The 72,089-nt window shown below is 40.3% G+C and overlaps 2 protein-coding genes across 3 annotated transcripts in view; one reads left to right on the top strand and one right to left on the bottom strand.

Annotated features, from left to right (window-relative positions):
* GAB3 (GRB2 associated binding protein 3) overlaps positions 1 to 5,396 on the bottom strand; it is a 61,325-nt gene extending 55,929 nt beyond the window's left edge. For both annotated transcript variants that reach the window (XM_050310607.1, XM_050310608.1), the window contains exon 1: positions 5,032 to 5,396. In XM_050310607.1, the coding sequence (XP_050166564.1) occupies positions 5,032 to 5,103 (72 nt within the window). In that variant the 5' untranslated portion in view covers positions 5,104 to 5,396. The remainder of the gene's footprint in view (positions 1 to 5,031) is intronic.
* A 12,138-nt stretch (positions 5,397 to 17,534) lies between these two features.
* Positions 17,535 to 50,417, top strand: SMARCA1 (SWI/SNF related, matrix associated, actin dependent regulator of chromatin, subfamily a, member 1). Its single transcript, XM_050310592.1, is given in 25 exon segments — positions 17,535 to 17,722; positions 21,014 to 21,100; positions 23,281 to 23,447; positions 24,368 to 24,468; positions 24,589 to 24,689; positions 24,976 to 25,155; positions 25,814 to 25,969; positions 26,226 to 26,357; positions 27,086 to 27,154; positions 27,913 to 28,022; positions 28,684 to 28,910; positions 29,462 to 29,583; positions 29,974 to 30,126; positions 31,548 to 31,680; positions 32,658 to 32,806; positions 33,410 to 33,529; positions 34,664 to 34,774; positions 34,962 to 35,075; positions 36,962 to 37,084; positions 38,607 to 38,739; positions 39,690 to 39,808; positions 40,008 to 40,079; positions 40,081 to 40,221; positions 45,313 to 45,423; positions 46,123 to 50,417. Coding segments are annotated over 25 exon segments (3,102 nt in total). The 5' UTR covers positions 17,535 to 17,623; the 3' UTR covers positions 46,195 to 50,417.
* Positions 50,418 to 72,089: the final 21,672 nt, after the last annotated feature.

The following is a 72,089-nucleotide window of genomic DNA, read 5'->3' as shown; positions in this document are numbered from 1 at the left end:
TCATTTACTTAAAATTCAGTTCTTAATATACAAATCAGATAGACCAGAACATACACTAGATTTTAAAATTAAGTAATAACAGGAAAAACATAGGTACAAAACTTACAACTAGAACAAGGTACAGGCTCTGACGCCTTTCTCACATGGGACTCCTATTTCCACCCAAACTATGAACTGGAGTTACAAACCCCACGCAAATTGGTTAAATAAAGTCAGTTATTTCAATGAGAACTTGGGAAATTGATTCCAGAAAGGTATTAAAGATGACCATAATTCTCTATTCAGAGGGGAGAGGATTCAAGAGGTGAAATTTTGTAGAAAGCATTTGGAAAATAAAAAGACTTCATGTCTGGGTTGTTTGTTGTTTTTTTTTAAATGGATAAAAATTAAGCTCAGATTTCAATTTGATAGTTATTTTTTGGAAACTTCCCCCAAGCCCCAAACCAGCAGAAGAGGTACTTGACCTCTCATAGCACTTGGGGATTTCTTTAGGGGAGGGTGGCAGTGTCCTGTGCTGACAGTGGCCCAATGTTAGATGTGGGAGCAGATGCCCCGTGTCCCACGCGCCCAGGGCAGTGCTCTGCCACTCTTGTTCCTATTACTTCAGCAAACTCTTCCATAATTCTACTTTACTTTTTCTTCTTAGTGGCCAGTAACTTCCCGTTTGCTCTCCTGATAAATACCAGAACTTCAGCTAAAAATGGAGAAGTTGTCTGCATTCTCTTATCTCCCAAACCCCTGGCCATGGTGTGCTGCGGTCAGGTCCTGGCAGATCCCCCAACGGTCAGAGGCGTGGGGCTGCGCCTTGCTGGGCCCCTCCGACAGCCCAAAGCACAGAGACAGCACGAGCAGACACTGCTTTACTCTCTTTTTCCATCTGGTACACTAATTTACACCTCTATTTGTCTTCCCAGACCAGACACTCTGAAAAGAAGAGTGGTAGGAAGTGCAAGGCTACATCTTCTAATACGGGGTCCATTTTGGACTCTTGTTCTGGAGATGCTGACAAGGAACTTTGATTTTCAACGACGTTTGAAGAAATCAGTCACTCAAGTAAAGTGGGAAACTTGCCTTTTTTTTTGAGCAAGTGGTCTTCCCTCATCAATTTGTATAGTACTGAAGATTAAAAATAGCTCTTCAGCTGGGGGACAGCTGTGCAGCAGTGACTTAAATGGAGCTGCACTGACTCACAACAAGCAAGCATCTGTATATAGCCCTTTACTACTGCAAACCACGTAACTTAACACTAACAGTAAGTAAACACTTGTGTGTCATTCAGCAGAGCTACTGCTGCTGTTCCTCACTGGTGTGACAAACTATGGGACAGTGGTTTAAGGACAAGTTGCAATTAGCTGTGTGTTCAAAGTCCCATCTCCTTATCAGCACATGAGCAATGTGTCTTCTCAATGGCACTAGTCTCTTGTTTCATTAGACATCTTCTGTGCCTTCTTCCATGTTGTTTTTCCTCTCATAGTGACTTTCTGCACTAGCTGTGGTAAGTCCTTTGTTTTCTAGGCCATGAAAGCATTCCTTCCTTCCACCTCCACCAATGAATAGAAAACAAAGAAGAGCAACGAGATACATTTCCATATGAAAATTACCAAAAAGCCAGCTGTTCAATGCTGGCGTTACAGAATTGGGATGGATGTATTCAGCACTAATATAAGGAACTGTGAAACCCATCAAACTTGAAGCAGATTCTCCCATGGCATCTAATTTCCTCATGATCCACTTATATCAATACCAAAATTTCCAGTGGGGCCAGATTTTCCTCCTGTGGGGCTGAATGCCAAGCTGTGCCTGACACTTAGCATTTTTGGTCTGGAGCAGGATGGACTTCACCTCCATCACCACCACTTCTTAGTTTTTGTAAGCAGCTTCTTCCTCTCTTTCTCTGCCCCATACCCAGCTTCCCCCAAGCTTTGGGTGTTCCTTGGCACCCCTCAGGCTCACACAGCCCTGAACAGGGAGAAAAGCTGGAACCAAGTGGGGAAATGAGAGCAGCACAGCTTTCAGGTCACACTTAGAGGACAAAGAACTGCAACACACACCAAATAGTCTCCTGGGAGACTCCTTGCACAACTGCCTCTTTAGATAGGCTGACGTGGTGGTTTCATGGTTCAAGTATCAGACAGAGGGAAAAGCATTGCCCATGCTATTAAACCACTATCAGAACATTTGCCTGCTGTAGCAAAGCTCCCTGTGCTTTCTAATGAATTCTGTGAGTTTAGCATTAAGCTCTCTGTTTTTACAGAAAGTTACACTTGGGCAATTAATCACACGTTCGTTTCCTGCACATGCAAGAGAGCAGCCTTTGTTAGGGAATGATAAGACACTTCTAAGAATAGTGCTACTAAGAGCATCAGCTTTGTAAGACATTACAGGAAAAATATAGATTCCTAACACCTGCTTTTTGCTTTCTCAAAGTTTTGAAAACAATGTTCTGCTTACCTAGAGCCAAATGCTGACTTGTTTACGCATAGAAAACCTAATTGTTTTCATCAGAGAATAAACATAAATTAAGGTATACTTTGGTCTTTAGGCTCTGGTCTTGTAAAAGATTAATTTGTTTAATTTGATAAACACTGTAAATATTCTCAGTGGCTTCAGTGGGACTATCTGCAGTTCCCGATCTCACAACCTGAATTCATCTCTTTGTCTAATTTCTTAACTACAGATTCAACTAAAATTAATTGGATTTTCTTAGTGATTGCAATAGATGGAGGATTAAGAATTTCTCTGTGTGTAAAACAAGGTGACCCTCAGGTTGGACCTTACAAAGACCGGATGCTGAACTCAGGAAAATGTAAACTGGGAGACAACCCCATGAGAGCAGCGGAGCCTCGGCAGTGTAGGAGAGGTCTCATGAGCAGCAGACCAAGCTGGCATTTGAAGCTCTCTGAAAGCCTCAGCTCAGACCGTGGGCTTTGCCAGCTGAACACAAAGGGTGGTGTACAGTTTGGGGATTTATGTATGTTGTCAGTTCAGAACCAGAGCCAACACCATTCTCCTGGAAGCGGTTGACACTTGACACCTACTGAAGTCAGTTTAAACAGTCATTGTTTTAAAGCTTTGTTGTTTTTAAGCAGTCACTGTGGTTCAGCCTGAGCTATCTGGCACCCCAGTGCAAGATGCACAAGCTGCCATGCTGGTGAAACTATACAAAAAGTGGGGGAAAATAGTTTACAGCAGGTGAGAGACGATTTCCATTTGGTTTGTTGCATCCACTGTGTAACCAGTCTTATGAGAAAGGACATTAAGCTTTGCTGTACTTGCAGCAGATTTATTTCTGCTTTATGATGGACAAAGGAGTAGCTTATCCTCCTAACAAGACAACAGAGCCTAATCTGCAGAGATCTGGCTAATCTAGTGGTTGATGTTTGCAGAATAACATAGAACAAATTTCTCTTGGTTTTGTTGTGCAAAATCTGAGCAGAGCAGACTGCAACTAGTCTTGTGAGCTGATCAGAGCCCCTGTTGTGACTATTATCTTGACTGTATAATGGGGGCTTTCAAATCCCAGCTTTATCACATTCTGTTTTCTCTACTTTGCCCTTTTATGAATATTGAGTCATCAAAAATAGCTTCACTGACAGAGTTACTAATGATACCAGCTGGGTGAATCAGTGGCTTTTACATTGTGTCTGCTGTACAGTCCTATTAGTACACTCGTTACAAAATATAGCAAAAATTAGAGCCCCCTATGTTATTTGCAGCTCCCCTGAGACACATCATAGTAGTTATTTTGGAACTGGAAAACGCTAACAGAACAAAGCAAATATTCAGTCATTTCAATGCAATACTGTGGTCTAAAAGAAGAAACTCTGGTTTAGAAGAAGTTAAAAGTAAAATCTAACATCAGGAAATCACCCTTTCTGCTAGTCTTTAGTGCTAAGAAAAAATACGCTACCAAATGATATCCACCACATTCTTCACGATACAGTTATGCCTCATATTACTAGAAACAGCTAACATCAGCAGTCCGGAGAAAACGCTGATAAACAGAAGTGAATACGACAAATGATGTAAGCCATGCATTCGGCTCGGCAGCGAGAGACACGTACGGTGGCATCCTACTAGTACAGAGCTCGGGGTAAGTTGGGTTAGAAGGGCATGACTCAAACGGGTATTACCGAATGCAAAAGTGTAACAACACAACAACACATCAACATGCCTGACGAAGAACCATCATAAATGAGTATGCAAAATGGCCCACGATGGGCTTTTCATTTTTAATGCTGTCCCAAGCAAATTTTTAAGGGTCATTTATTCCTACCCGGAGTGCCTTCCTCACAACCCTGCAACGAGACAGTTTCCTATGTTTGCAACACACATCCTTTTTTTTTTTTTTTTTTCCCCAAACAGGCAGGCAGATAGAGAACGAAACAAGGGGCCCCCTTCACACATAATGCAGTTGCAACTCTCCATGCAGGGCTCGCTTATTCTTGCCAGCCCCCTTCACCTTCCAGCTATCAGGAACTTTACAGAACAGCATCTTCCAGCACCTCTTTATCACGGACCAAAAGTGAAGCTTTCTGCTGGCAACTGCATCTGGTATTGGTAAATAAAACTACTGCAGATGTTGCCTTTAGCAAGTGTCATAACAATTACAGAGCATCTTAACAAAGCAGAGCCTCAGAATTTAAATTATTAGGATTTTTTTGTTGTTGTTGTTAGGATATTCTTGCCCGTCCCTCGAAAAGTGACATCTGCAATACTATTACAACAATTCTGCTAGTTACGGCAACATTAACTGAAACCGAAATGTGGTTTTTAGCCTGATATGTTGCATAACAACTGAAGTATTATAATCTTACGAGACGGGAAAGGTTAATTCCAGAGGGCACAAGAATGTCGGTGAAAACTAAAATACTCCATTAGCGCATGGACTTGGAAATCATTTTGTTTTGGTCCAAGGCGAAGCCGAAACAGGCGAGAGCTTTCAAAGGGACAACGAGACAGCGAGCACACGCCGGAATCCCTTTAGAGAGCGAGGAAAAAAAAAAAAATCAGCAGAGTCTCTGCACTTACGTATCTCTTGAGTTTCTTCTCGGGGGGTGATTTGATGAGCCATCCAGTGCAAACCACGTCCCCCGAGCTCATCTTCCCCCCCGGCGCGGAGCGGCGACGCGGGATCCAGGGTGCGGGCTGCGTGTGGCTGTGCGTGCGGGTCTGTGCGCTCCCGTGTGAGTGCTCCCGTGTGTGTGCGTGCTCCGGGGTGTGTGTGGTGTGTGTGTGTGTGTGTGTGAATGCGGGTGCGTGTCCGCCCGTGCGGGTGTGTGGGTGTGTGTATTGTTCCCGGCCAATTCGCACCCGCAGCAATCAGCTTCCTTCAGCTGCGCTCCGCCGCGGCTCCAGCCCGCGGAGGAAGTCATGACATTGATCACTGACACGGCTCCAGCCCTCCCTCCGCCGCCAGCACAATGCAACACACCGAGCACGTGATGGGCGGTCGGGGCTCGCCTGCGACACCCCCGGCACCGGCACCCACAGCGGGCGGCTCCTGCCACCGGCCGCGCATCGCCCCGGACAGCCCTGCCCGGAGCCCCGGGGATGCTGGACACCCCTGCCCGGAGCCCCGGGGATGCTGGACACCCCTGCCCGGAGCTCTGGGGATGCTGGACACCCCTGTCTGGAGCTCCGGGTATGCTGGCCATCCCTGCCCGGAGCCCCGGGGTGAGCGACCCCCACATCTGAGCCATGAGAGCGCCGGGGGGCGCGGTGATCACGGTGGTCCCCGCGAAGTGCCGTGGTGACCCGGCGGGGTTGGCCGCGATGGCCGGAGAAGGGCTCTGGCCTGCGAGGGAGGCGCAGCCAGCGCCGGCGGGGCCAGTCCCCACTGCTGCTGTCCCCACTGAAACCTCCACTGCGGCTCCCACCATCCGCCAGGCTTCGTCGGTTTGTGGATTTAAAGGTTTTTCAGTAGGATTTAGTCCCCCGTAAGATTTTAATAGGAATAAACTTGATTTTTCTTCTCACATCATCATATATTTTTAGACTTTTTCAGAAGTGCCTTCAAGGAGAGAGGTTGCCATTCCACTGTCACAACTAAAAAAATACTCCCATAGAATGCATAACTTTGCTGATATCCTTGTAGTCAGTGCTTCTTTCCAGAATGGGAAATTCCTGCCTTTTCAAGGACAGGGCAGCTTGTGCTCGTTTTAAAGAAGTCTTTTTTAACTTTGACTTAAAGTGGACGCAGTGATTCTTCACAAGTCTGTAATTTCAGGAGTCTCACGTGCCCCTGCCCAGATGCAGCACTCGTGGTGCCCCTGACTCTGCAAGGTGTGCTCAGCAGCATCGGGCCAGTGGGAGAGTTTAATACTTTCACAGAATTTTTCATGTCTCTGCTGGGGTTCTTTGGCAGGGCAGGCTGACAACAGCTTGCAATGTCACTGCTGGAATCTCATAAACTAGAAACCATAACTGGTTTTTTTCAAGTTTTTAAGCAAAAATGTAGGGGCAACGTGTATTTATTATATTTAATATAATATGTACTATAAATGGCACACAATGTATAAATATATGCCCTATGTAAATTTACATAAAAATATAAATAAATCTGTACAAACTCATAGCATTCCTATTGCTAGTGCTTTACATTATCACTGGTCTTAAAAGAATCCTACCATAAATGAAAACTGTCATGAACAAACTATAAACAATTTATTTCAAATGTGCTCAGAGTTCTTTTGATATGTTTTTGTTTAAGAGTGACTTTCATGCAGCCTCACAATACTATTTAATTCCCAACCTTCCATTCTACTACCACCTTCTCTCATCTCCACTTATCCTTTATTCACAGTGATGTTTTAACAACTTCACATGTTTAATAGCAGGTTTGTGAACAAGGCTTTGTAACACTTTTCCTTGGAGAGATGCATCCAGTCGTAGAATTATTTAAGGAAGGAAAGTCACACTTTCCTTCCACATGTGACTTGCCTGTGTCACTCTGACAGATAGAGTAGCCTTAAACCTAAAGGCTTTAAAACATCAGTCTGCCAAAATAAAATGAGTTGTGATACCCTTCATGTGTTATCCCTGCGGTGTCCTAACCACACCCATTTTTTCCTGGATCATCCTTCAGACAGATGGGTTCCCTTGTGCAGCTGCATAACCACTGGCAGGAAGGCAGCAGAGGGAATGGGGAGGGAACAGGACACAGGTACAAGGAGCCTGGACTACCAAATGGATCTAAACTCTCAATACCAAACCACACCTTAAGGAGAGCTCTGGCTCTGCCTTTGCTGTGGTCAGTGGTCATGCTGCTCAAATCACCAGTAGTCCCCACCTTTTAAGTCGCTCGTTCGTGCCCTTCTGCCATCGCCTCCATTGCACAGACACAGTTTATTTGTGTGCCTACATGAGGAACTGAATCACAAAACTGACTGTTTGGAAAAGAATGAGTCAAAAAAGAGAGCTTATTTTCCAGTTGGATCAGGACTAGTTTCCTGATCTGATAAATGCCATGGTCTGCTACACACTTGCACCTGATCAAGGGAGGGGGTGATGCAGGGGCAATAATAAGAAATCAGCAGTTGCTTAAATTGGCACTTCTGCCCAAAAACCGCCTGCTGAGTGGTAGCCATGGTGACAGGGAGGGGTACAGCGATTCTGTTCCCTGCTCGATGTGTCATTCCTCTGTCAGACGGCTCCCGTCCTCTGGAACTGCTGGAAAGGCTCAGCTGCTTGCGAAGCACCTGCCCAACAACTTGCACTCAGCATATTCAGAACAAATAGAATCTGTGCCAGTTTACTTACAGTGCCAGTAGCCTGAGGAGAAATACAGGAAGCCATAATTAAGCAGAGCATGTGGGGGTTAACATGTTTGTTATGAAAGCTGCTGTGCCTTCTTGGCGTTTGTGCTCCAAACATTAAAAGAGCGAATAAAGTTATTTTCTTACCCTGATGACTTTCATTGTGCTGATAATGTGTCACTCACTCATGTGTTTGATAATAACAGGCTTAAAAATGAATAGTATCTCATCTTGATGGAAGAAGTGGGATTTCACTTCTGTCCTGCTCCGTGCACAAATTATTCAGCCACTTTTAAAATATAAAATTATTTACTTAAATCCATATCATGATGGTGAATGACAGAGTTTTTGTTTTAAAAGTCTTACAGTTGAAAACATATGCAGAGGGCAAACTGAGGTTGGAAAGAGGATGGAAAGTGAGGGAAAAGAAGAGCAAAGAAAAATTGATTTTGGCTGAACAATTCTGCAAAACCCTTGGGGTGTTCTATTTTAGTTCCAGCTTTTGCATTTATCCATTAGCATTTAGTTTTGGACTTCAAGTATGTCTTGAATACAAGTGGTGAAATTACTGGCAAAACTCAACTTAAAAAGTTTAAATATAAAATGTATTTTCTTAATATTATTGTGATGCTGACAAGTTTGAAAGTGTAGAATTACACGTTTGTTTAGGTTTATTTGTCTCACTTGGCTAATTGCATTTGATGGGAAACTCTTTCATGACTCTACAGAGCACTGATTTAAAGAACTTAAGTGTACTATTTAAGCTTGTCCATTTCCATGTTGCAGAACAACTGGTGGTGTTATGAATACTGAGAGTAATGAAAGTTCTTATTACCCTGTGGATAAATGAATAATCAGGATAGAGAGGATGGGAAAAATCAGGAGAATTTATTTCATTCACAAATTTGTGGGTATTAAAGGAGGAAGAGACACTAGAGTTATCTAGAATGATGTTTCCACAAGTAATTATCTTTCTGAGAATCCAGTCCCACATTTAATTTACAGCACCACACAGGCCTGCTGAAGGTTGAGGTGCACGCAAGAGGCGGTCACGGCCCTGGGAGAACAGCCCTTTTCTCTCATCCAGCAACTGATCCCTGTTTACACATGGAACTCGCACCACACTTACTCAGCAGAATGCTAACATGCCTCTGCAGCATTCCCTCAGTGAGCAGAACAGCCCAGTGCCACAAAAAGACATGACACAGTATATATGTTCCAGCTGTTCCTGACAGTTACCACTCTGCCCCCCCCCACGCAGACAAATATTTCACTCTCTCTCCATTCACAAGGACAAATTTAGCAAAGCCACAGGGGATAATTCAGCCCCTTCTCTTCCTTTCAGTAGCCTGTCCTCACCATACAAATCAGGTCTAATGGAGGAATGCACACAGATCCTCAGAGCAGCCTGATTTGTTGCTGTTCTTTAAACAATTATCTACAGAGGCTGGAGCCTGTCTGAGGGATATATTCTGCCTGCTTCATGCTGTGCACTTGGGCACCCCCGGGCTCTCAGTGGCAGTGAGACCCAACACCTGATTTCAAAGCAGGAGCCATTGTGAAAATAAAGAAAAGAAAACAGAGAGTTGAACGTTGCTGTGGTTTTGCTCCAGGAAGCATATGAACTGTGTGAGCTGCGTGTGGGTATGGCCTTTATTGTTGTGGACAGGGCAGAATCTAATTTTACCAAAAGCACTCATGACACACAGGGAGAACTCTGTCAATCCCTTTCAGAAAACAGACCAACGCCCTCTGGCACTAACCTCCTCTGGGAAACAGCAGCAGACATCCAGCATCTCACAGGAAAGTCTCCTGTTTAGGAAAGTAACTGGTGGAAGGGCTGGAATTCTCCTGAATAGTGCATTTATTTGCAAATGTAAAACTGCCTTTTTTTAAAGTGGGGGTGCCAACAAACAGGCTCACTTTGGTCCAGACTCCTGCCCTGTCTCCTTTGCCAGAAGAGAGGTTTCTCTCTTTGTCATCCATGAAAGCACAGATCAAAAATTGCATTTTTGCTACTTTTCAGCTTCTGTTTGCAGACTAGTAAACGGTTTTATGATGTCGACATAGATGGATAAGTGGATCTTACTGTCTACATATGCATTGCTAGCAACCCTTTTGTGAGGATTTCCTTGTGGGGTAATTACAACAATGGCTCTTCAAGGTCAGCAAATAATCCTTGCAGCTGAGGGAGGAGATACCGAAGTAGAAAAGACGGCTTTTTAAAAGAGCTATAATTTCTGTTCTAATTGACTTAATCACCTTTTGAAACTAAGAGAAACCTACTTCATTTTTCATACATAACAATGACCAGCTCACGGCTGAGGTCTACTAATTAACTTTATATGGCAATTTGGAGGTGTTTGCCTGTGCACAGCTGATGGATCTTGGTGACATGACACAGCCAAATCTGTAACAGCTACCAATTCAAAATAATCTCTTTGACATCAAGATTATGACATGCCCCTTCCAGCTCAGGAATAGCAAATCATTATTAAATTTTAATTTTAATCTCCCGAAAGTGAGGACTTGCTGAAACCAGTTTATTCTGGGCTATCTGGAACAGCCTGAAGTTTGGATATGAAGCTTAAAGAAAGGTCTCAGGAAGGCCTGCAGAAACTGATGGAAAAAGAAGTTGTAGTTTCATGTTTAAATGAAAAAACATCTACCTAGCTATTTTCAGACTCATAAATGTGGAAGGCTCACCATGAAGTGCAGGAAGGGTCTCAGCTTTCCTAAAATACTCTTACAGAGAACAAAGAACTTTGGAGTGATGAGAAAGTAAACCCATGAAAATTAACAGAGGACACTGTCTGCCTTTGTTCTCTATATTGCCCTAAAGTGCCTCACTGGGAGTTATAGGAACTCTACCTCTTACACTGTGACTCGAGAGAAATTTTCATGCAGATGGCAGAGCTGTGGGTGAAAGAGGGACCTTCCCCTACCAGGCAATTGAACTACTTTGTTTAAGTATGATTGAATAGAGGCTATTACAGCAAACAGACCAGATTTCTGAACTCTGTGTGTAAAAGGTTGCCCTGTGTGAAGAATGTAAATGCAGGAAAGGAGGGATTGTTTTGATGGCAGCTGTGTGTTTGAGACTGTTACAAAAAAGGAAGAATCATTACAGGATGAGGAAGAAAGAAGGCCTAGGCAGTCAGGGAAGCAAAATAGAACAGAAAAAAAAAAAAGGGGTAGCAAGGAGAAAGGCAGAAACACATTCTATGTGGACTGGGATAAATTAAAATTAGTTACTCTTGTCTAACAGATCCTTCAGCAGAAATGGATAATATACTCTGGAAAATATAACAGGTTCAGTCTAGTTTTCCACAGGGTGTAGATGCTAGCAAGTAAAAATAGATATAAAGGACAGGATTAAAAGTATTTTCCCAGCAGGTTAAAGCCTGTGGCAACTGAAGTGATGGCTTGTGGCTTATGCAATGCATCTGCCATGTTTGAAAGGCCAAGGCAGATTTCGTGCATTTAAGCATCCTTTGTGCATTTCCTGTATTTAAAGAAAAGGTGCATGCTAAAAGTTTTGAACAAGAACTGTTACATTTACAAATAGTCTATGATGATCTTAGGGATAACAGTGTGAAATCAAACCCACAGGAACAGGCTATTGCTTAAGGAAGAGATTATTTTGGGCAGAGAACTGAGAAAGAATTTTAACCATCATTAAAGAGAGTTAAAGGCTGTGCTGTACCAGCCTGCTCAGTGGATATTCACAAATATTCAAAATGTTGTAATATTCTGTTTCTGTTATGGACAGATCATTTATAGGTTTTCAATATTGCAAAATGACTGCATATGTTAGGGAGAAGAGGATGTCACTGCAGTGAGCAGAAAAATAGCTTCAGATTTATTTCAGTTGGAAAAAACTTTTGAGAGCTTTTGCTTTGACCTAAAATCTCTTTTAAATTGCCTTTCACTTTCAACAAAACTAGACTTTTCTGGTCAGGAACTGTCTTGAGACAGTGCTCAGATTTTGGCAAAGTCGTAGCTTATTACATCAAGAAATAGTTTATGACCTCCAAAGGAATCACTGGTCATTGTTAAATTTTCATGACATTATTGTTTGTAGGTGGGCAAAATCTGGAGTTCAGGACAGAATATACAGTTGTAAAACTGTTTATTAAAGCCTGGGCTATGGTAGCTTAAACTGATACAAATTAGTGTGGCTGCAATTCCACCCTTCATCTTGCCATGGATCTGTTTTGCTGCTGTGTTGGCACTGGCCCCTGAGTGCGTGGGCAGTTGAGTTGTTTTGCTGAGCTGATCTGAGAAAAAAATAGTAACTTGCTTTGTTGGGATCAATTTTTGCGTTTTAGAATCTTGAACTAACCCTTTTCTCACCTGCTAGAAACACCAGTATCAGTGCAAGGGGTCTGGAGCAGAGAAACATGGTGTGGTGGGAAGGTGTTTTAAATTCAAAGCTGCAAAGGGCAACTAGTGCCCATATAGGCAAGGAAGGTACTTTTGAAATATGTTCCTGATGAGGCTTGGTAAACTAACACACTCTAACATGATCACATAAACCTGGCTCATCACATCCATGAAGAGATGACAGTCTTCTCACTTTCATAATTTACCAAACTCTGAGAGTTCCTGGCTCTCCCACTGTGAAAATGAACACACAGCCAAAAAAAAAAAAAAAAAAAAGATACCAAGTGAAAAAATGTTAAGGGAAAAACCCCTGTGGTTGGGAAATACACCCTTATTAGAAGCCTTTGCAGTACCAAAGTAAAGCTTTGGCTGCTAAAGCCTGGATTAAAAATGCAATACTGGGATAAAGTTGTAAAAACAAAGAGTATTTGTACAGCTATCAACTCTTTGAACCAGATACAAAGGATACATTAGTTATTTTGTTATAGTTCCCAGAGCTGAATGCGGTCTTGTATTTGCAAACCCTACTGGCAATGCCAGAGACTGTCTGTTGGGTAAAATGAAAACTTGATACAGAAAATTGATGCATGAATATGAAGCCTGAACCACAAAAACAAACAAACAAACAAATAACCCTCCAAAACCACCAAAACAGCAACAACAAAATCCACAAATAAACCCCAAACAAAACCCCCAAAAAAACAAGAGAAAAAAAAAATCCCAAGCAAACAAACTCCAGAAAAACTCCACCCTCCACAAACAAACAAACAAACAACCCCCCCTTTCTGAAAGAATACTCAATGGGAAGCCTATTAGAGCACATTAGTGCCTGTGGATGATGCAGGATCAGGTAAGCATTTGTTTGTAGCCCTGAATTACCTCATGCAGGGGCTGGACTGCTCTCATCTGCTCAGCTTCCACAGAGCCCTGCAGCAAAGGGCATCCTCAGAAATTACATCTTCAACAAAACCTGGGTTACAGATGAGTGGCACATAAACCAAGAGCTCATTTGAGAAATATCTCGTGTATTGTAAGCTCTAGAGAGGAGGAGGCCTATGCTCCTTTCTAATCCTATGAGAAAGGGAAAACATCTGGAACCCTAAAGCAGGTAAACTTTGTAAGGGAACCTGTGAAATAATGATCTGAATGAAGTAGGGCTGCACAGCTAAGTGCAAGAATGCATGGAAGTGTGCCACTGGACATAACTGAGGTTACTTGTAGAGACATAACCTGTTAGGTTAATAAAAGCAATATTAAAATAGCAACATGATATAAGCATTTTGAGCAGGATGGTAGTACTGCAGTCAGGGTAACACATGGTTAAGTGCACTGTGGTGGCTCACACTTTGAGGCTGATGCAAGCATGGAGATAAAGGTGGCAAATATGAAAGTCAACTGGCAAACACCTCAGAGACAGCACTTCTTAGTTGCTCCCATATCCTGTTTGCTTCTGAACTATAAAGCTGTTTATTGCTTACAGCTAACTTGTATTGCACAGTTGAGTTTTAAGTTCATTGATGGTACAATTAAGCTAAAAATGACCAGTGTTGTAGATGTGGATTTTGGACTATGGCATTCAGTGGAGAGCCTCCTGAATGTGCACAGGAGAGTGAACAGATCCCAACTCCACAGATCCCAAACCTTCCCAAGGCCCTTCTTAACAAGATGCTTTTGTTATTCTAGGGGAAGGTAGTGATTATACATGATACGGTTCTAGAAATAATTTAAAACCAGCAAGTAGAAGATGGTTTACAAAGCTAATTTTTACATTTCCCCCCCATCCTCATTCTTGATCAAATCAGTTTCAAGACTGAGGAGCATTCATATCAAATAGTCCATAGGCTGACGGATCCCCTACTCAGGACTCCCGCAGCCGAGTACAGGTTGGTGTTGCCACCTGGTGGCATAAGACAGCGGTACTGCACTTGTAAATCGGATTTTCAAGTCAAGGAAGACACAAATCACTACCAATATTTAAGACACATTTATTATTTAAGCTGTTGTTACCTACAGAAGCAAGTTTTTTACTGCTCACAGCAGTTAATTATCCCCACAGTGCATTCACATGGCTGGATTACACCTACCTCACTGAGTTACTTGCTTTGAGTAACAGCTGGGATTTGGCAGACTCTTGGTCTACTGAGTTTATCTGTTCCCGTGAATTCAACAGGTCTACTGGTCTCTAAAGCTTATCAGTTCTTGGGGGATTTTCACACATTATCTCTTCTTGTGAGGGCAAGAGGAGGGGCAGGCACTGATCTCTTCTCTGTGGTGACCAGTGACAGGACCTGAGGGAATGGCCTGAAGTTGTGCCAGGGAAGGTTTAGGTTGGATCTCAGGAAAAGGTTCTTCCCCCAGAGGGTGGTTGGGCACTGAACAGGCTCCCTGGGGCAGTGGGCTCAGCACCAAGGCTGACAGAGTTCAAGAAGCATTTGGATGATCCTCTCAGGCACATGGTGTGACTCTTGGGGATGGTCCTGTGCAGGGTTAAGGGTTGGACTCGATGATCCTTATGGGTCCCTTCCAACTCAGCATATTCTGTGATTCTGTGCTCCTGCTGTCCTGTGATTCCAGCACATACTGTTTCACTCTTCACCCTGATTTTTGGTAACATTTCTCGATCCACAGCTGTATGTTGGTACCTATATAACCCATTCACAGCAACTCACACAAAGGGGGCTTGTATAACAACTTGGTCTACAAAGTAATTCCACAGAATACTAAGATTTATTTTAGAAAGTTACCCAAATCCAATATATCTGTGCTAGAGAAACTGAGACTGCTACAATTAGTCCCCTGTTTTGAAAAGGTCGAATAGCCACAATCCAAAATTTTAAAATCTTATGGAATTATCTGGATAGTATACAAAAATGCTACTGGATCTGTGTCATACCAACTCTTTACAAATTTCAGCAGTGTTTGAAATATAAAAGTGGTAAACAGCCTAAGTGTATGCAATTTCTCTTTCTAAATCTGACAATAAATCATAACTCTCATCATACAATATGTTAAGTGACATCTTTCTGAATTGGGCAGAGGAGGCTTGATAAATTGGTGTGTAGGAGACTATATATTCAGTTCTGGTGATTGTATCTGGCAGACTAAAATAAGGAGTAATAAACCTGGGAAAACAAAGAGCTAATACCTAAATCTACAACTTTAACGTGACAACTAGCCTCCTGCCTCTCAACACACAAAAAAATACAAATTGGACAAATTCAGTGGAATTTTTCAAGTATTAGTACAAAGAATATATATAAAGTGGGTACAAAAAAGCACTTCAATAATTTTTTTTAAACCAATTAATTAGGTTATCATATGATAATAAGTGATTTTTTTCAGCCAATGGCCTGTGGATCCACATGAGTACACAGCATAGTCTAAGAGAAGCAGATAAGAACATCTCTGCAAAGTGTCAAATGGAAATGTGAAGCACACAAGCAAAAAATAGCCAAAGGAGATCTTTCAAGAAAGCAGCAGCTTGGCTGTTTTGTACAGCATGCAATGTTCCTGTGAATTTCAAGGAAAAAACAAGCTGTAACAAACACTTGAGAGTGTTTGGCATAAACAGAAGCTACAAACATTTGAAAGCAGAGAAGGAAAGTCAGATGTTAAAAGTGGTTAGTGAGCTATTTTCCGTAAAGGTTAAGAACAAACACGTCATAAACTGGAATTTTCCCACCTTAGAGACTTTCTGCATAGCTAATGGTAAACTTAATCTTCTAGACAGCTCTGCTTGGAAAAGCTATTTGGAGCACTCTTTCAAAACCGGTCACGTCACTCTTCTCGATTGCACTATGAAAAATGTATTTCCCAAAGCTTTTAAAAATAAATCATGTGGAAGGGCTACTGCAGACACCGTGGGCCTTGCTTTGTTGTGAACTGTACAGCAGACACAGAAGGCAGGAGGGGGCTGAATAATTTGGAACAGCCCTATTACTGCTTTCCAGCTGTTTCACAACACAAAAAAGGGGAGTTTAGAACTTAAATCTTCTGTGCTGGGCCATTATGTAGATAATGAATTTCCAAGTAATCAGGCAGTCATGGAAACACTTAAGATGTATGTTACTGGCACCTCGCTGGAGTCAATGTATAGATGGAAAAGAGGTCTCAGAGGTTTTTCTAAATGCAGTGTGTGAGTGCTGCAATAGCCCATTTGCTCAGCTTAGTTGTTGAGTTATGCAAAAAGATCTTGATAACAGGTACTGAGCTTTTTACTGGACTGAAGAAGCTTTTATTGCTCATTCTGCCTACTGGGCTAAGGTTTCATTGCTGTCTCTGTACAAAATGCTCACGATAATGCTTTTGTAAGTAATCACCAGGTAAAATGGCTGATTTGGAGCTCTCAGCTTTTAAAGTCTGACATCTCAAAGATTGTTTTGGGATCCTTTAGAAGTATGACCAAGGTTACAGCTCAGCAGCTGAGAATCTGAACGTCTTGCATTGACAGTCAAATATATGCATTGCCAGTAACTAAATCGAATGGCTTTATTAGTGTAATTTTCAACAGAAATATGCAAACACTGCTGAATTTAAAAAGGCTCAAGAAAAAAAAAATATGGTTTTTCCTGTAAGCTATTCTCATTCTGGGAGCTCCACTGGTACCTCTGCAGATGCTCAGAGATGTTTTTCTCTCTAGTACAGCCTGGGGGCATTTAGGAAAACACACTTGCCACTTGCAACAGGGTTTGGAACCACTGGGCTGAGTGAAAAGCAGCGTGGACAGCAGGTGGAGGAAGGGGATTCTGCCCCTCTGCTCTGCTCTGGTGAGACCCCACCATCCAGCCCTGGGGTCCCCAGCATGAGGACATGGAGGTGTGAACTTTGGAGTGAGCCCAGATGAGGCCACGAAAATGCTGCAAAGGCTGAAAAATCTGAGAGCTGGGACTGTCCAGCCTGGAGAGGAGCAGCCTCCAGGGAGACCTCATTGTCGTCCTAAAGGGGACACATAAAATAGATGGACAGCGACCTTCTGCACAGGCAGATAGTTAATAGGACAAGGGGGAACAGTTTTAAACTAAAAGAAGAGAGACTTAGATGGGATATTTAGGAAGAAATTCTTTAATGTGGGTGTGGTGAGACGCTGGAACAGGATGCCCATGGAAGCTGTGGATGCCCTATCTCTGTAAGGGTTCCAGGCCAGGCTGGACGGGGCTTGGAGCAACCTGGTCTATTGGAAGGTGTCCCTGCCCATGGCAGGGGGTTGGAACGAGGTGATCTTTGAGGTCCTTTCCAACGCAACTTCCCTTCTGTGAGCTGCGGTGTCGCCGGAGAGGACGGGAGGCAGCGAAGCGCCCGCGGGCCGCCCGTTGAGCTCCGCCCGTTGTGCGGGAGCCGCTCCGGGACCCCCGTCCGACCCTGCCGGGGCCGCCCCCGCCCCGCTCCCCTCACACGGCCCGGCCCCGCCAGTATCGCGAGAGCCGCGCGGGCCGGGGGAGGGGCGGTGGGGCCGCCCCCGCCCCGGGACCGCCGAGCGAGACATGGACACGGACCCGAGCCCGGGCCCCGGCCCCGCCGAGGAGCCCCGCGCCTCCACATCCACCGCCCCCGCCGCCGCGCACGACCCCGGCAACGAGGAGGTACCGCGCCGGGGGCGGGGGGAGCCCTGCGGGTGGTGGGAGCGCGCCGGGCCCCGCCGCCCCCTCCTGCGGCCGCTGCTCGGGCCGCGCCGCCCCGGCCCTGAGGCCGCCCGGGCCCCTCCGCACCCGCGGTGAGGGCTCTGCGGGCCGGCCCCGCCCGGACACACCCCCGGCCCGGCGCCGCTCCCTCCGCATCCTCCCTGTCCGTCTGTGTGGGCCCGCGGTACCCCCGGCCCGGCCACACCGGGGCCGCTCAGCCCCCGCTCCCCTGCGGACCTCCCGCGCCCCGAGGGCTCCTGCAGGGCCCGTCCTCTGGAGCCTCGCTGTTTGCCTTCCCCTGTCCCTAGGGAAAGCTGCGACACTTTCCATGGAAGAACCGGGAGCTCCGAGGGCCGGCGGTGGGAGCGTGGGGCCTGGCCGGGCCGGGCCGGGCCGGGGTTCGAGGCTGGCCCGCTGTGCCCCAGCCCGCAGGGCCCGGGCTGTTCCCCTGCCCGGCTCCAGCGCTGCCCTGGCGCTGAGCACACCCCTCAGACGGGCGCGGAGGGCTGCCAGCTGGCTCTCGTTAGTTTTTTGGAAGAAAGAAGGCTAAGGCACGAGGAATGTAAGAAAGTGACGTATTCAGGTATCCTTGGAAACTGAGCAGGGTTCAACCTGAAGAGCGAATCTTATGAAAACTTAGTGAGAATGAGGACCGTGCATCAAGTATTTGTAGTATTGGAGAAATTTGCAGAACTGCTGATAACAGTGCAATCAGAATTTTTAGCCCAGTTACTGAAAGTCTGGTTTTGTCTGTAAGGAACGCTTGAGGCTTTAATTCATGACTTATGTATACAAACAGCTATGAGACACAGTGGAGTGTAATCCTGAGCGTTGTCTGGTTGTTCACAGGAAAAGGTTTAAGGGCTATTTCTCTATTAGATACAACTTATTCTGCAAAATTTTATGCATGTCAACTGATGAAGAGTCAGTACTACATGTTTAAAGAATGCCTGCATGGAAAAATCGTTTGAAGGCAGTGAATGGTTTCAGATATTATCAACTTTATGCCACTGTGCCATGCTGGACAGCGTCATAGAATTATAGAATATTCTGAGTTGGAAGGGACCCACAAGGAACATTAAAGCCCAGCTCCTGGCCCTGCACAGCCCCAGGAATCCCACTCTCAGGGAGAGCATTGTCCAAACACTTCTTGAACTCTGTCAGGCTTGACCACAGCTGTGACTATTTCTCTGGGGAGCCTGTTGCAGTACCTAACCACCCTAGAACCTTTCCCTAATATTCAACCTAAACCTCCCTGACACAACTTCATGCCTTGCTCCTCTGCGTCCCTGCCCTTCAGTGTCCTCTGGGCTGAACAAGCCAAGTGACCTCAGCTGCTCCTTGTGTGGCTTCCCCTCCAGGCCCTTCACAATCTTCTTTATGCCTTTTGAGTTGTTATTCCCAGTCAGTTTTTGAGGTTTCGTGGGGCCTTCTCAATTTAGTTACACTTACTGGTAGAAATTTCCCAGCCTAAACTTAGTAGCACTATTTAGGGTAGTTATCAGAGATTTTACAGGGGAGTGTTTTGTATCCTTGGAATACTCAGGATCTGATATTTTTGAAACTGCTGCGTGGTTGTGTTTCTTTGTAAGGTGTAAAATGACACCAGTTTTCAGGGGACTGTCTTAATCTCTAATGGAAACTTCCTAGAGTAGAGGCAAATTGTAACCAGCAAGTTTCCTGAGTTAAAAATGAAAGTACGTTTTTTGCTGGTTAATTGCATTGAGACTTGTCCTGTTTCCTGACAAGTCAGGCCTCTGAGTGATGAAGACACACTGTGTAAAGTTTCTAGGGAAAAACTCTCACAGACCTGATGAAATGTGTTGTGGTTCCGTGTTGTAGGAGGTACGTGGTCCAGTTTTTAGTGAGAAGTATTCTTATATCAAAATGTAATCGTTGTCAGGATGTAGATTTCTGTAACTCAGAACATTATGCAGAGGCAGGTTTGGATATGATGCTTGTCCCTACCACCTGCCTGGCTCCACCAGCACGAAGTAGTATTTTAGTGAAACTGCAGCATATTGTCTTCCCTTGTAAGTTAGGAGGAGGAGAAGGGAAACATGTGCCTTGTTTGTCTCTTTCATCAGCTTCTGATAATCTGCTGTTTGTTATTTCTGATACATTGGGGGCCATTAATGTTCAACAGAAACACTCCAGTGAGAAACAGGGGTGGGAAAGCAGGAAAACTGTCTTTTATCTTGAAAGGTAATGTAAAGGATGTGATTTTACGGTGCTGTGGCTGCAGTAACTTTACATGTCAGCTTGTTTGCCACTTTAACTCAGAGTGTGTTATTCACAAATATTTATTGCAGAATAAATTTGATTTGGATGCTGCCATAAGTTTTATTCTTCTGGGGAAGTCTGAGTAACAACAGAACTGGCATTGGAGCCATCTGCCTTGGGGCTTAGAAAGATAATATTGCATTGCAATTTACTGGGAAAACTTCCAGTTAAAAGGGATACTCATCATACTGAGTTGTTCTGCTTGAAGAACTGTATATTTATCAGTAGCAGTTCTGAAAGTTAAGTGTAATGTTGTTGGACAGACATTTAAATATTTTATACTATTTAGGATTGGTTTTGCTACTCGACCCTGAATAGTTTAGATTAATTATTATTTTAATGTACTTGTAGGAGGCTGATACTTAAAGCACTTAAAGCAGATTAAGATTCTGCACTGTTACATTTTATACAAACATGAACTTTGGCAGTTCTTTCAGTTTATTCAGGCCACTTCAAAAACATTTTTATAATTTAATACATCTCAAAATATATTTACTTTTTTATTGGCAGGAGGTGTGTAAAAAGGCACACTTCAAAGACAAATTAGGAAAAAACCCAACAAAGGTGCAAGTGTCAGAAACTTATAGTTAGGAATCTGACATTAAGAAATCACATTTAGTGTTTTAAAATATCTTTTCAATATATTAATGATGCATTTGTAGCAAGATCTCTGAAAAATTAAACTTGGTTCTCTTTCAGTAATTTCTTTCAGTGCTTTCCACATGGATCCTACTTGTAGAGATAAACACAAGGATAAGGCAAATCTCCAGCTTTCTTTTTGTCTGATCATCTCTTCTCTTTAGTTTCATCATGGATATCATGTTCAGCTTTGGGTGAAATAATATAATTAATGCATAATAATAGCATACTTACCATATAGTTTATAGGTATGTTCAGTTTGATATCTTTTTTGCTAAAAAACTATATAGGAAGCTGATATTTATAAAATGTTTAACTTTTGAATTCCAGAAAAATGATCCCCCTTTTCAACTCAAACTTCCTCCAAAAGCAGCTAGACCTGAAAAAGAAGTTGACCCAGAATATGAAGAGAAGATGGTAAGTGTTCTCATGATAAAACATACTGCAGCTTTTTATGGCACTTGGTTGTTGGAACTAGATCAGCACAGCTACATGGGATTATTTCAGCCTGGATGTGTCAGAAAAAATCCCAACCAAATGAAGATTCACGTAAATGTTAGTCCAGTGTGGTGCTTCTCACAGTGACTAACAGTAGGTATTTAGTGAAGAACAGGAGAGCAGAAGCAGCAGGTAGTGACACTTCTGTTAAACACTGTCCCACTCTTCCAAGTATTTTTGTCTGCACGATTTCTGGAGTTGGAGGCTGTGGCTTTTATACTCAGCAGCTGTCAGTTGATTTTTGGTTTTGTGGTTTCTTTTTTAGTTATCCACGCCCTTCTGTGGTAAGGAGTTACTATTCGGCGACATTTTATATTTAGAACTCCCCGTTTTGTTTTGAATCTGTCTCTGCCGGTTTTATCTGATGACCCCTTGAGTCATGTCAGAGGCATCCCCAAGCTCCTTCTTAGCTGAGAGAAATACTGAAGCTTCCAGTTTTTCATCATATAAAAATATAAAGGTTTTAAATCTTGATATCCTGTAATAAATGCCATAACAATGCAAAAGATAACTTGCCCATGACACCAATGAAGGGAGCTTGTAGTGCTGGAGAGGAGATGTAACAGAGTAACTTGTGTGTTACAAAGAGGCAGAAACCAGGAGGACATTGCAAGGCTCATTCTTGAATGACACATGTAGTAAGTTCTGTATCTTGTTGCATTTTTCTTAAAAGCTTTAATGTTAAATGGATGCCTAATAATTACAGTAGAGTCTGAAAGGATTGAACACCGTGGAAGTCAGGGAAGAGTATCACTCTTAAACATATTTGTATGAATACTTAATTTTTAACCAAAGAAAAGACACACAAGTAAATCTGTTTATTGGGAATGAGTTGAGTAAAGAGCTAAACTTGTTTTCACAGTATTCCACGTTGAATTTACAGCTTTCCTAAATTAGGTTGTTAGTTCAGTTTCTCTAGGAGGCAAAGGGAATAGATATCTAAAAAATCTACCTTTAATCAGGGAAGAAATAGTAATTTTTTCCCAGGAGATCCTTGTAAAGGTGTTTCTGTTACACGAACGCAGCGCCCTCGTGTGGCCACATCGTGCATTGCGCGTCAGGCTCATTTTGCTGCCCTTTTCCTCGGCCGGTGGTGCTGCTGTGGGAGCGCTTCCACTTCCGAGTCCGTTACCTGCACAAAGGCTCTCTGTGGTTTGAGTACTTCCCGGAGACGTTGTGATGCAGAACTGCTACTTCACTCTGGTGGTTTTTATTATCATATGTAAATGACATCACGTGAAAATTTCTTCAAGTGTTACAGTGTTATGTGAAGCTTAGAAATGTCATTGAGGGGCTGATAGCAATTCCATTCTGTCAGCGTTTGCATTTTGTTGTATTTTTCTTAAAATGTTGTAACATGTTGTCCTCTAAATATAGAGAAGGACATATGTTTTCCTGTGTGACACAGTGAAGTGCATATGCCCCACTGAGATGGTAAAACTGAAATGCTTGAAATTTGAAATCTGACTGCAGAATTCACAGCCTTGAGTGAAAGCAGTATTGAGCTGGTTCACTCACTGCTTTAGAAATACTTCTGAAAGCAGAGCTACTACATTGTTGTCTTGGATCAAATCTCAGTAGCCTTGAAGCTGATGGAAGTTTTGCTACTGACTTGAGCAGGGTTGGGATTTTATTCCTCTCTATGAGTCATAACCTTAGTTTTGTCTATCTTTAGTAAGCAGTCCCTTAATGCAGCCCTTCACAGTTGCTGCTGTGCCATGCAGACTTCAGCAGTCTGTACAAGTAAACTGGTTTGGGGTTGTTTGACTAAACTGTGAGATTTGACTGGGCATGAGTTGCTGGGATGAGGTTGTCCAGTCCTGCCATGTCTTCCAGATTGCTGTGGGGTTCACAAAAGACCCTTTCAACTACAGCACATTGCAACTGGGTGCTCTAAGGGAGTTCATGCTGAGCTCTGAGCTGAAGCAGCTCCACATCTGTCTCATGATGCTTGTAGTCCTCTGAGTTGTCTTAACGTCAGTTTTTTCTCATATAAGTTGTTATGATAAGTGTCTGAATTCTGTTTTTAATAAAAATGCATTTTTATGAAGAAAAGTTATCTTTTTTTTTTTTATTCTCTTCCCCACTTTGCAAACTAGAAAGCAGATCGAGCAAAAAGGTTTGAATTCCTCCTGAAGCAGACAGAACTTTTTGCACATTTTATTCAACCTGCAGCACAAAAATCACCAACATCTCCATTGAAAGTCAAGCTGGGACGGCCACGGATGAAGAAAGATGAAAAACAGAGTTTGATTTCAGCTGGGGAGTAGGTTTTATTTTTCTTTCTGACTTCTTACACTTTCAAGTAACTTATGCTTTTTAACATATCTATTTAGTTTCCATAGAGATTATTGTGCTTTCAGTAAATCCAAAACTTTTCCTGTTAATGGTGTATCAATTTCTTTAAAAGCTGGTTGGTGTGTGCATGCTGATCCATCAATGTTAGTGTGATCAGAAATGCACTTCTAAAGCAAATTGCCTGATTCTTACTATTTACAATGCTTTGGTCTGTATTGTGGGGTGGTATTGGAGCACATGAATTGACTTTGTTCTGCATGATGCTGAACTAGAAGGTGCACTCAGAAGGGCTCCAAATGTGCTCCAGCTGCTGGTGAACAAGTCAGTGGGACCAGAGTGGAGCTAGAACCAGGATAAAACAAGACTGCGTGGATGGAGTGGGGATGTTGGATCCTCAGGACAAACTGTCTTGCTCTGCCAGTCTGTATTAAGTGTTGCAGGCAGAGCCTGCATGCAGTCCCTCTGAGGGGTTTTGGAATAACAAACAATTAGTTTTTGGAATGTTTGCAAGATGACATTCTAGTTTATAAATTTAAAATTTAAAAAAAAAAATTTTGAATATGTGGTTCTTCTGAATGTTACAGTTATCAAGTAATTGAGTCTAAGGCCACCACTGATGTGTCTTTTATTTCTGTGTTGCTCTTTAAAAAATGCCTTAGAGAACTCACAATACCTGTTGTCAGATTTTACAGCTCTGGAGGAGAGGGCTTTATATCAACCTTTCTAACTAAAGCTGGAATGACCCCTAAGGGATAACTTATTAACAGAACACTAAAACATGCACATCGTAGATCACTGATTGCTTCTGCTGTAATTTGTGTTTTGAGTTTGCAGTCAGTGTATTGAAATTTATTCACTGTACACGTGACTCTGGGCTTCTTCCTTCAGGTACCGTCACAGGCGCACGGAGCAGGAGGAGGATGAAGAGCTGCTGTCCGAGAGTCGGAAAACGTCTAACGTGTGCATTCGCTTCGAGGAGTCCCCCTCCTGTAAGTGTTGTATCAACACTTCTCCAACTGCTTTGATGCAATTAAGATCTGAGCAGAACACAATTAAAATGTTCTACTCAGAATTAGTGTTTTGTACTTAGAGGAATCTTACATTTACAGATGTGAAAGGAGGAACTCTAAGAGATTATCAGGTTAGAGGTTTGAACTGGATGATCTCATTGTATGAAAATGGTGTTAATGGCATTCTGGCAGATGAAATGGTAAGCAGTCATCTTTTGGAATTTTTGTGCTAATTATTGAGCAAAATGTAACATTAAAGTGCTTATAGCATTTAATGTATGTGCAGTAGTGTGCATCAGTCTACAACAGTTTTGATTTTTCAAATCTGGAATTGTAATGCAATGAAAGGAATTTTATTGCAAACATTTGCTGTTCAGTTTGCTTTGAACAACTTAAATGGCAGAATTATATAGTAGGAAAACTGTTATTTCTGTATGGTATTTCACTTCAGCAGGTTTCTTTCCCCCTCCCCCTTTGCCAATGCAGGGTCTTGGTAAGACTCTGCAAACAATAGCATTACTAGGCTATCTGAAGCACTACCGAAACATTCCTGGGCCACACATGGTCCTGGTTCCAAAATCAACTTTGCACAACTGGATGAATGAGTTCAAGCGCTGGGTTCCATCCTTACGTGCTGTTTGCCTCATCGGGGATAAAGATGCCAGAGTAAGTGCACTGCAGTTCAAAAGTGTTTGCATTATTTTGTAAAAATATCATTTGGGTATGTGGAATTCTGTCTAAGCTAATTATTTTATTATATTATATTTTAATAATCTTTAACTAAATTAATGTTGAAAATGCAAAATATTATGCTTGTAACTATGAGCAAAAAATACAAATCAGATTAAATAATAGACTGGGATTAAAGTACAGCTCTTTGACTTGCCTCTTTCTCTGTTGTCTTCCTTTTTGATTTTTGCACCTATTTTTCTTCCATATTTGCAATGTGGCTCTATGTACTCATTTTTCTTTATTGCACTCACTTTGCCACCTCTTTCTTCACCTCTTTTTATGTAACTTCTCTCACTCTTTACTTGTATTTTATAAACCTGCCTTGCCTTGTGATTAGAATTCTGTTGTAGAACTTTTCATCTTTCATTGTGAAGGCCTTAAAATAGATATGGGGTGTTTTTCTGACTTGAAGGGGATCAGCAAGCTGGATGTTTCTGTGAATTCTGTGGCTACTGATATGGATTGCATGACTGCCTGTAACTATTTGTGCTAGTTTAGTCCATCAGTAATGCTGGTGGAGACAGTTTTCATTGAATGTCATATAAATTGTTCATATTTATAAGTGTTTATTAATCCAGTTCTTCTGCTTTAGGCTGCATTTATCCGTGATGTTATGATGCCTGGGGAATGGGATGTTTGTGTTACATCATATGAAATGGTAATTAAAGAGAAATCAGTCTTCAAAAAATTTAACTGGAGGTACCTGGTAATTGATGAAGCCCACAGAATAAAGAATGAGAAGTCTAAGGTAAACTCAAAATTGTTTGATACTTTGAAATTAGTTCAATACAAAAAGATTCCATCTGATTTGAGCAGATTTTAAGTGTTAGGTGTGGTGGTGTTTTTAAAAATAAAAACCATAAGCTATTGCGTGGTAAATACGAGTTTCATGGGTAGCTCCCTGTCCCTAAATTTAATTGACATTGTTTTAGGTGTCAGAAACTGATGAAGATTCACTGTGCTTATCTGTACACGGTGATGATAACTATTTGTTGTATTTGTAGCTGTCAGAGATTGTACGTGAGTTCAAGACAACAAATCGATTGCTGCTTACGGGAACTCCTTTACAGAACAACCTCCATGAGCTGTGGGCATTACTCAATTTTCTGTTACCTGATGTCTTCAATTCTGCCGATGTAAGTTGATGTTTGGAAGTACAATGTTGGTCTTGTTATTTTGATTCCCAGGCTGCTGTCTGTAGAAGAGAAGAATGACCAGCCTAGTAAGAAACGTATGTTGTGGAAAACCTGGATTCAGAAGTCTGTGGCTTACCAAACTGTAGACTACTCTTGCTTTGCCTAGTTAAACCAGTGCATTCTGTTAGTGTTGATAAGGTCTCAGAATAGTAATGGCAAATGTAATATTTTAAATAGTTCAATAGTTATGCAAAATTTGGGAAAACAATGAAGAATTAAGAACGTGAAGCATCCAAATAGGCGTAAGCCTTTTTTTGTGTAGAATTTGAGTAGTCTTTCTTCTCCTTTACTGTTAACATTTCCTTGTATTACTTGCTTCCATTAGTTTTACTCTGTTGTCCTTCTCATTACTTAAGGAGTCTGGATTCTTTTTCTTTTTTTAACTTCTTGCCCCATCGTTACACAAGCACTGAGGGGAAGGACTTGGACACTGCAGTGATGAACTTGGAAAACCATTGTAAATGAAGCAGAGTTGTGCATTTGACTTGAACGTTATAATATGCTGGGGAACAGACATAGCATTGCAGACTGATTTTTCTTTCACTCACAGAAGTCATTTGTCTCAAGATTTATGCCACTCTCAGCTGGAATGAAAGAGAGTCAATATGTGTCTTTTACAAGTACAGATGATAAATTGTTCATACTGATTGTGCTGTTTCTCACCACAGGATTTTGACTCGTGGTTCGACACTAAAAATTGTCTCGGTGATCAGAAACTTGTGGAAAGACTTCATGCTGTAAGTAATTAAAGCTGTAATCACATGTCATCATTAGCATGCACAGTGTGACAAAGAAAACCAGATTATTTTCCCCTTCATCTCAAAGTTGCAAAGATGAACGTGAGGTATTTAGTTACAGAACTGCCTGGCAGAATTTTCATGAATTAAATATTGGAACTCACTATTATAGATACTGCTTTTTGTACCATTACTGTTTGAAGCAGACAAAGTCTGAACATTAAATGTGAAAACGAAGACTTTTGAGATCTTTTTGAAACCACTTGTTATTGTGACTAGTATCTGATGCACATGTCATGCTAGTCTGAATAAAGCCATGCTTTTACCTTGTTTTACTGTGCATGAGATAAAAGACAGTTTTCATGTTACAGTAACAAAACAAATCAGAGAAACTACAACATACATTGCTTATATTTGAAATGTTGGTGTGTTTTGTATATGCTGCTAGTTGAACTGAAACAGAGTTTGTGTTAAAAGTGAACAGATTTTATAAGATTATGGGTTTGACCCCTGCATAGGAAAACAACTGGGAAGAACATGGGAATCCTTGCCTAGGATTGCATATTTATGTGTGAACTTAGTCATTACTGGACAGCTCTGTTTTGCAGACTTTAGCAGAATTTTTCTGAAGGAGTCACCATGTCAGCAATAGATATTGGTTAGTCTGAATGCATACCAGATAATTGAATCTGTTAATTTTGTATTTGAGGCAATCAGTTCTATACATTTGTCTGTATAAAACCCCTTAATTTGCGTAGGTTTTGAAGCCATTTCTATTGCGTCGTATAAAAGGTGAAGTTGAAAAGAGTTTGCCTCCAAAGAAGGAAGTAAAAATTTATCTTGGGCTCAGCAAAATGCAGAGAGAATGGTGAGTTATTTACATCAAAGTAAGAATCTTTTGTGATACACACTTTGATTTTTTTTTTCTTCTTCTTATAATTGCGTTTGAGACAGAGAAACTTTTATTTGGGGCTTTTTTAAAAAATGCACAAGTTAAAAAGAACTCAGGAAGGGCAATGAAAAGAGCTGGGAGGAAGAAACCAGAAACCTTTTTCCTGCCTTAAGTTTGTTTGAGAGAACATGTGCCTCCTAAGCTTCCTCCTTTGATCCAAGTATGTATGCACCAGTAAAAGTCTCACCTGAAATGAAAATAAAACTTTGAGGAGCTACATACCCAGAAAAAATGTGAGGAAAAGGAGCCAAATCAGTGTAGCAGCTTCTATCAAATATGTTTAATGATATGTGATACATTTGATCCACTGTGTGCTACTGAAGTGAAAGATAACCCAGTAAATGACAGATCCTTGTCACTTGCAAACAGATTGCCTTTCATGTTTAGGTATGGATTTTAAATTCTTATTAGTCAGATGTTTTTTGCCAAGTTTCGTAATAATATAGCTCATTGTTATATAAACAAAGCAAACTCCCACATCCAGAAATAAGTAATTGAGATATTGTAGGCTTTCGTGCATGGTTTGAATGTCAAATAAAAACCTGAGAGTTTTTCAAAGTTGCCTTTAAAACTTCAGGTATACAAGGATCCTGATGAAAGATATTGATATCCTGAATTCAGCTGGGAAAATGGATAAGATGCGTCTGCTGAATATTCTGATGCAGCTGCGGAAGTGCTGCAACCATCCTTACCTGTTTGATGGGGCTGAGCCCGGCCCTCCTTACACCACGGACACACATCTCATCACCAACAGTGGGAAAATGTTGGTGCTGGATAAACTGCTGGCAAAGCTCAGAGAGCAAGGTGAGTACTGGTTGTGGACAGCAGTGATCTGAATGCTCACTGTAAGTACAACTACCTTTCACAAATAGCATAGGTTCATTCTTGTCTTTCCTCCACTGAGAAGGCATTCACTACTTTGTGAGGTTTTGTTGAAAATTAATTTTCTGTAGATCTTAGCACATGGAGGGAAAGAAGTCTTACAGGAATGATGAGCAAGACTAAAAATTTGGAGAAGCAGAAAGAAAGGAGAAGGGAAACTCTAGTGTTCCTTTCTTGAAGAAAATTTCCAATGAGATGATTAGTTTGTCTGTGCACATCAGTTGTTACCTAATTATCTTTTGATGGTTTGAAGTGTTCTGTTTCTTTGGTTGTGTATTTCTCCTGTATAATTTATCAAATAGTCTGTCTTGAGTAGTTAAATCAATACCAGAAAAGTAACTTCAGAAGAGAGACGTGAGTTAGACAGAGTACAGAATATTTGACATAAATTCTCAGTCTGATCTGTGGTAACTCTGTGATAAAATTAATGTGAAAACATAAAACCAACAACAAAACCTCCTGTATCCTGTCAGGTTCAAGAGTGCTCCTTTTCAGTCAGATGACTCGCTTACTGGATATTTTGGAAGACTATTGCATGTGGCGTGGGTATGAGTACTGCAGGCTTGATGGACAGACACCACATGAAGAAAGAGAGGTATAGAAACAAGAAATTACTTTGGTTTTACATATGAGATTGTTAAGAAGTTATTATTTACATATTTATGTGTAGATACATGATTCTTTAAGGTAAAGCAAAAATGCTATGGTTTTTAAAAGGCTGCCAAGGGTGTATTTTTTTTCGTAACCAAAGTCCACAGTAAAGTACCGGTCATTTGTTCCTCAGATAAATGAAAAATATAATATATTGTGGACCTAATATGGATTTTTTCCCCCTGTGCAAATTTACAGCTTCTTATGTGGATACATTTTTTTTAATATGACAGTTGAGTACATTTAAAAGAAATTTCATTGAAAAGCCACCAGCAGATTGGAAACTTGTTTGAAAGATCTGATACTTAATTGACATTGCGTTTTTTGCTTTTAGGAAGCAATAGACACATTTAATGCTCCCAACAGCAGTAAATTCATTTTCATGCTCAGTACCAGAGCTGGAGGTCTTGGAATTAATTTGGCAACTGCTGATGTGGTTATTCTCTATGATTCAGATTGGAACCCTCAAGTAGATCTGCAAGCCATGGTGAGTTAACTCCCTAGTACACGTTTGTTTGTTGAAGTTGTCAATGCTCTATTTTGTACAACTCTTTTCAGAACTCACATTTTTGGTATTTTTCTTTACTTTTTGCATACACAAGACAATACCAAGAAACTGAGGAATTGAATAGAAAGGCACAAATAGAATATTTGGAAGTTACTGTAGATTTTTGTCTGTATATATTCGTCTTAATTAGTTTCATAATGACAGATTACTTCTATTGAAATACTGTGTCAATATTGTTTATAGAATCAGTCTTAATATCTGTCTTTCCAGAAAAGAACAGTAAGTGAATAACAGAGGGCTGCTTCCAAAATAAATAATTAAAAGCACGCAGCCTTATATTTCTCTATTTGGGAAATTTATGCTTTTGCAACCCACCTTGTTTCTGTTTAAGCATAAAATCATTCAGTAGTGATGTCGGGGGAAAAAAAAGTTATCTTTGGGTTAAACATACTAAAATCTTCTCTTCCTGAGTGCTGAATGTAAAAAAAATAGTCTGTAATTTGTTTCATGTGGAATAAAAATAACAGGGCCCCTCCTGCATGATTGGGAGAGTGGGTATTTGTTCAATAGTTTGTAATACTTAATATCTTTTTAATGCGCTTAAATTCATCAAATATTTCATGTGAATGGGTCATCCTTTTGATATGCATGCTGACTGCCAATAGTAAACCAACTTCCTGGGAACTGATGAGTGTGGTTTGTGAACTTCAGTAGGGTTTTCAGGAAGAAATGAATATTATGCAGGAGAGTAAAAGATTTTACAGATCATTTTTAAAGGACAGTCAGAAAATCCTGGTACCCACAGCTTAAAGGATAGTTGTTTTAAGTTGACAAAATATTTTTATTCATGTTTTTCAGAGAGGATAAGCACAAGTTTTGTTATAAACACAAGGATAGTGTGTCAGTCATAAACCTCATACTCTGTGTGTTGTACCTGTACTGTGTCAGCTGCATATTGATCAGTTAACACAGCTGGCTTGGGACAAGTACAGTATTGAAGCTGTGGCTGCAGGAACTTTGCCCAAGGAATCAAAATGCTCAAGCCAGGGATGCCAGAGTTTCATTACCTGTGTCAAGTGAGAGAATTAGTTTGAAAGCAGTGCAAATGTGTGTGTGTACTGTTGTATCCCCACTTCCCAGCTGCAGTCCAGACAGACACTGAGATATCTCCATTTACAGCGAGGGAGATGCATTTAGTGCTCCAGAATGACTCAGAACACAAACACTGTAACAGCCAGGTATAAGTAAATATCGCTACACTGGTTTTACGTCTTTGTATGCTCTTGAACAGGCGAGGAAGCAAGAAGTACATGCTAGTTTGGGTCTGCTGTTTCTGCAAGCTGACTGTCTATTGCTTGTGAGTTCTTGTTGCTGAACACTCACTGATTTATGTTTGTTAGGACCGTGCGCATCGTATTGGTCAAAAGAAACCAGTACGGGTGTTCCGACTTATCACTGATAATACTGTTGAAGAGAGGATTGTAGAAAGAGCTGAAATAAAACTGAGGCTGGACTCTATAGTTATACAACAAGGTATCAACTGCTATATCTGTTTGTCTGCAACTGAATTGTTCAGTCCCTTAAAGTATGGTTAAATGACTGTACAAATGTACAGCGTTAGAGAAAGCAGGCCTTGTGTATAATAGCAGTGTACTAAATCAACCCAAGAAACCCTAATGTATGAGTTATTCACTTGTTCAGCTGAATTATTTTAAATTCTGTTTTCCTGATTAATGTGGACATAGATTTATGTTAAGAGTCTAAACGAGAAAAGTAAACTACAGCTGAATAGATGTTACTTGGTTTTGTGATATGTTAAAAAGGAGGAAAAAGAAAAAGAAAAAAAGATTTGTTCCATGGCAGATAAAATAATTATATACATATCCTTCTTACCACAAAAGAATTGACTGAATATTAAAACTGCTTTGTGTATCTTTGTTTAGAAGCTCTTGGAAGAATAGTTTGCCAAAAACTAAGGTGCTCAAGCTAAGTTTTGAAGGTTGTATTTCCTTGAGGGTGGGCTACTGAAAGATGATGGTCAAAATATTGGTAGCATGTTGAAGAGATGAGATAGGATAAGTGAAATTTTGGGACAGCAATTCAAATTTTGAGAAAAGTATTCAGAAATTTGGGTTGAAATCGGTGAAGTGGATGTTAAAAATATGAAGTACTTATTAATGGTTATTACAGAATACTTTGTTTTTTCATCTTGAAAAAAGATTTTGTTCTTAAAAGTTCAGTTTTGTAAGAATATGATCTTAAATGTAAAATTTGGATTATCTGAATGCGAAACATTTTTGTTATGGCTTGATTTAAAGTTGTAATTTTGTTATTTTCCCTGAAGTTCTTGATTTCCATTTATTCTCATCTCCAGTGAAATGTAATTTTTCGGTATGGTTGTTCTGTTTTTCCTTTCTCGTTCTGTCAGTGAACTAAAAAAATCCACTGTTTGCATGGTCCTACTGGAACTCCTGTAATTATAACTTCCAACATATTTCTTCTAATTTTAGGAAGGCTCATAGACCAACAGTCCAACAAACTGGCAAAAGATGAAATGCTGCAGATGATCCGCCACGGAGCCACTCATGTTTTTGCTTCCAAAGATAGTGAGCTGACAGAAGAAGATATAACCACTATTTTAGAAAGGGGTGAAAAGAAGGTCAGAGAACAGTTTTGTGTGGAATTCAAAATGTATCAAACATGAAATACATATGCACGAAATTGAGATGGGATCTGGTGATGTAAATCAATTTTTATGCCAAATTATTACTTTACTATTTGTACGTATTTTAAATCATATGAAAGTTTGGAAGGAGTAGAATTAGTGAGTTGTAATTATTTTCAAGGTTCAGACTTGTGTGCATCATATCTTAAGCATGGTTTATTTTGTGGCCTTTTAGAAAAATGTAAATTTAATGCCAAGAATTCTAATAGACACAAAATCTTTATGGAACTTCATTAGGGATTAGATAGCTCTGTGGAAAAATGAACTGCCATTTCAGCTCCAAGGAGTTGGGCATAAATAGAATTTAAATTTAAAAGTTAAATCCTACAGTTGTAGGACTACATCCCAACATAATAAATTTAGCTTAATGGAGAGTCTTGGAGTCGAATTGTTCTAAATTGAAAAGCACAATGGGCATCTCTCTTTACAAGAAAACGTAAGTAAAAGTTTAAAGCAGAAAGAGACACTGAGAATGCAGTAATGATGAAAGATAAAATAGCTTGAGTGAGCCTGAAAGTGTCTTCCTCTCTTTTTTAGACGGCTGAAATGAATGAACGATTGCAGAAAATGGGGGAGAGCTCCTTACGAAATTTCACTATGGACACGGAGATGAGCTTATACAACTTTGAAGGTGAAGATTACAGAGAAAAGCAAAAGGTAATTTTTCTTAGTCTTATAAGCTGAGAGGTGCAAGCATAAAGGCCGTACTACAAATGTTATGGCTATGAAGGTTGTTCTAGAGAAGTAAGGAGCTGTTGAAAAATTCACTTGGCTCTGCAAAAGCGTCAATATTCTGATTTTTTTTTAAAATTAGCTTTCAGCTCCACTGATTTTTTTTCATGGTAAAATCAGATAATATTGCTCAGATTTTATCCTTTCTGCAGCAAAAGTACTATGTTGCATCCTACTATACTGCTGCAGTCAGCTTTGTTTTACTGTCACATAACAGAGGGGGAAAACCAGGCCTGAGAATGATTTTGTGTGTAGATCTTGGACTTTAGTCTTGTTTTGCAGTGCAAGTTTTAGTCATAAGCATTAATGTGCACTGTTTGTTGATTTACCTAGTAATAGAAGGATCATCCAAACAAATAGGTAGTGCTCAGTCCCACAAGGTTCCCTTTTGTGTCTCCTTGTTTTTTATGGGATGTACAGAGAAGATATCCCGAAGGTCTCACCTGGAATCAGATATGTGAATTCTTATTTGTTAACTACAAAAATGCCCTTCTAGCCTTCCAATCTTCTTACCAATTTTGAAGAAATATTTAGAAAAATAAATTGTTTAATGAGAATATAGTGCAATGTGTGTGTGTGTTCATGTTGATAATTTCATTACAAGAAGTGAGTTAAATACAACATAGTCTTGAAATACACTTTAGTAACCTCAAGTCATTCAGTTAAGATTAATCTACTGCTAATGGATTTTTTGTCTATCGTTGTAGCCTCTGTAGATGGAGAAGCAGTTTATTCATATCACAAGAAATTAGAGTATTCAGAGCCCAGGTCCCCAGTCTTTCCATTGTGTTTTGGTAGATGGAATCATAACCTTACTCAGCTGTCTGACGTACCTAGAATACTGTAAAAGGATCTATTCTTGCCACTCCACTGCCTTGCTTGTGTATTATCTTTTATGTGTTAATCAGCTATATATTTTTGAGCTCTAGTCTAGTACCCAAATCATTTTGCCATGCAAAAAGACATTCCTGTTTTGCAGTGCCACTTTAGTCATTATTCCTGTGACTTCAGGAAAGCGTTAAGCTACTGAAATCCCTTTTTATTCTCTTCTGTGTGTAGCTGAGCATGATGGAGTGGATTGAGCCTCCAAAAAGAGAACGCAAAGCTAATTATGCAGTTGATGCTTATTTCAGAGAAGCCCTGCGTGTCAGTGAACCCAAAGTCCCAAAGGTAAGAAGCTGGCAAGTATGGAGGGCTTTTTATGTTCATCTTTTGCTGCTCCTCTCCCATGTTGTATCCCCTGCTCTCACCCTGTGTATTTACAAAGGGATAGGTTGCCATTGCTGCTGAATTATCGGAATTTGATTGCACAGAAGTCAAGCTTATGTAATGTTGATGTATCTGTGTGTTTTTGAAGGCTCCACGACCTCCAAAACAACCAAATATTCAGGATTTTCAGTTTTTCCCACCACGGTTATTTGAACTTCTGGAAAAAGAAATTCTGTATTATCGTAAGACTATAGGATATAAGGTATTGCTTTTTTTTTTCCTCTTCACATCAATGAAATGTATTTATATTCCTCATTGCAGATTTATTGCAACTTAAAACCTCTATTCCACTGTGGAACAGAAAAAGTAATCTGTAATTCTTTTCTTCACTAAAAATTTCATATCTGTGTAGCTTTGTGTTTTGTGATGGGTTCCTAACAATAAAATAGAGTGGAAAAAGGAGAGACTGTTCTAATGCTTCAAATACTCAAACCCCAAAGTGTGATATGTGGTCTAGGAGAGAAATATGAGGTCACCTTCCAGAGTGACTTCTTTTTGTTAAAACTTTTGTATGTCTTATGCAGAAAGTAACTTAAGATAATACTGACTTTGATATGAAGGTAATTAAACTGATAACGACTTTCCTTGCATTTTGCTGGGATATAAAAGGTTTAAAGATGTGGAGAAGTCTGAATGCATTACTACTACAAAAAGGAAACCACACAACAGACTCCTCTTTTTTCTTTTTACTTCCCATTACCCCTGAGTTGAATTTCTCCCTCCCACCTGGCTGATGTTGTTGGATAAGTAGTAAACACAGGTTTTGTTTTAGTGTTGATTATCTTTACTTGCACCAGTATTGACTGGGTAAATCAAATGGATCCTCTGCTTCTAGACATGTCTGTAACGTGCTTTAAAAAGCCCCAGGTTTCATGGCAGGTTGCAGCAAGAAGAAATCACCCATAAAATGTGTTGGAGAACATCAACTTGTCATACAAAGCAACAGATAGAAAATTGGTGTTGCCCAAAAGTAGAATTAATATTAGCAAAGTTATATTTTTATAATAAAAAACAGAAGGTGTCTTAGAATCTAGTTTGAAGCAAAGAGAATTTATATGGATGACAGGATAGAATTAAGCTAAGCATTAAAAGGAGTATAATTATCTTGGGGAAAGAATTTATTCAATTAATGATCCAATGAAGAAGGATGAGAAAATTGTTAATGTTGACAATATGCATGAAAGCAGAGAGGTTTCCAGCCCTGTTAATGAAACCTGTCAGACTGGATAGGTTGAACATGAGTACTTGTTATCTTAAAAACTTAGTATAGCTGTTTACTGGTGGTGACAGTGATAAATATGATTACATTTGTTCTGCTTTGAAATGGAAGTATAACTTTTCTTCTGAGGAGAGTTTATTATTAAATCTGAAAACTGCCATAAACAATATCAGGAGGTATCAAATAGGTAGGAACCAAGCTTTATGTGTCAGTCTTAATTTAAACCACCAAAGTCAAGAAAATTTCTTAGATATTAAAAACAGCTGAACAGCTCTTAACATACATATTTCTGCAGCAAAAGGCAGTAGCTCCACAAAATCTTTACTGGACACTGGTTTCTGACTTGTCTGCTGTTGTGTGCAGTGGAATTGCAATATACAGTTTAAAGGTCCCAGATATTAAATTGGTCAGTGTGGAACAAGATAAAATGTTGCTTGGTCTTGTTTATATCATGTTGTCTGTCTGGTCCTTACTTTGACAGTGTGCATAACTCCATAGGAAACCTGGCAGAATTTAGGATTTCACTGTAGTTATAAACCATTACTAAACCCTTGGATGTGGGAGAGCAGGTCCTTAGCTGATGAAAAGTGCCACTGAAATCTGTGAGCTGCGACAGCTTACACGAGGTGGGGCTCTGCCTCTCACAATATCCCTAAATAGTTGTTTGTGGAAGTGGGGAGTACAGGGCATAACAAACTTATAAAAGACATTTGACAAAATCTAGTCCTATTTTGGGGAGGAAGGGCTTAAGCAATAGGATTTGAATGCAGGCAAAACACATTTGGTAACTTGTACAGATCAGTACTTTTAAAATACAGTCTCTGAAATAACATTGCTGCATTACTGCTTTCTGATACCCCTGATTTTAGGTCCCCAGGAATCCTGATCTTCCAAATGCAGCTCAGGTACAAAAGGAGGAACAAAAGAAGATAGATGAGTCTATGCCTCTGAATACTGAGGAAACTGAAGAGAAAGAAAAGCTTCTAACACAGGTAAAAGAAAAAGAACTGAAGTATTTAATCATATGGTTTTTACTGGTATGCAGAGTAAGTACTAATAATGGTAAATACACACAGGAAGCTATACTGACATTGCTGAAAGAAGAAAGCAGATAACATGTAATGATTTTGCTTGGTTTTGCTTTGAGGGACCTTTCCTGTCTTTGAACAAATTTACTATTTCCTTGAGTGTCCTTGAATGTTTCTGAGGCCAGAACTTGAATAGTAGATGCACTACCCAGCAGCACATGCAGAAACCCAATCAGCAGGGTTTCTCCTGTATATCTTGCATGGCTTTTTTAATCAAAAAGACTTTGAATCAGGACAAGCCTCTGTCAACATACATGGTGTTTATGTAGATGTCTAAGGCACATCACCTCTATTAATTCTCTCCCACCTGAGTTGTTAGGCATGTTCTTTTTATAGTGGGACTGAATTCCTGTGCCTGGCTAGTGCTTGACCTTTTGGATGGTCATCCTGCTGAGTAGGCTTATTAAAAGTTGATTGTGAAGGAGAAAAGTGTGTCTCAAAGTAACAGGATTTTTTTGATTCAGAAAAATTTCCTGTGGAAGAAATAGTGTGCCTTGGAAGAAAATTGCAAGGTCACAATTTCAGTACTAATTTCACCTGTGTATAGCAGAGAAAATATTTAAGCTGGTGCTGATATGCATATCAGTACTGCTATTAATGATTAAAAGGAAATGCTTGTATTGTGTATATTACACTAGTTCTAAAGATGCTGTCCAATTGTGGAGTGAATTTATTCAGCTGCAGAACTGACAGAGTTCCTTGTAAATATATTTCTGTGATGAAAGAAACTCGATGCACTACAGATTACTGCTCAGGCATGTGATTGTCTTGTTTGTTCTTGGTGTTTTCTCCTTTCCCTGTCTTTAAATTGTAACATCTCATCACATTGGATGATGTTTTTGTGCATTGCATCTTGCTTTACTTGTTCAGTTTTGGATTGATTTCTTTGGTACATAACAAATTCTCTGACAGTGCTGCAGAGTTTCCATTTGATTGCATCTTTTTGGACTAGAGATTGTTTCTTACACTTATGCTTTCATGCAACTCTTTGTCTGGTTCCAGGTTTGTAAATGTCTGTAAAGCTCTTGCTTTAGATACTTGCACTGCTCTAAGAACTTGCAATGACATTGCATTGCTCACCCTGTACTCCTGATACACATTTCTTGTATCTGCTGGAGGGTGATTGTCATTGAGCTTGTTTCTTTGGAGAAATATCACAAAAACTTTAAAAAGAAGGGGTAAAAAGCTCTTACTAATGCATGTGGACTCATGCCAAAAAAAATCCTCTTTAGACTGTTAATGATTGAGTAATAAGACCCTGGATAATGCGAGTTTATGGAAATCCTGAAACACCAATGGCCACCGTAATTACGTGACGTGTTAGAGGCATTGCCAGTCAGAGCAAATGGTACCTACATAAATCAGAATTTTGCAGAATGTTTCCCTTCTTCCTAATAATGCCTTCTTGACCTCTTGCTGCTTGCAGGGTTTTACAAACTGGAATAAAAGAGATTTTAACCAGTTTATTAAAGCCAATGAGAAATACGGGCGTGACGATATAGACAATATTGCCCGTGAGGTGGAAGGAAAGTCACCTGAGGAGGTCATTGAGTATTCAGGTTTGTGATGTTTTGAAATGTATTTCTTAATCACACAGTATTACCATAATTTTTGCTTTTTTCTACAGGTTCTTTTAAAATGCAGAATTTGTATGTGTGTAAGATTAATATTTTTTTTACAGTATACAATTTTTTTTTTCAGAAGACTTAATTCTGTTAAAAAGGTTGATTCTTCAACATTTAAAAAACACCTGCAGCTGCCTTCATCCCTCCTTAGTCAAAATTTAGAATTTTACATGGTTAATTTACATTGACAACATGGACTTGTGGAATTGTGAAGTTGCCTTGTAGTGCCAATGTGATTCTTTATGCTGTATCTCTGCTATTTTAGCTAGTACACCAAACCTTTGTCTTTTGTATTTACAAAACGCTTTTTAATTTGTGCCGATTTCTTCTCCTTTCATTCTTGGATGTAATTTTACTAAACACCATAAAATTTAGCTTTGCAGTATTCTTCCTACAGTTAAAAAGTTTGAGTTCCCTTCAAAGTGTTGAATTTATTTTGGATTGGCTAAAAGTTGTCACTGGAGAAACCACAGTTTCCTAGCTTTTATAACTTATAGACTAAGTAGTCTCTGCCCATAGAGATAAGTAGTGAAAATGAAAATAGTAATGTGTTTCATTGCCACACCAGTGATTCTAACCTGGTTCACTACTGTTATGGAAAGCAGTCCTTAAAAAAAATGACTACAATTAATTATATTGAATGTAAAATTTGTTAGAATTTTTACTAAACCTTTACTTATAGTTAACTTTTAAGGATATTGAATAAAGGGTCTGTGCAAGTTTATTTTTTGGCTAACAAAGTAAACTGGGAGAGCATTAGCACATCTTCTAAGATTTAATGGAACCACAAGCTACATCCTTTTTTTGCCAGAGTGCCTTAACTGAGTAAAGTTGTAAGAGCAGAGGAAAAGATTACATTCAACAATTTTGTTTTGTGTTTTTAGCTGTTTTCTGGGAACGTTGTAATGAACTACAGGACATTGAGAGGATTATGGCTCAAATTGAACGAGGAGAGGCAAGAATTCAACGGAGGATCAGTATCAAGAAAGCCCTTGATGCAAAAGTAATCACTCCAGGTTTTCTTGTTTTCTGCAGCTGATTTCTTTCAAATTCCTTCAGAAAAGGAACAGTTGGGGATGGAGGTTCTGTCTTTCTATATATCCTATGTAGTATACCATCTGTCAGTGATCTACACTGATATGTAGTAAGTCCTTGATGTAATAGTGTACGTTTATTATTCCTCATTTTTGTGTTGCATTCAGATTGCAAGGTATAAAGCGCCTTTTCATCAGCTGCGCATTCAGTATGGAACAAACAAAGGGAAGAATTACACCGGAAGAAGAAGACAGGTTTTTGATATGCATGCTGCACAAGATGGGCTTCGACAAAGAGAACGTGTATGAGGAGCTGAGGCAGTGTGTGCGCAACGCCCCTCAGTTCAGGTTCGACTGGTTCATCAAATCCAGAACTGCCATGGTGGGTATCACCAACATGGACAAGGCATTCAGTCAAGTATCTTATTCCCTTTTTTTTTTTTTAAGCACCATCACGTCAAATTTGGATTTCTGCTGGAACTTTGGTGTCTGGGAAACAAGTGCTGAAAGAATAAGTTTGTTTTTCATTTTCATTTCTGGTTTTTTTATTTTTTAAAGTAGCCTTTTCCCATAGCGCAGCAAACAACACATTACAGCTGAACCAAACAGATTAGAAAACCTGCCAAGCTGAAGTTCCATATTACCCAAAGGGATTAATGCAGAGATAGACTAAACTTACAAATATCCTTGTTAGTTTTATTGCAGACTGAGTGTTTTCCCAAACAATGTCTCTTAAAATAGGACTTTTTTAGAATTGTTGGACAATATTAAGGACCGAAAACGTCTAAATTGTATACGTGGAGAAAAGAACAGCTTTTTGAATGTAGTATTCAATTTCTAAAAGTGTGAGAAAAGTTAGTGATTCTCATAGGAATTAATCACTGAAGCAGTGGGTTTAAAGTGCACTTTGTAGTTGTGAATGTGGATTTTCACATGGAAATGCTTAAATTTCTTTAGGTATACTTTTCTGAAGATTTTGTTCGTGATTAGAGAGTATAATACAAATTGAACAGCAAGTAGACTAGTACTCTGAATTTTAGATTTTTTTTCCCTTTGTCTGAAAAGCAGAGCCATTAATTTTTAATTAGTCATTAGGTTAGAATTGATAACACTAACAGAAACTTTGGTGGTTGCAAATAATAAGCTGTGTAGGTACCACCATCAGAATAGGGGCTTCTTTCAGTTATAAAAACCTATTAGCTTTGCCCTGGGATTTTTGTTTAGCTCTCCCCTGATTCAGTTCCTTTTTCTTATAAGTAAAATTTGTAAATCAGTGCACCTTATGTAAGAAACACAAACGTGTTTTCATGTGAAGCTGTTTAAATAGGAAAAATGTACTTCCAAATTTTTCCATGATACCAGAAATAACTTCATCTTGCAATGACTGAGATCTGTAACACTTCTTTGTCTGCTTGAGTAGGAAATCATATTGGTTGAAGCTGATACAAGAGACTGGAAATCCCTATCCTTTATACAGCTGTTGTAGATTCTCCCCATTGTCTTGTAAACAAATTTTCAATTAAATGCTGTACTACAGTCATATAACTTAAATGTCATTTTGCATACAAGTCTGGATTTTTTAGTAGTTTAGTCTAGCATTTGCAGAGCCACTGTGCATTGTTGTTTACTGACTTAATTTTCTGGCCTCAGGATTTGTTTATAAAATGTTCTTTCAGAGTTCTGGGTACTGTACTAAGAATAAATAAAACATAAGATAAAATATTTAAAATGTGTATTTGAACAGGTGGGTATATTTGCTTCTCCCAGTACTGCTTGTAATTATGCAATACAATTTCTGCTTGATATTTCAGCAATTAAAGTGTTTCTGGATAGTGCAGCAGTTAGTCCTTAATTAAAAAGAATTACAAGCATTACTCACTAAAATGTCTGTTTGAAGAAATACTGGATTTTAAAATTATGTCCATAAAGAGAGAAGCTTCCAATATTTAGTCCATTAAGAAGTTTCTTTTAAGTTGTCTGTGCAGGAATTCATTGGAGTAAATCATAGAGATGGGTACTAGAAATTAAAAATGTAGCTTGGCTCTTAATATTAGTTGATATATAGTTGTCAGGGATGGAGTTAAATATGCAATTTAAATCTTCTTGCAGATCCTTGTGTTCAGGATACTTTTCTTTTTAAAGGGGATAGAAATAATTTGGTCAAGTGTAGAAATATGTTCTGTGGTGTCTAATGCTGAAATTGAGGCACTGGGAATATAGTGAATCTTCTGGCTTAGGTTTTCCTTTAAAATTCTGTCCATTAATATTAATATTTTTAGTTTTTCTGCTATCACACAGTTGAAAAAAATGTTATGAAAATAGAAAGCTAAAGCAATCTTTCAGTGTGCATTTAATTTTCTTAAATATTTTAAATTGCCATGCTGTGTATGGTTTAGTAGTTTATAACTGCAAATCACTGATATAATCTATGTATTCTAATATCCTGACACTTGTGGGGGGATTAATTTCTGTGGGTCCATTTTGCACTAGTTTGGTGATTTTTCTTTGTAAAGAAACGTGCTGGAAAAATCACATGATTACCCAGAATAATGAACCAAATATAAATACAGATCTTTATAGAGGAGTAAATAAGTGTAGTGAAAGTGGAGAAGACTTCTTAGAGTGCTGAAATTCACGTGTGATCACTTAAACTGATATGAAACAAGATAGAAAAGGCAGCATAATTCTGAAAAAGACTTAGCAGGCTCTTTGAGAAAACTTTGTGTCCTAACCACTAGATGTCTCTTGAATTCCATACAAATAGCTAATTTATCTTCCATCTTATTACTTCTGTTTCTTCTCCTGAAGATTTCTCTTTGAAAAACAAATCCTGCTTCGTTTATTTATTCTAAAATCAGATGTTTTTTACCCGAAACATAAGGTTTCAAAGAGATCACAAGTGCTTAAGATTGTATTTTTTTTGATTTTTAAATTGAGCACAGTTCTTTTTGTGTTTTTTTACTTCTGTCCGTGCAGGAAGAATGCAAAATATCAGGGCAGTAGTGAAGCAGGTGTCTGTTCTCTGAAGTCATAAATTATGCATCTCCTTTTTTTACCTTTCTGCAAACCCTGCCCAGCATAAGACAAATGACTCCTTTGTAAATACAGGAATATCCAGGCCTGTGGACAAAGCTCTGCTCCCGAGTCAGCATCTCTGCCTTCACTCATGCAGAAGGCGATGGTTCAGTGCTCCCATCTTATTTATTGCAATGCTGGTCTTTATAGCTATGAAGGGGTGAGCAAAGTACATCTTATCTCTTCCCATCTCAAAGAGAAAAGTATCAGGCCACGCAGAATAAAAACTCAGCTCTAAAAGTGCAAGGCATTTTAAAATAAGTGTATTTTTATAGTAGTAAAATGGAACGGAGTGGTCCATATTGAAATTTCGGTAGCTCAGTGGAGGATTTATCATGCAGATTCTTTCTGATGGTTGGTGTAAAGAAAGCAGTGTGCGTGTCACATCTCACTGTCAACTGCTTCTGTGATTCTCTGGAGAAAATTGTTCTTGAGTCCATCCTCTGTCCACAGCAGATGTTTTGGTGTAGTGGTCCATCTGGAAATTCTAACCATGAACCTGTACACTTTAATAAATCTATGTATTTATGCAAACATTTTTCCCCAGGAAAGAGGAGGATTTTTCTGAGTGCCTTGAGCAAATGGATCAAGGTTATTTCTTAATCTTTTATATTTAGTTGCTTCTCTTGAATTTAGCACGAACCAGTTTCTCATACACAAGTAAAAATCGAGCTGGTTGTTATTATGAACCAGCTTGTCATCACCCCAACTTTAAATGTTGTAAAATACTTCTTTCATATTTACAATATCCTTCTATTTCTGTCTACTACTTTTTATCATCTGTATTCATCTGTAGAGTGTAGGATTTTGGGACAGACGCTCTCTTTTGTTCTGTGTTTGGGGATACAGTGTATGTTGGGATGGCTTGCACTCAAGTTTACTCAGACTTACTGCCTTTTTATCTAAAAGCTGTTGTTTGGGTGGAATTTGAGAGGTTTCATTGCTTTAAGTGAGAGTGTTTTAGCTCCAGCAAGACTGTCACATTCCAGGGCACAAGCACAGCACCTTAATTTGTGCTTTAGCCTGTCCTGGTGGGGGTTACTTTGACATTGATGTGATTGAAAAAACTTACTGTAATACTCTGTTTGCGAGGCTACGTGCATGGCACTGGAATATTTCTAGTAGGGAGTTGTAAAGAAAAATCCTAAACACTTTTTTTTGTGTGTGTGGTAAGAATAATTCTTGTAGTGGCAGGGTTCTCTGTGTCCATTCTGAATTACACAGCCTTCACCCAAGGCCACGGAGCATCCTTTGTAGAGGAATCTGTGGAAACTGGAGAACTTTAAAGAATGTGGTTAAGCTTGAGGGTTTTAATGTCTCAAAGATGAGTCATTTGCTTGACTGTTTCAGAACACTCAGGCTCAGGAAAGCATTCGGGCTGCATCGTTATCCATCAGGGAACATGATGGCTGAGGCAATATACAGGTTACAGATGCTGAGAAAATAGAGACTAATTTCTGGGCAGAAAGGTCACCTGTTCACTTCATTGCAAATGGACCCATTGTAGGTTAAGATTTATGCTGCTAGGTAATTCTAGGATAGCTTGTGGTTCAAAAATGGCTTCATTGAATTTAATAGAGAGAGACATATTTTTTTCCAGCTTTTTTTTTTTTTCCCCTCAGACGAAAGCTTCCTTCTTTGAGTTGGAAAGCAAAGCCTGTGGAATCAGTGTCTTAATGCACATAGAATATACTGAATAATTGTAATAAAAAATGGTGGTGTTAGTTATTTGATAAGAGATCTTTTTCCTTTGGGATGTGGTACCAGAAACTAACTGAGTCAATAGATTTCTGTAGAGCAAGATGACAATCAGTAACGACAGTGCAGGTACTTTGAGTTGTTTGGCTCCTGATCACTTTTCAGATGGCCTGCAAGCCTTGATGCTGAAAGCATTTAGGGCCTACCACCCCCTGGGTGCTGCTTGAAAATACAACTGTGAGTTCACAATGTAAGGCTGGATAGATTTTCGCCAATTTGGAGCTCTACAGGGTCTTACCACAATAAAAACCCTTCAAACCTTAATCTGTTTGCTGCAGAAAACTATTGCTTAGGGTGGCTTTGATTCCTTTTCTCAAGATAGACTTGAAGACCTCTTTTCCTAAAATCTGCCATACTGTGCTGGCAGGCTGTAATTTGCTTCATCTAACCAAGATGAAAGATCAGATCCGTCTTTTGGGATGTCAGTTTGGAAGATACAATCTTGAAAACTCCTTGTCAGGAATTTGAATATTTCAGTAAATCCTTCTCTCTTTAAAGGTTACACAGATGAACAGCATGAATATTGAATGTTTTAGGAAAATGGAAGCACTTTGAGATTCAAGAATTTTAAATATATTTACGTAAACAAGAGAATTTTTATAATTTACTGAAAAAAAATTCATGTTTTCTGTTTCTTTAGGAGTTTCAGAGACGCTGCAATACTCTCATATCATTAATAGAAAAAGAAAATATGGAAATTGAGGAAAAGGAAAGAGCTGAAAAGAAGAAAAGAGGAGCAAAAGTTACAGCAGTATGTTTAGCAGAATTTACTTTACTTCTGGTGGGGCAGAATTCAATTATATTTTGTGAGAAAATGTAAAAGATAATTGTAGGCACTAATTGCTTTAGTAAGAAGCCTTTAGGTGAGAGATTAAACTGAAATACTTGTCTATTCACAGCTCTAGATTTTTTAGATATGTATTCCCAACATACAATATTTTGTGGGCTTTTTTTTTTTTTTGAGAAATCTTTAATTTAAATAGCAGGGGAAGACTCCCTTAAGAAGAAGTTACACTGCCTACTTTATACCTACTTTTGTACCTCATATATTAGCTTTCATTTGTTCTCAGATTGTTACTCCTCCCCTACATAGCAGTTGCTGGAAGAAGAAATGAAAGTGCTTCTTTTATTCTGAAGGGTTGTCATCTTTAGAACAGAATTGTGTATAAGTCAAGGTCCTGATCTTTTCATCCAATTCATGGTATGTGTGGTACCTGCACCACAAGACCATGTAGTGATTCAAGGATATAAAAAGGGTAGCAGAATTAAGTGTCTCCATCAGGGATTTATGTTTGCCCTGTCATTATATCCTGCAAAGCTGAACTGAACTCCAGAACACATGAGGGGTCACATATCTCCCTTTTAAATAATCAGTCACAAACTTAAAAATATAATTTTTTTTTTATAATGCCACCATTTTGTTAAATTTATAATTATTTTTTCTCTTTAGTCACAGAAGAGAAAAGCAGATTTGGCTGCTGAGAACTCTGGAAAAAAAGATGCCAAGAAAGCGAAGTCGTGAACCTGAAAACTGAATGCTAAATATTAAACTGCCACTTTCTTCACTCCATCTATGTGTATTAATTGCCAACTTCTTTGTATTCATGGTACTCTCCCCCAAGTCCCATGGTTTAATTTTGCAAATTTTGTATACTTTTCAATGCCTTCTTTACCTAAAATGTGTAGCTTTATATCTTATGCATTCCAGTATTTTTGTGTACTGTATTTTGTGAGTTTCATGTCTTTGGCAAAATTCACTCAGTCCTTGGTTTTTTGAAGCTTGTGCTGAGGTTTTAGCTTTTATATGTTTTATATGCTGCTGCTTTGAAAGAAAACCTAGATTCTATAGCTGTATTATTGTTGTTTCATATTTTAAATTTATATGGCTGTTGGAAAATAAACTGACTTAATTATTTGAAGAGAAATATACTTCATATTTGTTTTCCCTACCCTCTCTCCCTTTTTTGCATAGCTACATTTAGAGAGAATGTTAAGGTTTGTATAATTGTGCCTTCATCATCAATCAGATTTTTTTCACAGGAGTGCTTAGACAGGATTAGGAGCATGACAGAACAAAATCTAATTAGACTGACATCCTTGTTTGCTGTCAGCATTAAATGGACATTTTTCTCTGAAATGTTCAGAAGAAAAGCCAGCAAATACTTGTACACCTTTTTTTTTTTTCCTTATCACTGATTCTGCTGGGCTTCATACATTTTTAAACACAGGGTGAGGTGTTTCTCAGAATGACCTCCAGATTAAAACTTTTCTATGCCAAATAAAAGGAAGTAGTCAACTACCAGCTTCTGGTTGCTTAAGCAGCAAACAAAATAATTCATTTTTGGGCTGGTAGGCTGCTCAGCTATGCTGCCTTGTTGCTCTGATTATCTCTGCTGAAGTTCTGCTTTTACCTTTGATTCAACATGTCAGTCAGAAGCAATGGGGATATGTTGTGGAGTGCTCCTTTTTAGTATTTCTATTTTAATGAAGGGATGAGAGTATTGGATGTATGATTTTTTGACTTTGCAAGAGTGGCCTTTACTAAGCAGGTTCATAGTTTTCTGCTCACCTTGGAGTCTCTGCCTTTCCCGGATCAGGAGAACAGTGACTGTGACATCCAATGTTTTACTTTAATGTTCTGTCTCTGATCTGGTGTTTAGGATGGACCTTGCTGCAGTGAGACATGCCCTCATAATGTCAAGTCTAGATTAATGCAGTGTGCTTTCCATGGTACTTCCCTTGAAGACTTACTTGTACGTTTCTTCTGGTGCAGTTTGCTTCCTTCGGTGGTTTGAGGTGTTTTGAGAGGAAGAAACCTCTTTAAACTCTTTGTATTTCGTGCTTTGCATTGGGTACTTTCTTCTGTATTTGTAAAATTCAGGACTTTATAAAATAAAGTTCTTGAGTTCTGCCCATGTTCTTTAATGTCATTTAAAATATATTGGTATGTCTTTGAAGTTTTTTGGGATTAGTATCTTAGTATCTCTAAGTTTAATGAGTAATTTCCAGCTTTTCTTGGTAGTCTCTGTTTAAGGTTTGGGATAAAATGGGTGAGCATTTGAAAAGATTAATAACTTTGTGAATTTGAATATATTTTGGAATGGAGCTTCTTTTTGGGGACCAACTTATTAATAAGCTTTTATTTGTATGCCTTGTAGTGTAAAAAAAAGGGTATTCATTTGTTGAGATTCATCTGGTGAGTGGAGAGAGAGATCTGATAATGATGGGGCACAACTTCCAGGCAGAAGGTTATTCATGGGTGTCAGTGAGTGTGCAACCCAGATGGGACAGGTCTGCTCAGGAAGCAAGCTTGTCTGTCCAGCTGATGCTTTTTAGTGGTGGAGTAGCTGACATCCTGCTTTATCCTTGGGAGAAGGACATCCCATGTAATTATGGACAGGGAAGAGGCTGTGCAGCTACATCCATATATAATCACAAATCCTTGGAGCATTGCTATTAATAGAGAGAGGAAGATGCCTTATTTACATTTGCTTTTCAGCTCATGTGCCAGTCACTAAGTTTATGGCCTGAAATTATAAAAACAAGTTAAAAGAGGAAGAAAATAAAGGCTGAAAGAGCCAGTTGAAATTTTTGTGGAATTACATGGTTAGGTCTAGAGCTTATTCTATTGATCCTATTTAGCATTGGATGAATATTTTAACGTTTTAAGTCTTGAAATAAGTGTATTCTCGTTTTGTTTATTGTAGATTAGCTTTGTTTGACTTGCATGTTTTTGTGTATCCAGTTTCTCTGTGTTGCAAAATGTACGGAAAGACTTAAAATGGTAATATCTCAACTTGTTCTTTTATGCAGATTTCTTGGTTTGAGTTACCACTTGAGTTAATGTTCACTCTCCTCCTCCTCCGTGACACGATATACAAATTATATAGCAAAAAATCACGCAATTGTTCATCCAGATATTATCCCCTTGATCAGACAGCTTCTCTGAAGAATGATAAATACTCCCAGGAGCCACCTGTTATCTTTTACAGCCTGTAGTCCCTGGTTAAGCTGAATGTCCTGTTGAACAACAGTCCTTGAGAGCACTTGTACACTATAAACTAGTTCCTCAGTGTAGTGGGTCTTCCCATCCATCATGTCCTACAGTGATAGCTAAAGAAAATTGCTAACAGCTGCTGGTCAGGATTAAAGTCAAATGGATCTTTCTTTTCCCTTTTTTGTTCCTCTGGTTGCAGATACACAGACAGTATGTACCTAGCAGTGTCTTAAATGATACTAAAATTAGATGGGGCAAATGAAAGAATCTTCCTACTCTTTAACTGCTGTTTTCTTAGGTGAGGAATACTGTTTGTAAGGAATTAGTAAGCACTGAATGTAATGTGCTGCAAAACATCTGAAAAGTCTGGGCCTTTAGGCCATTTGAGAGTTGCCAAAAATATGACAAGATATAAAATTCTGAAAATAACTTATGAGTTCCTGTTCAGCAGACAACTAAAATTTGATTGTGTTAGCATTAGGCTTGAAGAAAGAAAAAGTAATCTAGCACCATTCACACATCAGACAGTGCACTGACATCTTGGGAGAGGTCAGAACAATTGTGGTGGGTTTTCTTTTTCACATAGTCATTACTTCCAAATTATCAGTCCTTTTATTTTTGTCATATTAGTGATGACACCAAAAAAGTCACGCTGCTGACCACCTTCATTGTATTTAATTGCAGTTTCTTGTGATGACACAGAGAAGGAATGAGCTTTCTTCTTGCTGGTAATATTAGACCATCTTTAGATACTGTTTGCACAAGTAGCTTTACTATGCTAAAATATTAAGTAAGAATTTTTTTCTTATAGATTAGCACTGCTTCTTTGGTTTAGTGCTAGTGCTGGTTATGGTTTAAAAAATAATGCAGCTTTCACTCTTTGAGACCATAAGCAAGGGGTGCAGTATGCAAAAATTCATCAGAATCTTTCTAAATGCCTGATAGAAATAAGTTTGTTGTGCAGTGCCTGCAGTGCCTGCTGGGCACCGCTGTGTTACAGGCGCTCTCTGTGCATGCCTCTTGCCCACGTTCAGTGGAGGGATTAAGTACTTTCAGTGATCATAAATAAATGCCAAAGCCTTACAGGTTGAAAAAACACGGAATTTTATGGTTAGAACCGGTTTATGTGAATGTAAAATGACAAGGTTGGTGCAGACATTGGCACTTGTGCTGCCGGAGGGGATTGATTGCTGACTCTACTTCTGGTCTGATTAAGAGAGCGTGACAGTTGTTACATTTTACTTAAGTTTATCTAGTCCGTGTTCTTAGCTTCAAGCATGTATGTAAATGCTTTAGTAGGTCACAGTTCTAATGTTTGTTATGTTCTTTTTCTGAAAGAGTTAAAGTTGAACTTAGTTTGCATATTTTGAAATGTACTCTTTTAATTGCATTTGCATGATATCCATTCTTTTATGAGAGCCTTAATAGAAGTAATATTTGCTGTCTCAAAGGTGTGTCTGCATTGTGTTGTTCAAAGGTAACTTCTGAACTTTTTCAAGTTGAGATTTGTTTCTTAAGTTGTACATATATGAAAATAAAAATTAATATGAACCTGAAGACTTCTGGTAATTATACTTCTGGTACACATGGGCCCACTCACTTGGATGCTGTTCAAGATAAGTTTGATTTGGTTTTTGTTGCTGTTGTGTCTCCCATAACCTTCAGGCTATGGTGGCCTTGCCTGTGTTGTCTTGTAGTATTGTATAATGTATGTTGATCCTGTATTAAAGTATATTGGTTATTTCATACCTCTGGTGTGTTACTAAAATGAAATACTTTGGAGCTTAAGTCTAAGTGACATAAGAATGGTAGGAACCATGAATTATGTTGTTGCAGCTGTAGACGTGCTAGACATTCTGCTTGCAGAGGTGCATGCCCTAAATGAATCCTCAGTTTTCCACTTTTTTTTTTCTCAGGATGACCCCTTAAAAAAAAGAGAAACAATAAGGAGCTCTGGAAGACCAATTTATCCTGGCATTGGCTAGTAGCAATTCTGTAGCTTCACAGTGACTTTTGATGGACCCCACTCTTTTTCAGGCGAGGCACCTAGACCAGGATGAAGGAGCTGGGAATAGAGATGTGGTTCCACCTGATCTTGCAGCCACAACAATTGTCAGGTTCACCACAAGAGCTGTAGTTCTTCCAAATAGCGTTGCTTACTGCCAGGCTGAGCAGGATCCCCAAGCTCATTTCTACTTCCTACCTGTTCTCAGGGCTGGGCTGCCAGCACTAAAGTCTGCTGTTTTCAAGATTTTCTTGGAAGCAGTACCTGCCAGCTCTCCTGAAGGAGGTGATCTGCTCAAACAACAGAATGTTTTGATGGGAACAGTGGTCCTGGCTGTGGAGTTCAGTATTGTCACATCATCATCATTCTCAATGCACTCAGTGTTTTGGGGAAGGTTGGGCTGTAGACACCTCTTGCAGGGAAGTCCTGGACCCTGGTGCCAGGCTGTGCTGCCACGTGCTGAGCAGTGCTTTTGAGGCTGGAAAACCGAGGAGAGACAACAAGTGGCAAGTTATTCCTGTAACCTGCTTTAAATACTTACTGGTATTTGGATGGAAGAGTGGTAGAGTCCCTGTGAGGAGCAGGAAGATGCACAGGTATGTGATGTGCTCTTGGTTGGGACTAAGCCTTTGCTTCTGGGCCTTATTTCAAATCCCACTGGGTCAGTTGATATCATGGGTATTTTCATTCAGAGGCTCCTTGGAAAGCTGTTTAAATTAACAGATGGGGTGTCTTGGCACAGTTCCCAGTGCCTGTGCAAGCCCTGCTCTCACGGCAGGCTCCTCTTCTGACATTGGAAATGTGGAGGGAAAAGGTTGAATCCTGGAAAAAACTGCCTGTGCTGGGCTGGGAAAATCTGTGTGTAATTAACAGGAGACTTGATGGCTAAACCTCTCTACTTTTATTGGTAGTAAACTGAAAGTTAAAGTAAAGCCACTGTAACTTGCTGCTGAGTGAGTGGAGTTATGAATGCGTGTGCCTTGGGATGGAGCTCAGCTTGTGGGGGCAGCGTTGGGCTTTTCTCCTCTTGCAGTGCTCTCATGTTCTTACCAGTTCAGACCCCAGGTGGTGGTGTTGGATCTGAAAGGAGGAAATAGGAACATGGAGAAGCTCCTTTCACTGGGAACAAGGCCGGTGGTGTGGCAATATTTTTGTCTGACAGGGCTACAGTCCAGCTGTCTCCTCAGAGTGGCCACTCCTTCCCAAAACATGCCTGCAAACCTCTTGACTGGCTGGCTGCTGCCACCTGAGAGGTGACTTGAGAAGGTCTTCCCATCCAAAATCAGCTGCTTTAGCTGATATGGCACTGGGTGCAACGCTCAGAGCAGCTCAGAGCCAGCCTGCAAGATCTGAACTGGCTTTGTGTTCGTGCACATGCAGTGGCTGCTTGAAGGGGGGCACCTCTACACCACAAAAAGCAACGTCCCTTTGTGCCACAGGATTTTTCTTCAGCGACTTACTGTTAAAATTATGTTGCTGGAATTTAAAAAAACAAAACAAAAACCCTACCCTTTTAAAATGTTTCACAGTTATTTTACGGCTTCTGCAGGTACGTATCTCCGAAATAATTTTACTTATTTATGCTACAAAGGAATGATTAACATTACTTGAATGTGTGGAAGAAGTACAAGAAGTTTCTTTTGCTTGACATCAGCCCTGGAGACTCAACATTTTCTTTCAATATTCAAAAAGGAATTTAATTTTAGCTTTTTGTGATGCTCATTGATAATTAACTGTTCCACGTACTGCATCTTATTATGCTACAGGCCCGAAGATTTTCTGTTGGAAACGAAAATCAATTTCAACAAATTCAGTTGTTGCTGCCTTATTAGGTTATGGTACTCAATGTAAATTAAAGTTTTGAATTTATGCCATTGATCAATAGATGCAATTATTGATTTGGGATGTATGAGGTAAAAAGTGAATAAATAAGTTTTTGTCTTTGTTTTTATAACATGGGAACATGTCAAAGTTTATTGAGCTGTAAGTAACTTTGTAGTGAACCTCAGAATCAGAAACACAAAGAGTAATGTTAGTCTGTTTTTTTCTTTGGTGCTAGTAGGATTTTCTTAAGATGCTGACTGGCAGGCATCCTGCTTTAGAAGTTTATTTAGAAATCTGGGGTGTAAGGGTGGGCTGATTGCAGGTCCTGATGCCCATCCATGGATACTGTACATAGGCCAACACATCACTCTTCAGAAAACAACAACTTTTCTGCACAGAGGACTCATTGCAGGGTTAAATTTGTCTGTCTGAACATGGCCAGAAAGTCTCCATCACTGGAGGAAACTAAAAGTAATATGGAGCTAATAACACCCTATTAACACAACATATACAAATCAAACTATCTTTTTTTCTAGATTGAAATTAAACCATTGATTGCACTCCAAATTATTCCAGGGGTTTTGAATGGATGTACTATTTCTTGCTCAAAACTAGATATTCACGGTCTGGACTAGATGGAGCAAGATGGGAAACCTGTCACTTAGGACCTGCCTGTGTGTGCCAAGGTGTGGGAGAGCTGGGAAGAGTCTCCTTTGTAATTGGTGCATCAGGAAGAGTTTGTGTCCAAGTATAGCATTGCTAAGACTGTGTTAGTGGATTGTATACTTGTTTTTTTCTGTGTTACTTTTTGATGAACAACCTGAGATCAGCAGCATTGCCAGTTTTTTCTGCATAAATAATTTGGTTTTTATTTGAAGAGCTTTGAGATCTTTCTTTGAGGATTGCTATAGAAATATTTGTTCTCATTGGGAATTAGCTATAGTAATTAAAGCTGAGAAAATGCAACATTTTTTACTACTTTCATGAACCTGGGCTACTGCTTTTAAATATAGAGAGGAAAAAAACTCAAGAGTTGATTGAGGGCATAGTTCACTTGATCAAATGGATGCAGAGCCCAGCTGGCAGGAAACCTATTAAAATAAAAGACAAAATTGATAGTTTTGTTAGATGGGGACCACATTCCTGTGGGAGATGAGAGGATTTGCATCAATCACAGCAGCAGTGACTGCAGGTTGTACGTGGTAGGGCCTGTGCAAAGACCATAGTTTGTGTCTCTATCTTATACAGATGGAAATAGATACAGATATCTTGTCAGATTTAGTGGTATCAGAAGAAAAAGTGTATGTGAACTGATGTAGATATTTGTAGATTGTGAACTTGGTAGATGTCTCAGCTGTTGAAGTAAAGCTGAGGAGGTATCTCTGAGGTTTGCTGTATTTTCCAAATGGAAAAATGAAGACAAAACCTTCTTCCAGTTTGCCAGTCACCTGGTAGCCATTCCAAGACCTTAGTTCACTTTTCTTGTATGCTTTTTTTCACCCCCTACAGTTTTCAGCAAAACTATGAAATGTGTCAGTTCACTCAGAGCCATTTGATGATCTTCCTGAAGGAACTGTTGGCCTCTAGAATTGTTGTGTGGCTGAGCATGTCTTTTCCTCCTTCAGTGCAGTGTCTATTGCCTTGGCCAAGATCTGTACTGATTCTTTGACCATGTTTCAGAAAGCCCTGAAAGGTAAACTATTGCAAGCACTGCTCCTTTGATGGACATGTTCTGTCTGCCTTTTGTATTTGTTGAACACAGAATTTTGTACTCTGGGTACCGCTCTACCTCAATGATTTTTGCTGTTAAAAGTAGAAATGCTGATAAAATTAAGCAGAATTTGTAAAGGGATGTCACAGGTGTTCCCAGGATACCTTTGCTGCATATTCATGTAACTCAGACTATGCAAACAGGCTAATGTTTACGCCTGTGTAGCTCTTTGATATGTGTGTTTTGCAGAATTTCCTCTGCCAACTGCATTATTGTAGCCCACAGCATAAAGGTTTGGCTCCCTAATTTCAAGCAGTAGCTGCTTGTGTTTCTAGTCATGGGGCAGTCAGATTTCTGGTTCAGTTCCCTGTGATGTGCAAAAATCAGGTGTCACTTCTGCTCCTCAATAGTAATGGTTGACCTTAATTTGTTGATTTCACTAGGATGAAATAAAAATCAGTGTTTTGGAATGGAAGTGATTTGTGAAACCCAAGAACCCCTGGGGAAGTCCTTTTTTATCCTACTCCTGCCAGTGGTGGTTGCATGCAGGCTCCTGCCATTGGTGAGACTCTTCACTGGTGTGAAAGTGTTGAGTAGAACCTCACAGTGAACCCAAGACTTAATTTTAAATGTGATGACACAGTCCAGCCTACTTTGCCTATGCTCAGTGCTGATGGGTTTGTTCCTAGTTTCCCTGGAAGTGTTGATACAGATACCAAGAGTTGCTTGGACTTTCTGTTCTTTCCCATGGTTTCTTTGACCATTTTCAGTGGAATTTCTCTGGTGTTGCTGTAGAGAATTGAGCTGGCTGCCTCTAGGTATTTTATCAAGACTGATTTAAAGACCGACAGTTCCTTTTCCGAGTGTGAGGTCTCATGTTCACCTGAGTTAGGTAAGAACACACCCAGAAACAGCAGAGAACATCTCTCCTCGTACATGACAGACTTGTGCAGTGGCAAGGAACTCAGCAACACTGGAATGGTGGAATTGCAGCGTGGGGCTGTGCCTGCAGGATTTGTGCCCAGGTGAGGCAGGAGAGCGGCAGGAGGGGCCTTTGAGTGGCAGTGCAGGACTGGGAGCTGGGACACTGACAGGCATTTCTGTGTCTCCTCTGGGACTGCAGCAAGCTCCTTTCTCTGTTCTCTCCTCTGCTAAGGTCTGTTTATGCCATGTATTTCCTCTCGGGTGAGGATGGATGAATATCTATCTCTGTGCTGTGGTAGCACTAACAATGCAGGCTACGATCATGGGTAGGGTCTCAAGGTGCTGCTGTAATATTAATAAGAGCCTTGTAATAAGATTCAGTGTTTACAGTTCTTTCCAAATCATGGCTGTTCTGAGTAGCTCACAGTATCAGGGCCTCGGCTACATATAAAATAAGTAATTGATTTGCTTTCCATTGAATAAATGACAGGCCGGTGGAATGATTAATGAATAAGAAATCATGAGTGTCACTGGCACACAAATGGGAATCATCATTCCCTTAACAAATTTTTTTCCAGTTGGGTTTAACTTTCCACTGGGAATTACAGTTTCACTAATTTAACAAAACCACCCAATAAATAACTCATCATTTTTTATAGAGGTCCGTTAAATAAATCTATATTGAAGTACTGAGAAATGACACTTGTAGAAGAAACATTGCTGCAAATAATGAGAAAATTGCAGATGTATTTTATACCTCTTCTGAAAATCAAAAGGTCTCATAAATACAGTCTGTAAAAATGTCTGTGGAAGAGTTAACATAACTGTACAAGCAATAAGCCTGACCTTTCAGTGTAATTTATTTTAGATTTGCTCAATCCTTTTTTATTAAAACTAGCACATCTGAAGCAGAATTAAATCCTATTATACCGGCTCTGTGATTGTATCAATTTTTCTCTGCCATGGCACACTTTATTAAAAATTACTTTGTTTCATATTGGTTAACGCAATCAGGAGAGTAAATGAAGTTTGTGGTCTTTGGTAAAGAAAGAAGCATGTGGTTTCTATCCTTGAGAGCAGTGTAAATTGCCCTGAGGATCAGCTGAGTTGCAGCTCCGCAAAAATCAGTTCAGGTATTTCCTCTGTAGTGGTGAGACACAGGTCCCCCTCAGTGTCTGCACTGATCCTGGGACTGGGTTACACAGAGCCACCTGCATTACACCTTTGTGCCTTCTTCTGAGCAAAAATATTCCTATAAGCTAGGTAGCAAATCCTTAGAGACACTATTTATATCAGATGAGGAGTCTTAAAATGAAAAAATGACTTCTCAGTCCCCCGTGGCAGAAAATAGCTCAGGGAGTATTTATATCTCGATTAGTCAGGTCAAGGTCGTTCTCACAGACTGGAACTGAAGCCTATTACTCAATTTAAAATCCAAGTAAACTAACTTTTCACTTGTTATGCAGGAGTTAAAGGCATCTGCAAAGTCTTAGGTTCTGTATTGTCCCTATAAATATGAATTTGAGATTGATGAGAAGAGTTGGTCTTGGTCTGGCAACACAGGTGACACATAACTGCAGATAAAGTGTGGAGGGATCAGCCACACTGTTTACATTCACAGCAGGTTTGCAGTTCTGTGCTGCACCTATCCTGAGCACAATACCCCTGAGACACCTGCAGTGTTCTTACTGCTTTTGATAGCCAAAGAAACAGAGGTTTTTGGGGTTTATATCCATTTAAATGGGAAACAGGTGGTGGGACAAGGGATGCAGAGCTTTGTAGTACTGTATTGTCAGGCAGCCCGGGACCTCTCAAAAGAATCTCTTGCTCTCTTTCTGGCTTTTTACTCGGGAATATCTGATGGTGTTTCTGTATATGTTGGGCTTGCTTTCTCTTTTCCTACTGTCTCACTGGAGCATCTTTGTTTCTGCCTCCTACACGGTCCTGTGTTCTAATGTGAAATTATGAGTTACCACCAGTGGAGCCTGTTTCTTGTTGTTTCTATTACCTGAGCTGACTCAGATACACCTTTGTTCTGAACAACACTGTGTATTCACAGGAGCACACCTGCCTGTGTTTCATCCCTCTCTCGTGTTTTAGTGGAGCCTGTTTGTCATGCTGGGGATTGGTGTTTGCTCTAGAAGCCAATAGTTCTGAAAGTGCTGCTGTATTTGCTGTCCTTGTGTGAATTTTACTTGGTTGTCTTTCCCCTCAATTTCTTGCAGTGCAGAAACTGCAGTTGGGTTGGATTGCAAGAAGGGGATTTAGATGGAGCCAACTATTTTTTGATGTTTAAAGTCTGTCCAGTGCTCTTTAACTGACCAAGATCTACAGCACTTTGGAGAATTTACTGCCTCCATTGAATGGGCTGTTCACCATTTCAGGACCAGCCTCAGTAGCCTTGCTGAGCATATTTCCATGCTGATGACATGTTTGCAGTGAATAATAAGAACTGACACATTTAGTGTGCACAGGTTAACGCCCCAAATCAGGTGCTGTAAATGGTTATGGGTGGGGAGCTGGGGCAAGAACCTGTTTTTCTTTTATACAGCATTACGGCAAGATCTGGAAAACACGTGAGTTTATTGCTTACTCTACTCATTGCAGGCAAAGTGCAATGTTGCCTCTTTCTTCCCATCTCCCACCTCGTGTTCACAGATTTGGGGAAAAGGTGTGGCTGGAGATGTCCTGAAAGGATGCCCTTTGTGGGAGAAGATGACCAGAACCTCAGAGCAGCTCTGGGTTCTTCGAGGATCACACAGGTACCTGCAGCTTTGGTTTAGAAAGTCCTGAGGCTGGGAGGATGCAGCAGCCTCTCTGCACTCCCTCTCCAGCATCATCTCTCCCTCCAGAGCACTGCACTCAGCACAGCTGCTCTTGGTGGCTGCAGTGCTTTTATTGCTGCTGTGATTTTGCTCAGGTCCTCAGAGCAGCCTTCACAAGAGCAGAAGTCTCCCCTCTAAGACAAAGTGTCTCAAGTTCTGGCCTTAAAAACAGTGTTCCAATTTGGAAAATCTCAAGTAGCCTTTTGGCTTTAAAACACATTAAGTGTTTTTATCTCACAGGAGTAGAAGGCACTCGATATGCATATCAGGTAGAGAATGAGGCCTCTGGGCAGTGTTATTGGTGTTGTGGGACTACATAAAGGAAAAATGGCTTATTGCTTATTTCCATCTGCCCACAGCTGACCTTTCCAGGTGCAATGTGTTTCGTCTGGTGCATCTGGAAATGCTCCAAAACTGCAGTCTCCTAGGCTTTGGCACTGTACATATTTCTTTAGAGAAACCCACATATCTGCAAAGAGGAAAAAAGGAGAAAATTCTAGAGGGGAACAGCCTGCTCATCACCGAATCAGATCTGAGTTTTAACAGGTTCTGTTGGGCTGCAAGTGCTGCCTTGAACATTCACTTAGAACAAATTTGATTCTGGTGACAAATAACGAGCTAATAAACCCTGATGCCAAGAAATCCTTCGTTTTGATCCTGATAGACTGCATTACAGGCAGCTCAAGAACAAACCTTCCTTTATGGAAAAGGAAATCTCAGTAAGTGTGAGGGTTCGCTGCTCCCTACACTTGCCCAGGCAGCCTCACCACTGAGACACTCAGTAGTGTTACTTGAAGGCACAACAACAAAACTCATTTCACAGGGACCATCCAACGTTAGACATTAAAAAAATTTTCCATCCCTACCCCCAGATGAAACCTGACCCAGTGACCTGGAGGTGAAATGGGCTGCTGCACTCCTCTGGTGCCTGCAGTGTTTGTGTTCATCCCTCAGAGCACTTTCCTTGTATCAAAAAGAGAGTTAATCTGTCACACACACTAATCCTGTTTGTCTCAGAAGTAAACACAATTTTCCAGTGTAGAGGGGCTATTTTAGACAATTTTTACATTCTAAATCAGAATATCAGAAAAATTTTTGCATCTATTTGGTTAAGATTTTCGCTATGCAAGTCGAGTGACTACTTTTGACCTAAATGACTTTTATATGAGGAAAGAGGTGGACAACATAATAATGAAATGAAAATGTAGAAGCCTTTCACTTCCAATAGGCAATTTCCCCCCCCCCTGGTTTGGAAGTGGAATAGACAGAAAACATGATAGTTATACCAGCAGGTGGACCCATCTGTCATCCCAATCACTGTGAGCTTTGCTTCTCTTTCAGGCCAGGGAAGACTTGGAGAAGTGGATGATTAGAGAGGCAACTACAAAGTGCAGAACTCTCTTTATTATACCAAACCTCCTGACATTTTTCAGCTTTTTTGAACTCTTGACTCTCCAGTAAGGTAAATGTAGATGCAGGTAAAAGTAGACACACTGGTCTGTTACATCAGTAGATTTGGTCTCTGACCAGACTACACAAATTATCTGCTTGGACATCTTATCTGGTACAGGGACTGAGGAATCTGAGTTTGTGAACACAGCTCAGTATCAGTGCAGTTTCTGAGTGGAATATTAGGCAGTGGCTCTCTGCTAAGGGAGTCCACCTTCTGATGTCTCTGGGCAACACAGGAGGGGAAAGCTGTTTGTATTCCTGCAGTTTACATCAAATGCCTGTGATGACATGTGCATAAAAATAATTAGTGAAATAAATACTCAGGTGTCGATGCTCTGGCAGGAGGTAGCTAAGGGAATTATCTGTGTGAAAAAGGATAATTTAAGTTGAGAGCATCCACAGGGATAACTGATGCCAAATCTACCATTACCATTGATTTAGGCATAATTAGTTTGGATGAAAACAAAAGACTGTCATCAAAAATAATAAACTGAAGCATAGCAGCTAATTCAAAAGTCAGATGCCTTCATCAATGATGTTTGAGGAAGGTGTTTTGATCCTCCTGCACTGTTTATGTGACTTGATGCGCTGGCTCTGGCTGGTTTGCACTGTGGCTGGGCACAGACATTGCACCACAAGAAAACTATCCTGACTATCCCAGGACAGCATTAGCCAGCTTGCTTGTTGTGTTATATTTGGAGAGCTTTACACTGGAACAACCTTTCTGACCTATTACTGTGTTAAGGATTTAATGTGTTTCCTTTCCAACTCACTTTAAGATTGGCTTTGATTTCTGGATCTGCTGCTGGTTTTTAAAGTCTCACAAAGCCGCTCCTTGTTCTGAGCTTTTGTAACTGGCTCTGAACTAACCTCAATTTCTTGGTATTGCCCTTTCATTGGTACACAGTTTGAACCTCTTTCCCCTTACCCAATGGACCAGGTTTTCTTTGAACTCTGTTCTCCACTTGCCCTCCAGCCTTTTTGTCATCTGTAAAGGGAAGCCAAATGTAGTCATGTGGTCCCCTAATCCTCTGGAGAACGTGTGGTTCACAGATGATGTGTGTTAGAGACTCAGCTACAGTGAAATCACAGATTTTATTCTTTCTCATGCTGTAGCAGCTTATGGATTTAGTAACAGAGATCTCCAGTTCATAAGCTTCTGCATTAGCCACACAGTGTTGGTTATCCCACTAATATTTTGCTTGTCTGTTGAGCTCACAGTGTAGGTACTCTGCAGTAGCTGGCTCTGTAGCATGCAAAGCAACCTTGGAGCTGGTAAATTAACACCTACTCTTTTTCTTTTGCAGGATGGAGAGGGATAAAATCACCACAGTTAAAGTGTAGGAGTGTTGACCATGGACTGACACACTGAGGAGGGCACAGCCTTCCCCCCTCCCTGAAGAGATGGGTGTGGTGAAAAGGTGGCATCACAGCATTCTCATCCATCTCCTGGTGGACACTGCTGCAAGATGTGAACAGTCCTGTGTGAAACTTGTGTGCAAGATGTGTCTTCACAGGGGAGAAAGAAGCTAACAATATGCTCAAAAACCAAATGGGTTGAAAAGGAGTTTGAGAACTGGAAGGAAGAAGTAGTTGGAAACAAATCTGTTTCAAGATAAGTGTGGTCTTCATTGTAACCACCTTCACTGTGTTTGAGGCTGTGTTTTTACCTCAGTTTATCAGCATTTTCTATGTTTTTCCCCTGATGAGTTGCGATCTTTCCCTTGATAGCAAATCCACTGAGCAGATGGCTCAGCACCTTCTGCTGAGCTGTGTCAGCTCATCCTGGTCAAAGACCTGCCCCTGTGCTCAGTTCAGCAGACAGGCCAACTCTGCCAGCCTGGGAGGTTCAAGAGCCCTGCTCTGGGGGTGGATCCAGCATTTCAGCAACAACAGGGGAATGGGATGCACCGTGTGGGTGATCCTCACCGTCACCATCAGCCTGTAAATGTGTCACATGAGTAACAGGGTCTTGAAAAACGTCCTTGAATACACTGGCAGGATGACTTTCTGCTACAGACCTCCAGGAACAGGCTGAAATCAGCAAAGGCACAGTGGAAAATGGTAAATGGGGTTGGAAAGTGGCCAGAGATGTGACTGGGCAGCCTTAGCTCTCCAAACTATCCAGCTCTGTGCAGAATGGAAGCAGGGAGTTTCCCCCCCCCTTCAACTGAGGCTATTTCTTCACATCGTAGGAGGTCACCAATTATTTCTGACTGATCAGCAGAACTGCTTCTAGGCTGCATAAATTTAATGGGGCCTTTTATTCGTTTGTGAGGCTCCTTCTTCCAAGGGGCATCTCTTCACTGCTGGAGCATAACATGGAGCCAGCTCTGCTCCAAGCAAAGGGGAGGAAAAGCACTTTTGTAGATAATCTGCCTGGGGTTTGGATAGCGAGACACCAGAAAAGGTTGTTTATAGTCTAGCCTAGTAAATGAATTTAATCTCTATAAACTCTTGATAAGGAGCTGGTTCCTCAGACACCAAGTGTCAGTGTAATTCACTGCTACCAGGATGGATTTATGCTGATAGAGGAGCTGGCTCGTATATATTTCCTTTTTAATTTACATTTTGCTGTTTTCTGTTTCTGGGAAATGAATTAAGCAGAACTAAGGCCACTTAAGAAAAGTGTCTGTGTGGGACTGGAGGAAAATCTAGCTGGACAAATGTGCTAGTTCAAATTCACAGCTGTACTGAATTTGAATTAGGCCTTTCAAATGTTTTGGTTTGAACGAGCTGAGAAGGTAGGCTGGAGGAGCAAGACAAGGGAAACTGGGTTTGTCCTCTCTTCTGACATCCCCTTTTGTGCTGTGCACATGGCTACAACCAGGCACTGGATGACAGTCCTGGATTTACTGAGAAATTGTCGATGCTGAGAGAAAAGGAAATAAGGGGTTAATGCTCTCCTCACTTACACATGGGTCAATGTTTTCTAAATGAGTATTAAAAGAAGACCAGTGGTGGCTGTGAGGGAAGAGACAACACTTGAGTTTGAATTTGCTTCCCAAGGCCTGGAAGGCATTTTTATTCCTGTTGAGAAAGAATTCAGAGGAGGGCTGTGCACAGTGCTGCTGCTCTGTGTGTTCTTTCTGTATTGCAGCTGGGCCCATGGTCCAGTAAAGCTGTTACTTCTGAGGGGGACTAAGAGTAGAAGATTTAAAAAGCAAAGATTCTGTGAAATGCAAACAATGTGGATTATAATAAGTAAGTATAAATTAGGAGAAGAAAATAGCATGTTGAAAGCAGATTAGTAAGGAGTGTGCCTGTGGATGCCTGTGTAGCTTTACCAACTAGTCAATTAGAGTCAATTATCATCCTTAAACTCCTAGCCCCGTGTTTAGTATGCTTGCAGTGTGTCCAATTTAGCTTGCACTGTTTCACAGGTTCACAATTTTCTCTCTGTGTCTGAAATGATCTAGCTGGAGACACCAGCAAAGTGCCAAGCATTAAGTATATAACAATTGTAATTCTTTTGACTGAAACCTGATTTGATTCAGTTGAAAACGACTTTAGTGTATTGGATTTACGGTTCATTTAACAAGTGCTGTAGATGTCAATACATTAGTGTAAACCTGATGCAGGTAGTAATTTGGTTTCTAATGAGGTTCCCCAGCACTATCCAACTATGAAAAATGGGACATTCTTCAGTGGAGCACAAAGTGCACCTGCCTGATGGCAGATGTTGTCTGAGGCCCTGCTACTTCACTTCCTGGGAACAGTGTGGTGTTATATCTTGCTGTGGGCTTTAAAAACGCCTCGAACTGATGAAACGGTAGAAGCACAGATTGGGAAGAGTAAAAGATTGCTCCTTAGAAGTTTTGTTTTAATTATAGATTTAAATTACAACTTTATCTCTTGCAGTCTTAATTGTGCAGTTGTTGCAGATGCGAAATTTCAGCCAGATTTAATGGAACTTAGAAGAGAAACCTTTTATTTTTATGGGGCTGCGTGATCAGATCATCTCCTTACCTCCCCACTGCCTTCAAACTGTTTCACTGAATGATCCTTCTGATGAACGATGAAAACAGATACAGTGCAGAGAGGCTGGGAGACACAGAGAGAAGGCAGTGATGTCTCCCTGTCCCTTGACCCTCTCTGGACATGAGACACATTCCAGAAAAGCAGCTGTGGAAAATGTTCTCTCCTTTCAAGGCAATGTGTGTGGTCAAAAGTGGGTCGGGTCCCACAGTAGCCTTTTCCCTGTGGGAAAGACCCTTCCAAGCTGCTGGGCAGCCCATGAGCCCACCTCCCTTTCAGCACTGGTGCTCACAAAATACTTTTAAATTTTTTATACGCTGCAGGTAGCTTTTGTTTCAGCGTTCAGCTGATTTCCACAGGTTGAGACGTTACTGATCAATAAGAGGGGATATGAAAGCCTGACCCTGGCAGCCTGTGTTGGTGTGATTAAGGGTACAGAAGATATGTTCAGTCCTACACAAAGCAGCCTTCTCTGTCTCTTGATTCCCTTCACGTCTCAGCTGGAAATACAACTCCTTTCGCTCCTCTATCCTTCTTAATTTCCTTCCTTTGCTGTTATTTAGCTGCGAAGTGCTGCGTGCTGCAGTAGATAATGGAAGAAGCTGTTCAGAATGAAATGGCGTGGCATTCTACGCCCTTTTGTAAACTCTATAAAATAAAGATGAACTTTTCTGCCCATTCCAGCCAAGGCACACCTTGCTGCGGGGTGTTGGCTCCTGCATTTTCCTCTGGATCGTGGCTGACTCCAGACAGCAGTGTGTTAGGAGCACTGTTCATATCCTCTTCATAAAGACCAGTGTCTGTGGAGCTGCATGCCCATGCTCACACTGAAAAGTGTCTTTTTGGGGTATATCATCTCCAGAGTAAGGAAAAATATAGTAGACTGAATTCACTTGCTCCACGAGGTGACTCTGGGGTGATGTGAGTGCTCAGTGCTGCATCTTTACAGACACTGCAGTCTGCAAATGCTGCTCTAGATGGGAGCCCTCAGAAAAATTATTCCAAAATACCTGTTAAACCAAATGTATCAAATTCTGGGTAAACTTGTTACTTCAGAATTTAAATGGGAAAATCATAATAAGCTTAGTTTTCCCTTGGAAATGAATAAGCCTCAATTGAATTAAGGGTACTTTAATTCTGAGTGAGAGTGTCAGTACAAGGACTCAGGGCAGTTTAATTGAGCCTTTCAATTTGTGGTTTTTTTGAGATCTGATTATCTTCCTTAACAGTGCACTGGTCTAGGCAAGTCCCTAGATTTGTGTTCCTCTGCTTCAGAGAGAATTTATCTTCTGTGGTACCGACTTGGAGGGTGGCAGACAACAGCTGGCAGTGCTTCTCTGCAGCAGACTGTCACTTGAGCTCAACCTCTAGGTTTGCTGGGGGAATAAGATGCTGGACAATGTTTTAAGCAATTGTTGAGTCTTAAATGTAGAGTGCACAAAAGCACAGAACTGCTCTGACAGTGTATTAACATACCAGAACTGCATACCAAACTTAGCTGCTGTGAAATGATGTACTGATTTATAGACCTCCCAAGACCAGCTGAAGCCAAGAGTGTTTTTACTCTGGTGTGAAAAGAAAACTTACCTGTTGAAGGCTCAAAAGGCGGAGTTCACACCTTAGCACCTTTCTCAGCTCATCTCTCCTGCCTGGGATGGAAGGAGCCACGATCCTGTGGCAGAAGACTACACTGCCTGTCTGGGTAATGGTTTCCCTCAGGATTTGCAGCAAACAGAACTTTTCTACCACCACTGTGAGATATTGGTATGGCCACCAGATAACAGTAACACCTGCACAATGTTTTGCAGCAGTCAGGACCTCTGCCTTTGATGATTCTGTGTCCTCATGCCTTTTTTCCTAGGTCTGACCTGGTAGTACTTGAAGATATGACAGAGCAGAAGTACCAGCTCCATCATTTCCTAGTGGTCTAAAATCAAGAGGGAGGTCAAAACAGTCACTGAATTACAATACATGAATTCAGGTGAAGCTATTTTTCGTGTCTTCCTCTCTCTGCTTTCATAACTCCTGTTCTCTGGGCTTTTAAGGGGCTACAAATGAGTTGGCAGATTTTCTTTGGTTGGTCTGCTTTAATGACAGTGTGGGTCTGACACAACCTCAGGTTTCTAAGCACTGGAAATTTGGAATAAAGAGCCTTATTTTTCATGTCTGAGAGCTGGCAATACTGCTTCCTCCCTCCTGGTCCCTTTTATCATGCAGCTTGACAGAAATATTTTGTTTGTTATTTAAAAAAACCTGTTTGTTAAAAGTTAATATTTTTTTCTTGTAAAGGCTCATCCATCCTGGTATTACATTAGCAATTCTACTTTGTTCTCCTGTGAAGCAAGTTTCAGTTTACAGGTACATCTGCTTTCCATTCCACAGCTTGAAGAAAGTCGTCAGAAAAATCTTAAAACCTACTTAATGAAGCCTTTTAAATGCTCATCCTGCACTTTTGAGTGAAGAGCAATTTATATTTCATAAAAGTAGAAGCTGAGCTGCAAGCTGTAAGTAATTATCATATAATTAAATGTCTACTATGAAAGAAATGAAAACTCAGGCTTCTTGGGAGGCTTCCGTGACTGGTTTATGCAATCACAAATTAAATTACATTTCTTTACCTTATGAATGTTCTGGAGGTACATTAATCTAGTTTGGAGGTGCACCTCAGAGACTGCTAAGCTGAGTTAAGAAGGGAAGGGAGTTTATCAAACCAGTAAATTCCATGGGCCAAGAGGAAGCTTGCATAAATATCTGTGATGGGTTCTGCTAATGTGTCTGTGCTTTTCTTGTGTGGAAGCATTTGCAGCTAATAATGAAGAAATCAACCCCCATGTGAGCAGTGCATTGGGTGAACTGTAGTATTAGTTTGCTGACCCAGGCCTGGGTTCCAGTGGACATGGCCTTTCTGCAGGAGAGAAAAGATATTGTCTGTTTGTTGGGAATGGGGTGGGGGGTGCTGGATATCAGGCAGTTTGGACACTCTTCACGTGTTTAGACTTCCTGTATGTTTAGCTAGGAATCCCTTTCCACTGCCCAAAGGGCAATGAATCTGTGGGCAGTGCATCTGCTGGAACTTGCAGGAAGGCACCTCAGCTCTGGATGTGAACACTTCATTTCATAACTCTCCTTCTGTTAATACTTATTGAAACGATGGCATTCACTGAAGAAAATTTCATGGCAAGGAAAGTGGTGAAGCAGTAGCACATCAACATTTGTGCTTTGTATTCTTACTACTTATGCTGTTGGCATTTTAGGACATGGTACATGGTTCAGTTTTACCTGAATGGGAGAAAAGCTGAATTTTTTCAAGACAGGAAGCCCTGACTTGGAGCTGTTCTGATTTAAGGAGCTGCTCCAATAACAGCCTGTTATGGCTTTATGCAAAGAATAAATAAAGTATTTTCATGCACTGATGGAAATAAAGAGCAGTTTCTGTGTGACTTAGCTTACAGAACAGGAAGACTGAATGTTTCATCATATTTTTGCAATGTGTTTAGCTTGCATGAAACTCTTTCTAACAAAAAGGACTGTTCTAGTCACGGCTCTCTGAGAAGCTTTGGTACTGTGCTGCTAAAGTGGCTTCTCTTAGGTCAAGTGCTTCTAGACCACGAGAATATCATTTTTGTCTTCTCAAATGAAGATAAATCTCATGGTGCCTTCAGTGTACACTACAGTAATAGTTAATAATCTCAATTCACAACTATATGCAGTGGGGTGATGACAATGTAATGGTATCCTTTATGATGTGTCAAGGGGGCATATTATTGGTGTTGGCTTTTCTTTTCCCTCTTACTTTTTTCTTGAGGTTAACTACTTAACCTTGACTTCAGGCTGTAATTTTTTCTCATTGCATTTCTCCATTATACATTATTTGGTTTGGTTACAGTCACTAGACTTTAACTGCTCTGACATATTAATTTTTAAGGGCACAAATGACTTCATTAAAATAATGTCCTTCAGATAAGTGCACTTGGTACTGTGATTGGAAGGGGACAAAAAGAAATATGAAGCATCAACTCCTTTACATTTAGAATATGTTATGGGAACCAAACCCAGTAAAATACTTATTTGAAATTCTTCTTAGCTAGCTTAGAAACTCAATGTGTAGCCTACAATCACAAATCAGTTATGAGTTTCTTTTTCTAATGTTTCTAGTAAAAGATTTGTTTTGTTGAAGTCTTCATCTATATGCAACACTGTTTTCTTAGAATCATAGAATGGTTTGGTTTCAAGATCATCTTGTTCCAAACCCCCCTGCTGTGGGCAGGGACACCTTGCACTAGACCAGGTTGCTCAAAGTCTCATCCAGCCTGACCTTGAGCACTTTCAGGACAGGGCATCCCTTGTTTCATTGCCTCACCACCCTCACAGTAAAGAATTTCCTCCTCAGTTCTAATCTAAACCTGCCCTTTGTAGGGTTAAAGCCATTCCCCTTGCCCTGTCACTACACGCCCTTGTCAAAACTCCCTCCCCATATCTGTTCTAGCCCTTTTAGGTACTGGAAGGTCTCCCTGGATCCTTCTCTTCTCCAGCTGAACAACCCTAACTCTCTGCCTGTGTCCATAGCAGAGGTGTTCCAGCCCTCTGAGCATCTTCATGGCCTGCTCTGGACTCGCTCCAAAAGGTCCACATCCTTCTCTGCTCACCTGAGACTCCCATGGCATCTTGCCAGGCTGTTTCGAGGTGACCTGAGTTGAACGAGTTATTTCAGATGTGTACTAATACAACTGAAAGCTTTTAGCTGAGTGATTCCTTCTGCCTACCCTTCTCCAGAGGCTCTCCTCAGCTCTTGGAAGGGCTTTTAGGTTTCTTCACTAATCAGCAAGTTTGTAGAGGTAAAATGCTCTCAGATGGTGCAGTGGGCCCATGGACACGCACGCGCTGGGGAGCACGTTCCGACATCCAGCATTACCGAGCAGTGTTTTTACCTTGTGCTGGAGACTGAGGAGGGCCTGAGCTGAAAATACAACTTATTTTCCCTGTCTCCCACAGAGCCTCACAGCACATTCAATGAACACAGCAGGCAGCTTTGGGGTGATGAGGCCTCGGCCACTTCCTTCATTTCTTCAAGAGCACCATTTTAAAATGAGGTATATAAATGCTGAGCTGCCGCAGATTAAAAAATAAAAGTTAAAATTGAAGCTGACCCAAGTTAAAAAGCAATTTTCTGAGAATGTGAAGGCATAAAGGAAAGTGCCTGAACACGATTTTAAGTGGGCCTCTGAATGTGGAAGATAGACGGCAGGAATAAAGGGATGCACGTGTTGGTGGGGTGCTGCAGATGGAGAGAGCCCTTGAGTAACATGCTAGGAGCAAATTTCAATTAAATGAGCATACTTCATGCAACTACTAAGTTCTGTCTAGATAAATGGATTTTAGAAGAATATATGTATCTTTTTGAAACTATGAAGCCACTTGATAAGATAGTAATAAATCTGTCAGAATTTCTACTTTGACCAAAGCTTAGCTGTAATACGGGATTCATTTCAACACCTAAAGCCATTTTGGGGTGGGAAGAGACTTTCCCAGCGTTGGAATTAGATTTCTCTGCAATGGGTATTATGCTCTTGACCCCATATCATTGCCTTTGAAGAGCAGCAGTATTTAAAATCCTCTGTAATGCCTGAGCTCCAGCTAAGGGTGCGCTGTGCTGTTATAATGCAGCACTGATGGTGGCCGTGGTTCAGGCACTGAAAGTATATGAGGTAAACACAGGGCTTTCTTCAGGATAATTAATAATTTAATCTCTGTGAAGTAGGGGTTGCTCTTCATTTATCCCAACTACTCTTTGATTTTTCTCTTCAGCCCATGTTAGCTGGCATCCTTCCCTTTCTGCCTTCCTCCCCACACACAGGTTGCCTTTTATAATAAGCTCTTTCGGCAAAGACCAGCTTTTCTTTCTTTCAGATTGCACTAAGCTTTTCTTTCTTATAAAAACTAATTGTGACTTGCTGTAAAATACATTCTCAGGTTGAACAGACCAGCTTTAAGAAAATGGCATGATGAAGGGCTGCAGTCCCTGCTGTGGCTGCTATGAAGTGGTACCTGCTTTGCTAAAAACATCACTCCCAGGCCAGGCTGTGGAGTCTTGGACTGACATGTCAGTACTTTTGTGTATGTGGGCAAAGCTGCAGGGAATCCTGTGCCAGTAATCCAGTCTAACACTGGGGAGTCAGGGTAGGGAGACATATCCCTAGTTCATGTTTATCCTGTAACATGCAAACAATTTAACAGTTCTAGCAGATGCTGATTTCAAAGTGACTGCCTAATATTTTGAATATGTATTTTCAAAGTATTTTCTTCCACAAATTTAAATTGAGCTAACAATTTTTTTAGCACTCCAAACTAAATTGGCTCTGGCACTGTTGGTTGGTTTTAAGTATTGCCTTTCCCACTCCTGGTAGCTGGAACAGTTGTGCTTTTGTTTTACAATTAATATTTTGATGAAAACTTGTAAGGTACTGTAGGCATAAATATTTAATATCTTCCCCCCATGTTTCTTTATTGCTGAGCTTGGTGATAAGTTAGTAATTCAAACTGAAATGCAGATAAAATAGTAATGTGAACAGTTTAAATCTGCATTTTTCCAAAGCTCCTGTGGTCAAGATGACTGCGTTCTAGCAAGAATATTGCTATTTAAATTTGTTTACCTCTACACTTCAGCTGAATGCTGCTGTGTATGATAAATGAGGTAAATAAAGGTGCCTTTCGGGTCCCAATAACTGCACAAGAAACCTAATCATTCTCACTAACATAAAATAATTTAACAAATGGAACAGTGCCATAGCAGCCTAATAAGAGATTTCTGAATATGGCACCACATATGGCCAAAGTCTCTTCAGGCATAATTCAAGCTTTTCTTTTTTTCTTCTCTGTTTTTAGTAGATTTGTTTTATGTTTAATGTGGAACAAAACTTCGTGTTTTCAGAGTTTACTTTTACTTTTTTAGCTGTTACTTGATTTTTGGTCTGGAAATGGAACATTATGATTTATCTTTCCCCCATGGTAACTGGTACCACTTCATCTTATGGGTAAAAGATGTTGAAATTTGTGGCACTGTTCCTCAGGAAAAGGCAGACTGACATTAGGTTCAGATTTTCATCTCTTTAGAAACACGACTATGTCATTTATACCAAACAGAGCAATGTCCTTAAAGGCAGATGTGCAGATGTGAAAGCCTCTGTCCCACTCTCTCTTCCTCCTTTCCTTCCATCTCTGTCTTTCCCAGAAGGTAATTTCTAAACAGATGGAGATACTGCTATTTAGTAAAAGTGCTCTTTGCACAACACTGGGTTTTTGTAGCCAAGGCAGTGTCATTTGGCTTTGTATTTTTAACAGCATTATCATTTGAGCAAAAAGAAGTTAATCCATTGCTTTGTTAGTGTAATCTGGGTTATCTGCTGTGGAAATATGCTTGCAAGACTTTGGTCTGATAGAATTTGTCTGAAATTTAACTATCCTTACCACTTACTAAGCAGGATAAAAATCTTGCATTTCTGTCTAGAGTACACACTGTCAGAGAGCACCAAATAAATTTAATAACATTTAAAATTCCTCTTCAAACCACAGTTTAGTTGTGGTTTTTTTATATTTATCTGAAGAGTCAAATTGTGTCCTAATCCTGCACTTTGATCCACTTTGTAAGCCTTTCTGTCTTGTCTTGCAGATGCCAAGGTACCTCCTGTAGCAATGCAAGTAAAAATAGATCTGAGGGGGAGTGCAACTTTATGAGAGCCTTGGGATCTTGAAGAAACATTTATCCCAAAGTCTGCTGGTTAAACCACAAGATAAGAACCATCTCTGACAGTGTGTCTCGATTCCAGCTGTTTGAATCCAACCATTACTCGAAATCTATGGATACTAAAATCTTCTTGGTCTCATTACATTTTAATTGTAAAAGAAGCTGGATGTTGCTGGTGGCTTTTGCACAACCTTATTCAGAAAGCTCCTGGCAGCTGTGGGGATGAGCTTTTCCAGGTGGAAGGGTGTCAGTTGGATATGCAGGCACCTCACACTACTCCAGCTCCCCATGTACAGTCACAGCTACAGTTTCTGTGTTCAAATTCCTGGCTACAGGTACGTGTAATATCAATTTTGTGCCTCAAAAGAACTAAGAACCATGTTTCATTAACGCATGGTGGTGGAAGCACAGATGGTACATTTCAAAAAGAAACCAGAAAACACTTTAAAATAAATGAGGAGCTGTTAATTTCTCCTTTGGTGGCTCTTTTAACCAAATGTTAATGGGGTTGGGCAGAGGCTGTGTATGGGCCAGATATTTCTGTCTTTGCTGTAATGGAAGCAAATGAAGACAAAGTGGGAATTAATCTAACTATATCTATCCATCCCAAGCACAAATATCCCTGTCTTTGCAGAGAAGGAGTCTGGGCTTTCCTGAGGCAGCAGCCCTAAATCCTGACAGAGCAACACCAATGAACTGACTGTGCTGTGGAAAAAGCCTGTCTGGGACTGCCTGGGTGGTGGGGGCACTGCAGAGATGTTTTCAGAAGGCCAGAGTAGGAATATCCTCTCATTAGGGGCCACACAGTTCAGAAGGAAGCTGATGGGTATGTTTTATGCTGACATTTTTCTGTCAAAGCCAAGCCTGTTTATGGGAAAATGGTTAGTTTCAGTGAAGGTCCCATTTTGAAAAGGTATTTTTTAATGTACTTTCAGCTCAAAGTGCATTTATAACTTGACA

The sequence above is a fragment of the Myiozetetes cayanensis genome, unplaced genomic scaffold, assembly GCF_022539395.1.
Source record: "Myiozetetes cayanensis isolate MyiCay16 unplaced genomic scaffold, myiCay2020 scf15, whole genome shotgun sequence".
Lineage (NCBI taxonomy): Eukaryota > Metazoa > Chordata > Aves > Passeriformes > Tyrannidae > Myiozetetes > Myiozetetes cayanensis.
The sequence above is the reverse complement of the archived record's forward strand: the minus strand, read 5'-3'. Positions and strand labels throughout refer to the sequence as shown.